This window comes from Coregonus lavaretus (assembly GCF_964263955.1).
Source record: "Coregonus lavaretus genome assembly, chromosome: 29".
In the NCBI taxonomy this organism is placed as follows: domain Eukaryota; kingdom Metazoa; phylum Chordata; class Actinopteri; order Salmoniformes; family Salmonidae; genus Coregonus; species Coregonus lavaretus.
The window spans coordinates 3,564,549-3,635,177 of record NC_140016.1 but is presented as its reverse complement, the minus strand read 5'-3'; the positions used below and the strand labels follow the sequence as shown (position 1 = coordinate 3,635,177).

The 70,629-nt window shown below is 44.7% G+C and overlaps 4 protein-coding genes across 7 annotated transcripts; 1 reads left to right on the top strand and 3 right to left on the bottom strand.

Moving 5' to 3' along the window:
• Positions 1–10,643: 10,643 nt before the first annotated feature.
• On the bottom strand, positions 10,644–15,052 carry tmem216 (transmembrane protein 216; the record flags this gene model as incomplete). The annotated part of the gene is made up of 5 exons (XM_084146967.1): positions 10,644–10,730; positions 11,431–11,632; positions 11,862–11,954; positions 12,094–12,192; positions 15,040–15,052. The coding sequence occupies 5 exons, from the start codon at positions 15,050–15,052 to the stop codon at positions 10,715–10,717; spliced, it is 423 nt and encodes a 140-aa protein (XP_084003093.1). The 3' UTR covers positions 10,644–10,714.
• A 5,671-nt stretch (positions 15,053–20,723) lies between these two features.
• Positions 20,724–34,451, bottom strand: LOC311104979 (uncharacterized protein). The gene is made up of 14 exons (XM_084146966.1): positions 34,406–34,451; positions 32,888–33,884; positions 32,607–32,668; positions 32,398–32,436; positions 32,240–32,316; positions 28,376–28,434; positions 28,159–28,275; positions 26,145–26,270; positions 25,856–25,981; positions 25,646–25,770; positions 24,810–25,431; positions 23,567–24,284; positions 23,087–23,208; positions 20,724–21,189 (listed from the first exon to the last, which is right to left on the bottom strand). The coding sequence occupies exons 2-14, from the start codon at positions 33,851–33,853 to the stop codon at positions 21,157–21,159; spliced, it is 3,192 nt and encodes a 1,063-aa protein (XP_084003092.1). The 5' UTR covers positions 33,854–33,884; positions 34,406–34,451; the 3' UTR covers positions 20,724–21,156.
• Positions 34,452–35,025: 574 nt separating this feature from the next.
• Positions 35,026–37,349, bottom strand: LOC311104646 (polyadenylate-binding protein-interacting protein 2-like). Its single transcript, XM_084146499.1, has 4 exons — positions 37,264–37,349; positions 36,835–36,977; positions 36,476–36,652; positions 35,026–35,856 (listed from the first exon to the last, which is right to left on the bottom strand). The coding sequence occupies exons 2-4, from the start codon at positions 36,970–36,972 to the stop codon at positions 35,800–35,802; spliced, it is 372 nt and encodes a 123-aa protein (XP_084002625.1). The 5' UTR covers positions 36,973–36,977; positions 37,264–37,349; the 3' UTR covers positions 35,026–35,799.
• A 79-nt stretch (positions 37,350–37,428) lies between these two features.
• Positions 37,429–54,010, top strand: LOC311104645 (uncharacterized protein). 4 transcript variants are annotated; one of them, XM_084146498.1, is made up of 20 exons: positions 37,429–37,480; positions 38,515–39,524; positions 39,913–39,974; positions 40,210–40,248; positions 45,341–45,438; positions 45,866–45,930; positions 46,138–46,254; positions 47,267–47,392; positions 47,588–47,770; positions 47,949–48,073; positions 48,185–48,821; positions 50,359–50,485; positions 50,659–50,801; positions 50,911–51,039; positions 51,117–51,239; positions 51,354–51,484; positions 51,671–51,968; positions 52,218–52,377; positions 53,394–53,509; positions 53,670–54,010. In XM_084146498.1, the coding sequence occupies exons 2-20, from the start codon at positions 38,733–38,735 to the stop codon at positions 53,727–53,729; spliced, it is 3,531 nt and encodes a 1,176-aa protein (XP_084002624.1). In that variant the 5' UTR covers positions 37,429–37,480; positions 38,515–38,732; the 3' UTR covers positions 53,730–54,010. The 4 variants fall into 4 exon arrangements, with proteins under 4 accessions (XP_084002624.1, XP_084002621.1, XP_084002622.1 ...); XM_084146495.1 differs by having other exon boundaries at positions 37,438–37,480; positions 45,341–45,444; positions 47,934–48,073; XM_084146496.1 differs by having other exon boundaries at positions 37,449–39,524; positions 47,934–48,073.
• Positions 54,011–70,629: the final 16,619 nt, after the last annotated feature.

Genomic DNA, 70,629 nt, shown 5'->3' with positions numbered 1-70,629 from the left:
TGGTTTCATCTGTTTCACCGTGACACCCATCCAACTAGGGGTACAACAGCCTAGTCTGCTAAACTCCTCCTGTCCTCTGCGTTCTGCCGAAGCATCCACCGTGTTCATTCATGTTCTATATTGTTCCGCTGCAAAAACACAAAATCTTAACGCAATATAATTTTTTTTAATGCTTATTCATTCATTTGCTTTAACGCCTTCTGAACACACTGTCATGAGCCTCTCACTCCACCGGGTTACCACCTTAATTTTCTTCCACTCTGCTCACCACTCTCTCTACTCAGCCTAACTAGCTCCACCTGTCCCTGCTCTGCTCTGCTCTAATTACTCTGCCAGCTGCGCTGCATTACCCACTACCTCTCCCAGTATTTAAGGCCCTGTCTTTCAGCTCTCCGGTGTCAGATCGTCTGCAAAGCTCACCCCCGGAACCTGTTTGCTCGCGCTTCTGGCTCACCCTGGTTTTGTGACCCCGGACCTGCCTGATTTTTGGATACTCTTCTGCCCCAGGAGATCCAGACCTGCTTCTGCCATTACGACTCCTGACTACTCTTCAATCCCGGTAACTCTGACCAGCCTTCTGCCTTGCTACTACGTATTTTGGATTTCCCTTGAACTGTACTGCTGCCTTGTTTCATTCCGCCCTGTTGTGTCTGTGTCTCCCCCCCCCAGGACTTCTGGACCACCCACCACCGGCTTCATAGGACGCCTCGCTGCCACTGGGGGGGGCACAGACCCAGCACATTGGACGGGATCCCTGTTACCCCTGGAGCCTTCATTCACTCCCTACTTCCCTTTTCCCTTAAGTTTTAATAAACTTTCTGGTGTGACGCAATTGTGGTCCTCTGGTCGTCTGTCTGAACCGTGACAGTACGATCTGACCATTATGGACTCAGCGCACACTTTCCCCGACATGGAAACCGATGAGCATGAGCAGCAGTTCCAGCAGCAGCAACAACAACTCGCCATGATCATTCAACTCCTCACCAACCTTACCCCAGCCAGTCTGCCCACCAGCCCTGCCCCCGAGTTACCTGCCCCGGTCATTGCAGCCGCTGCTCCGGAACCCAAGATTGGAAACCCCGAGCGGTTCAACAGCGATTCAACCCAGGTCCGGCCATTCCTGACTAGCTGCCGACTTCAGTTCTCCTTGCAGCCAAGGACCTTCGCCACGGAGGGGGCTAAAGTTGGGTATGCCATCACTCACCTGACGGGCCGAGCTCGACTCTGGGGAACAGCAGAGTTCGAACGTCAAACCCCCGCATGTGCAACCTTCGACCTGTTTGCTGAGGAGATGCTGAAGGTGTTTGACCTGGATTCACCAACCGCAGAGGCGTCTCGTGAACTGTTCAGTATTCGACAAGGCAGACGTACAGTCGCAGACCATTCCATCGACTTCCGAACCCTGGCTAGACGAAGTTCTTGGAACACACCATCGTTGGTGGACGCGTTCTTCCATAGTTTGGCTGACTATATCAAGGACGAGTTGGTCTCCCATGAACTGCCTTCCACTCTTGATGAAGCCATCGCACTGACTGTCAGGATCGACAGAAGGATACAGACCCGTCGTCGTGAGAGGGGGCGCCAAGGTCCACCTACTACCGGCATTCGGAGAGATCCGACTGGGCTCCTGTCATCTACTGCCACTCACCCAGGTCAGCTTGATCAGTCTGAGCCTATGGAGATTGGGCGAGCCTCTCTCACTCCTGCAGAGCGCCAGCGCCGCTTCACCTCAAACCTCTGCCTCTATTGTGGAGGTGATGGACATCGTGTGGTAACCTGCCCTTTAAAGGGCCGAAGCTCACCGGGCATAGGGGGAGTCCGGTTGAGTTCAATGACCATCCAGTCCTCCGACCGCAAACACCCTGGCTGCTCTGGTGGATTCTGGTGCCGAAGCCAACATAATGGACATCAAGCTGGCACGCCAACTGGGACTGGAGAACCTCCGTTTGACACCTCCTATTCCTGCCCGGGCACTGGACGGACACTTACTCGGATCGGTCACTCATGTCACGGCCCCGGTCTCGATGGGTCTGTCCGGAAACCATCAAGAAACTATCCAGTTTCACCTGCTCCCCTCTCCAGGCCAACCCCTCATCCTGGGTTACCCATGGCTCCGCCGGCACAACCCTCAGCTCGACTGGGTGACCGGGGTGATCAGGGAGTGGGGAGAGGACTGCCACCGAACCTGCCTGCTTGCTGCCGCACTACCCCCTCGGCCAGTACCTACTAACTCCGCTCCTGACCTCTCCAATGTCCCAGAATGCTACCATGGTCTCAGAGAGGTGTTTAACAAAGCAAGAGCCACATCTCTGCCCCCTCACCGACCGTACGACTGTGCCATCGACCTCCTCCCTGGAACAGCCCCTCCAAAGGGTCGTCTTTATTCGTTGTCTGCTCCTGAAAGAAGGTCCATGGAGGACTACATCAATGGCTCTCTGTCCGCAGGATTAATCCGTTCATCTTCATCTCCTGCTGGTGCTGGCTTCTTCTTTGTGGGGAAGAAGGACGGATCTCTTCGCCCCTGCATCGACTACAGGGGACTCAACGACATCACAGTGAAAAACCGTTACCCTCTGCCTCTGCTCACCTCTGCTTTTGAGTTGCTCCAGGGAGCCACTGTTTTCACCAAGTTGGATCTCAGAAACGCTTACCACCTAGTGCGGATCCGGGAGGGAGATGAATGGAAAACCGCATTCAATACACCAACAGGCCACTACGAGTATCTGGTTATGCCTTTTGGCCTCACCAATGCTCCTGCTGTGTTCCAGGCTCTAGTGAATGATGTACTGCGGGACATGTTAAACAAGTTTGTCTTCGTTTACCTGGATGACATCTTAATCTACTCCAGAAACCTGTCTGAACACACCCGCCATGTCCAGCAAGTCCTTCATCGTCTTCTGGAGAATTCCCTCTACGCCAAGGCAGAGAAATGTGAGTTTCACGTCAAGACAGTGGCCTTCCTGGGGTACATAGTGGCAGAGGGAAGTATCCAAATGGATCCTGCCAAAGTATCAGCAGTCACTTCATGGCCAGTTCCGGAGAACAGAAAGAAGCTGCAACAGTTTCTGGGGTTTGCTAACTTCTATAGAAAGTTTATCCGGAACTACAGTACCGTTGCTGCCCCTCTCACTGCTCTAACCAGCACCAAGCAACCCTTCACCTGGACCCCAGCAGCCGACAAAGCCTTCAGTACCCTCAAGGTGAGGTTCACCTCCGCTCCCATCCTCCAGATGCCTGATGTGGACCGGCAATTCATTGTGGAGGTGGACGCCTCGGATGTGGGAGTTGGTGCTGTGATTTCTCAGTGGGCTGCGGAGGATAGGAAGCTCCATCCCTGTGCCTTTTTCTCACGTCGGTTGTCCCCCTCTGAGTGCAATTACGACATAGGGAACCGTGAGCTGCTGGCTGTGAAGCTTGCCTTGGAGGAGTGGCGTCACTGGCTGGAGGGGTCCACCATTCCATTTCTCGTTTGGACCGATCATAAGAACTTGGAGTACATCCGCACGGCCAAACGGTTGAACTCCAGGCAGTCCCGCTGGGCCCTGTTCTTCACCAGGTTTAATTTCACTCTGTCATACCGGCCTGGATCACGCAACACCAAGCCAGACGCCCTCTCCCGTCAATTCCAGAAGGATGACACCCCCTCCAAGGACCCTGTGTCGATTCTGCCAAGTCCCTGCATCGTTGCAGCTCTGACCTGGGCTGTTGAGGAACAGGTGCTGGAGGCTCTCCGTAACCAGCCAGGTCCCAGCACTTGCCCAGCTGACCGCCTTTTTGTCCCCGAAGACCTGAGGTCCCAGGTCGTTCAGTGGGGACATGACTCCCGCCTAGCTTGTCACCCTGGCTCCACCCGCACTTACAACCTGCTCGCCCAGAGGTTCTGGTGGCCCTCTCTGAGGAAGGATGTACGGGAATTCGTCCAAGCCTGCCCCATCTGCAACCAACACAAGTCGTCCTGCCAGCCCCCAGCCGGATTGCTGCAGCCCCTGCCTGTGCCCAGACGTCCCTGGTCTCACATCGCCCTTGACTTTGTCACGGGGCTGCCCCCTTCAAGTGGCATGACCGTCATTCTCACCATAGTTGACCGTTTCAGCAAGATGGCACACTTCATTCCCCTCCCCAAGCTCCCAACCGCCAAGGAGACCGCCCAGGTGGTCCTGGAACACGTCTTCCGGATCCACGGACTGCCAAAGGATGTAGTTTCTGACCGTGGTCCACAATTCTCCTCCGCTTTTTGGAAGGAGTTCTGTCACCTGCTGGGAGCCACAGTCAGTCTGACTTCCGGATTCCATCCCCAATCCAATGGGCAGTCAGAGCGGGCTAATCAGGAGCTCGAGAAGGCACTGCGATGCATGACTTCACGCAACCCCCACTCCTGGTCGCAGCAATTGACATGGGTGGAGTACGCACACAATTCTCTGACCTGCTCTGCCATCGGTATGTCCCCTTTCCAATGTGTTTATGGATACCAGCCTCCTCTATTTGCCAGCCAGGAAGAGGAGGTTACTTGCCCATCTGCACTTGCTTTTGCCCGTCGATGTCGCCGCACCTGGTCACAAGCCCGAGCCACACTCCTCAGATCCGTTGCCAGCTACACTACCGGGGCCAACCGTCGGAGAATTCCTGCTCCCACCTACCATGTTGGTCAAAGGGTGTGGTTGTCATCGAAGAACCTGCCACTCAGGGTGGAGTCGCAGAAGCTGGCACCTCGGTTCATTGGCCCATTCCCTATCATAAGAGTGATTAGCCCAACTGCTGTCCGGCTCCAACTGCCTAATTCCCTGAGGGTGCACCCCACTTTCCATGTGTCTAAGATTAAGCCCATCCATGAGAGTCCGCTGGTCCCTGCTGCGCCTTGTCCTCCTCCTCCACGGCTCGTCGATGGTGGTCTGGTTTACACCGTCCGCCGCCTGCTTCGGTCCAGACGGAGGGGTAGGGGTCTCCAGTACCTCATTGACTGGGAGGGCTATGGACCTGAGGAAAGGACCTGGGTGCCAGCTAGTCGGATTGTGGATAGGACTCTCATCACCGCTTTCCACCAACGGCATCCTGATCAACCTGCAATCCGTAGGGGCCGCCCCAGAGGGGTCCCTAACCGTCCTGCCCGCTCGGCTTCCTGTCCTGTGCCTGATCCTGTCTCGGGACCTGTCCCATCTCCCGACCACGGCCCTCCGGCTTCCTCCGAGGATGAGGACGTTCACTCGGACCGTTCGGAGGAGTTCTAGCCCTCCTCCGGCTCCCCTCCTCCCGCCCGGCGTGGTGTTGCTCTTGGGACTTCTGGGGCCGTCCCTTGGGGGGGGGGGTTCTGTCATGAGCCTCTCACTCCACCGGGTTACCACCTTAATTTTCTTCCACTCTGCTCACCACTCTCTCTACTCAGCCTAACTAGCTCCACCTGTCCCTGCTCTGCTCTGCTCTAATTACTCTGCCAGCTGCGCTGCATTACCCACTACCTCTCCCAGTATTTAAGGCCCTGTCTTTCAGCTCTCCGGTGTCAGATCGTCTGCAAAGCTCACCCCCGGAACCTGTTTGCTCGCGCTTCTGGCTCACCCTGGTTTTGTGACCCCGGACCTGCCTGATTTTTGGATAGTCTTCTGCCCCAGGAGATCCAGACCTGCTTCTGCCATTACGACTCCTGACTACTCTTCAATCCCGGTAACTCTGACCAGCCTTCTGCCTTGCTACTACGTATTTTGGATTTCCCTTGAACTGTACTGCTGCCTTGTTTCATTCCGCCCTGTTGTGTCTGTCTCCCCCCCCAGGACTTCTGGACCACCCACCACCGGCTTCATAGGACGCCTCGCTGCCACTGGGGGGGGCACAGACCCAGCACATTGGACGGGATCCCTGTTACCCCTGGAGCCTTCATTCACTCCCTACTTCCCTTTTCCCTTAAGTTTTAATAAACTTTCTGGTGTGACGCAATTGTGGTCCTCTGGTCGTCTGTCTGAACCGTGACACACACATGCCTCTGCATATTATCCACAGCTTGATTACAACATGTTTACAAAGAAGTAGGTCAATCCTAACCCTGGTGTCTGACACTGAGCATGCATGAGTCAGTGAGAATTCTGGGAAAGGGGATAGGTGATTCTGCTGGTTATCACGCTTGGGAGCAGTAGGAAAGGTCTGCAGTTCACACACACACACATGATGACAGGCTGATCTCTATAGCTGCCCCACAGTTAAACTAGTCCTCTCGGACTCCCTGGATAGTGGATCTCCACATGTACAGTATTTTCTGTAATGAGACTAGTGAAAGAGCAGATCTGGAGGGCTGTGTGTCTGTCTTGTTGTAGAGATTCTAGGTCAATAACTACTCTACGCTTAAATGCTCCATGAGCTGAATGCTGTCCCCAAAAACCTGCCTTTAACATGGTGTCGTTCTCTGTAGAGGAGCTCCGAGGAAGTCAGTGTTTGCGTCCCAAATGGCACCCTATTCCCTACATAGTGCACTACTTTTGACCAGAGAATGGCACCCTATTCCCTACATAGTGCACTACTTTTGACCAGAGAATGGCACCCTATTCCCTACATAGTGCACTACTTTTGACCAGAGAATGGCACCCTATTCCCTACATAGTGCACTACTTTTGATCAGGGCCCATTGGGAATAGGGTGTAATTTGGGACGAAGCCAGAGACTTACTCAGAATTCCTCTACAGAGGCAGCAGAATCTTATCCTAGTCACTGTATTGTAGGGGAAATATAAGCCTGCTTTCTGTTTCCCCAACAGAGACCAAGCATTTACCGCTGTCAGGAGGGAGAAGAGCTAAGCTAGGCCAATCAGCAGGGACATTTGCAGCGTCATGCTGGCTCGCCGGCTCACTGCGTCAAAGAAGTACAGTATCAACGCTGCAGGCCTGAGTCTGCTTGTTTGTCAGCGATGAGGTCTTGGAAGTATTATTGTTGTTTGAATGTAATCAGCCATCTTTTGGTCCTAGCAAAGCCAATAGCTATAGTCTTATCATTTCAGGATTTCAGCATTATAGAAAATAAGCTATCTTCATCTTCAGAGATTTTATAGCCAATGGTAATTGTATGATAAATTGTAGTTACTAATATTAAGTGCAAGTCAACTTGAAATTATATTTTAAAAGCTTATTTCCCTATATTGACTTGAGTATAATGTAGCTATAAAATATACAGTATCACTCTGAGTAAAGGGCCACAATAGAACACAGGAGTAGCCCCTCTCGTTCTCTAGTAATGAATCATTCATAACTGAGGATTTGAATAATGCAGTGGAATAACATGAGGTGTTGGCGTGGTGTCTGTGTTCCTCCCCAGAGAGATGAATGAATGACAACCACAGCAGGGGACAGAGGAGAGACACAGTCCCCCGATTATAATAAGACCTGGTCATTATTACATGTTTGGTCAGTTAGGAGACGCTCTTATCCAGAGCGACTTACAGTTTAGTGAGTGCATACATTTTTCATACTGGCCCCCCATGGGAATCGAACCCACAACCCTGGCGTTTGCAAGCGCCATTCTCTACCAACTGAGCTAAAGGAGGCCTAATAACACATTCTTTATTTTTGCCCTGGCTGAAGACTCCTATGGTGTCTAGGAGTCTACAGTCACAATTCAGGGCAACCTTTCTTTAATTATCTATTGTTTAGGTTAAAGGCCAGCAAACAAAATAGGTTATTTCTCTGTTTAAAGACCGTCCGTCTGTGAAGCTGAAACTGGTCAGCAGAATTGGCTCCAGCTTGGTTGAGGAGAGAGACACACGTCTAACTTGATGAGGTCATGTAAGAACTGCAAAATGATTTGACGCTGCACTTCAAAAGGTAAACACTAGCATGATTTACCTATCCTACAAAAGTGTCAAGCAGAAGCATTTCAGGAACTTGACTTGTATTGATCCAGCCAACCATTTGAACAAAATGCTGATGACGTAACCTATAATTCAACATTCCCAAAGACAGCTAGCTGAAAGCTGTGAGTAAGTAGGACGACAACAACCCTGTCATGCTAATGCTACACTGAACTTTAAACCTACAGTATACTGTAGCTGTGAATGTTGAATGATTATTGTCTTTCTTACCTCGCATAATGATATCAGGCAGTCTGTCAGCGCTCCAGCACTCAACCCTGTAACCTCGTTCCTTACCAAATCAATTGTTAATGGAGCTACTGTAGTATGTTATTACATGTTGCTAGGAAGAACTGGGCAGGGTCACCAATACACAAATCCATGACTATGGTTGGCTGAGGCTCTGAGTAGTCATGGAAACTGGGATACCTTCTTAAACACACCCCTTTAGGAGCCAGCTTGGAGAAGCTGTCATCACCAGAGGGGTGTGTAGAGAGGTGTGAAGAAGGGTCATGTTTGTAACACTAGTGTAAAATGTCTGTGTGTCACTCTCTGGGACTCACCTCTCTTGATGTGTTTCAGCTGGCTCTCTGCTTCATCTCTCTCTTCAGTCAGTCTCTTGCACTGAGGAACAGGAATGAATGGGGTCACGTTCTACAATCATATGCAGGTCACAAATAAACTAACACAAATAGATCTCCATGCACAATCCATTTAAGTGTAGTTAATTGATTACAGTAATCCTTGGTCCTTCATTGTTGTAGGGTACTGGACTCACTAGACCATGACACTTTCCTTCTGTCAACACACTGTTCCAAAAAACATTTTAGTCATTTAGCAGACACTGTTATCCAGAGCAACTTACAGTAGTGAGTGCATACATTTTCATACTGGTCCCGCCATGGGAATTGAACACACAACCCTGGCGTTGCAAGTGCTGTGCTCTACCAACTGAGCCACGTGGGACTCCTGTGATCTGCTGTAGGAATATCTGCCTATAGTTTCAGTTTGTTGGACAGACAAGGGAGAGGCTTCTACATGGTTTATATATGCCACTTAGTAATGGGTGGTCAGAGTATACGGAGTTCCTCTGAGATATTGGTAATAGTGTAGATGGAAAACAATGGTACTTCTACAATTCAGAGTACATTCAATAGGTAGTATGTGGCCTATATTGGGTCATTATCCGTTAAGGCAGGATAGACCTAGATTTCCTTACCAATTATTCTATAACAGCCAAAGGAAGCTCTTCCCTAACATCTGTGTATTTCTGCAAGGCCCCTAGCTCTGCCAGGGACGTTCTGATCAGAAATGGCCTTGATTAGCCTATTGTCCCAGTTTCACCCACTTTCTGCTACAGATTAAAAATAAATAAACAGTAGTAGCACCACTGTTTTAAATAGGCCCACTGTGTAATCATGCTTGAAATAACATTTTCTTTATAGATATTTAAAAATATGCAAAGGTTTAAGAAATAGGGCTACTTGGTGGGACCTTTTAGTCAAGGCCTAATGTAATAAATGTATGTGTGCATAGATTTATAGTGAATAGATTATTGCATTTCTAGAAACAACAAATTAGGTAGTACTGAAATAAAAAAGGTGACAAAATGACATATACAATCTAATACGATGCACCAAATAACCAAACCTCTAATCTGGTTTGTTCAACTGAGATCCAATCATTATTAGTTTAACTGCCAAAATCTCGACGACACCGGGCTTTCCTATCAATGGCAATAGCGAGATTTTGGGAGGGGTCGGCCCTTTGATTTCTCGCAGCAAAGCCTATCTACGCCTAAGAAAAATGTGCAGGGGGAAATAAAAACATGTAACCTTGACCTCGTTATGTCTACTATGTTACTTCTGTAATCATTGACAGAGGTCTAAAATACATGTAACAGAAGAGCATCTATTACCTGCATTTTCTGGGTATCTCTCGCCTCCGTCCCACATCCTTCCATCTGCACCAGCCCGGATGATGAAGACGGTAGCATTATAACCCCCGCCGATTACTAATCTAATATCGTGGACTGTATGATATCGTATTATAGAACTAAAAAATTACTAGGCTACTGGCAAGTCCGCTGATACGTCTTAGAGAGAAAGGTCATTTTATATCTATAGGGGATGGAGAAGACTGCTCCTTCTGTTCCGGCACACTGGATCCTTTCGCTGATAGCAGCGCCTGCCCGGGTCCCCCCTCCCCTCGCTCCCCTATTCACGGTTTATTGCGCATGCGTCCTCATGTCGTATTCGGCCACATTTGCTGATGAGCATGAAGGCTCCACCCCTTCAGATTGATTGTGCATTGTAATTAGGCTAAACGTTTCATTCAATGTCTTCACTGCTAAATGTAACACAATTATTATTATAATAATAATGATAATTGCCCATCTCTCTGCAGACTGACAATAATTTATCATCTTTGCTTCAGAATGCTCAACAACACACATTTGGTCAAAAGCCGTGTTCAATGGAATTAGGATCAGGGTGGGATTCAGCAAATCAGAAATATAAATGATTCTTGAGGAATAAAGTCCTATGGTGAATGAATGAGGGCTTGTTTTAATTAAGTAAATCATTAAATACAGAATTCTGAATCCCCCCCAAAAACCATACAAATATATTCCATTATCAGGTACAGCACATGGAATACCCTCATAAGACAATTCCATTAGTGTTGCTAGTAACACACAAGATTGACAGTTGATACAAAAACAAGTTAAAAAGGTGACATTTCATCACTACAAAAATATAAATAAATATTAAGCCATTAACAGATCATATAAAAACACTCAAACTGCAACATGTGGGATTTAAATATGTTCACAGAACAATCCATTCTTCATTCCTCTTGAAATGATGTGGAACACTACAGAATTCATCTTCTTTAGTACACCTTTGACCTGACAAGCAAAATGGAGGAAAAACTGATGAGCATGAAACACTGAGCAGGGTCACTGAGCACATCAAGTCACATCCAGCATCACTGATATAGGACCTTTACAGTTAAATGTTAAGCAAGGTTACATCCATCATTACTTATATAGGACCTTTACAGTGAAACATTATGCAAGGTCACAGTTTCAGAGCAAAGCATAATACTTTCATTATGTAATTGTATTTAAGAATTTGTTCTTAACTGACTTGCGTAGATAAATAAAGGTTAAATTCAAATTAATTGATCAATAATCAACAATTGATGAGGCCTAAAACCAAGGAATCTCCCCAGTCCAGACAGAAGAGCATGTCATGCATAGCCTGGGTGCCAGTTTGTTTATGTTCTCTTGCCAACCCTTTAAATGTAAATTCCATAAGGAGATGGCAAGAGAGGAGAAAGAGACTGGTACCCAGGCTACTGTCATGTCATGTTTCTCCTACCAGGAGAAAGAGACTGGTACCCAGGCTATGCCATGTTTCTCCTACCTGGAGAAAGAGACTGGTACCCAGGCTATGCCATGTTTCTCCTACCAGGAGAAAGAGACTGGTACCCAGGCTATGCCATGTTTCTCCTACCTGGAGAAAGAGACTGGTACCCAGGCTATGCCGTGTTTCTCCTACCAGGAGAAAGAGACTGGTACACAGGCTATGCCATGTTTCTCCTACCTGGAGAAAGCAGATATGGACATGATTCCCAGCAGCATCTCCAGACTGTAGAAGCAGAGTAACACAGCATTAAGGATGAACTCCAGGCGCAGGACAAAGGTCTGCAGCATCAAGTAGTACACAGACAGCACCGTGCACGGCACCAGGACCAGCACACTCACGGACATGGCCAGAGAACGCTCTGTTAAGTTCCCCTTCCAACCTGGGACAAGTGTGGATGGAAAAAACATTAGCACATGATCACAAGGAAGGACATAATGCATAAGCCTAACGGTAGGTGCCAAATAGAACTACCAGATGCCATAAAGGCAACAAATATGACAAGTGATAAAGCACACAACAATGTAGGCTACATAATGTGAAGAATCTTATTTTAATGAACATGTGATGATGCAGAAGCTGCCCACAATACAGTTTAACGAAACACAAACCGTAAAATATTCGGAGGGACTCCAGGCCAAGGAAAACAAGTAGTAGCACAAGGTCCAACGTGAGACTAGCTGGTGGGTATGGTAGCAACAATCCTGTGGAAATACATAGGCATATTTAGAAATCAATATTTTATTTTTTGCCTGATACTGGGTGTGCAAAACATCAGGCAGTGAGTGATTGATTAAACATTAGTTTATGTCTCTTGTGTGACCATTTGAGTAGACTACAAACCTTTGTAAACAAACATCAGACCCTCAGCAAGGAAGTAGGCAGCAAAATACCAGCCGTTGAGGTAGAACAGGACCTGCAGTGGTGTGGAGGACAACTGAGCTGTGTTGTTAAGGTCATATCTCAGACTTCCAAATGGTAGCCCACTGGCAGATGATATAACCAAGGGGCTATGATATGAGTAGGTAGGGTAAACCCGTTTCGGTGATTCTGGTAGCCTATATCATCAACATCAATCACAGCACATTTTTTGACCAATTCAGCCGTTTTTACCTGATTAAGTCCAATACCATAGGAAATGAATTATGAAAGTTCCATTTATATTCCTAAAACTTCAATTGAAGACGATGCTGTCGCTGCTTCCTGTTGACAAGACATTTAGATAAAAACACTGTTTTAACGTGTCCAAATAACCAACACGCAGAAACAGTTTGTGACATATTGAAAACCTAAACATAAAATGTACTATCTACACATAAATGTGCAACAATAGTAATCATATGATTTTTTTTTTTTTTTTTTACGTGCACCTTAAAAACCGCACACGCACCAGAAACCCTGTTGTATCGATTAGGGGGGGAAATCAGGTTGTATGCGCTGTTGAAACTACCACAACTCAAAAACCACATGGAAGCTGGATATAATTTTACATCACCGGATAGAGAACCACCTGCAGAAGACAGTCAGCTACATTTTGGAATGTTGCATTTTGATACGGGGGTTCACCAACAGAAAGAGAAACGCAACACGTTTTTGTCAATCACTCCTAGCGATTATCACGTTGAACTCAAATCGCTCGAGGGGGACATGAGGTTGCACGTCCTGTTAAAACTAACACAGCTCAAAACCCACATGGAATCCGGGAATAATATGTCCATCACTGGTTAGGAGACAACTTGTAGAAGACACCTAGCTACATTTTGATTTGAGTGTACGTGGTGAACATGTGAGCTTGGGTAACTGTAGTAACAAACTGTCCACATTGGGGAAATTCACATAATATAAAATAATTAAATACAACAAAATAATGGAATATTTGATGATAGCAAATTAAGCACACTCTGTTTGTTTTTTTTACAACAATGACATCTATTTCTTACTAGTTAAACATGGACAGAGCCAACTTTTCCATGTAAGCAACATGTCACTGTGTGCTCTAGACCAGGGCCACATTGAATTGTTTTAATGAACATTTCTAACAACAGATTAAACTAATTTTGGCAAAGGGATCCGTGGAATAAGTTAAGAGGGTGCAATACAATACAATGGGATATTATTCTTCTACAATGGTATGTTCTTAACCCTGGGCAGAATGGGCCTGGGAGGCTCACAGATATTGGTATCCAGTGCTACAACAATTTTACATTTTTTTAACTTAATACTTCATGTATTCCACCCATAAAAAATAAAACTAAACATAAATGCACTGTAGATTTAAAACTAGAATCTTTAGTAGCTACATGCATTTTTGGTATGGTATACCATGACATACCAATAGATTATTGAAGAACATACCTTATAAATGCCTCATGAGCTTAGTTCAACTGTTGTACCCAATCAGAACCCAAAATAGCTTGTTTTACTCTGTAAACAACGTAAACGTAAACAAACACTTTATAGCCTCAAAACATTGGTTAAACTATAATTGTTATATCATGGATGGTCAGTCCTTGCATCCCATAGCTCTGTCTATGAATTTGAGAGTGGTTACATTTCTCCAGGCCCATCCCTCAGCTTTTTACCAAAACAGGGGCGGGGTCCCCGCTTTGTTATTGTTTCAATGAAGGTCTCTAGCTTTAAAACTGAAATGTTTTCCCTCTGTCTCATGGCATAATGTGTAGAATTGCAGGATATTACCTTGAAAACGGCCACATTTTCTCTCGATGCCAAGAGGTGGGCCTTTAAAAATGTTCCTTCCCAGAGCCCGAGACTTGGTTCGTCCCGCATAAAACTCCTTGTATGCTATTTTTTATTTTTATGGCATTCGAGTTATGAGGAGGTCGCTGATGAATTTGCTATCACAAAAAAGGGTGAGAAACCCTCCTCTAGACTAGAGCTTCCATAGTGACTGTGCAGCTTCCATAGTGACTGTGGTCCTCTGTAGCTCAGCTGGTAGAGCACGGCGCTTGTAACGCCAAGGTAGTGGGTTCGATCCCCGGGACCACCCATACACAAAAAAAATGAATGCACGCATGACTATAAGTCGCTTTGGATAAAAGCGTCTGCTAAATGGCATATTATTATTATTATAACCTTGGCTTTGACGTCCCTCATATTGTGTCCCAAATCGGCACCCTATTCCCTATAGTACACTACTTCTGACCAGGACCCATAGGGCTCAGGTCAAAAGTAGTGCACTATATAAGGAATAGATTGCCATTTTGGTGTACACTAACGTTAACTGCCACAGAAGCTAGCTAAAGACATAGCTGACGTTAACGTTAGCTAGCTAGCTATTAAATGCAGTTGATACAGATTCTACATTACAGCAAAAACAAAGGATACAATTGGATGTTTTCCTGCAAGAATGAGACAAATCAGCAGTTAAAGAATTCTTCTTCTAAATCATCCCTTTTCATATAAATTATCTACAGGCTTACAGTGATGTATTTCCTAAATGTCTGATTGGCACACTTGCTTGAACATCAACATCACAGATAGAAAAATCTGTCAACATGCTGCTGCCGTTCATGATAGAACGCTACTGTAGCTAGCTAACGTTAGCTGACTAGCATAGCTGGCTAATTGGCTAGCTAGCTAGTTAGTAGATAACGTTACTTCTCCCATGCTTACAGTAGCCTACTCAAGTCAATTATCTTGAAAGCTCAAATCATATCCACATTTTATTTTTTATTTCACCTTTATTACATTATGACATGCGATTAATAACCATAGACATTTACCATTCACAACTTGTCTACACATTTACGAAAACTATTTCCCACTCACCAGACACCGCCATGTTTGTTTACCATGGAGACAGACGCCGCACCCATAGAGATAGATAGAGGACTCTAGTGGCCAAAAGGTTGTTTTAGAAATGGGCAGCGCCATAGTCCCAGTTGGTATTACATAGAATGTCACGGCCCAGGCCGCCTGTAGGGAAAGCTACATGTGGTTACCTAGGTTACCCCATTGGCTCACAGCACAAACGTGACCCTTTTTCAACCGCAATTTTATTGTTTTAGTCAATTGCAAAACTATATTTAAGAAAAGTACAACGTATCTAAAGATTACTTTTCAGCATTGCCTGCTCCCGAGCGTCCTCGCTACTTAGAAAAACGTAATATTGTAGGGCTTCCCCTCATACCCTTTTTCATGGTGGTGCTAGCAGCCACATGAGTGAGTGAGTGCTAGGTAGCTAGCTACCAACCGGAACATTAAGCTAGCCAAAACCAACAACTCAAACAATTGGATTACACAGCTACAGGTAGTAAGTGGAGTTACAAACGGACTATACTAAACAAGTTAAATGTATTTCCTGTGACTAAATGTTTTCCACACACATAGCTACGTGTAGTCTACTTGGACACCAGGTCCCCACATGGAATAGCCTGAAGCCACAGGTCTCTTCTCGCAGGCTCTTATTTCCAAAGTGGGATCATTGCGAACCGTAGGTCAGGATTTTTTACCTGGTTACATGTACATTGAACAACACAGCGGCTTTTCGGCATGTTTTGTTATTTCTGTATAACTAAAAATCGACTACGAAGTTGGCTCATTTACACTGGGGGTCATGGGGAAAGATTGTTTGTTTTCCCCAATTTGTGGGCGTGGTCGAGGGAAAATCCTTATTATTACGTGAATATCGGTTGCGGTCCAAACGCAAAGTAGACAGCCCTCTGCCCTCGAATTATGTTTTACATTGTCACATCCGAGTGTACCTTAAATGTCCATTGCCCAAGCGAGGGAGAGTGATAATTGGACAGGCAATGTCCTTGGTGGAAATCTTGAAGTTGAGCCTAAAAACAACATTTTACATTTTTAGTCATTTAGCAGACGCTCTTATCCAGAGTGATTTACAGGAGCAATTAGGGTTAAGTGCCTTGCTCAAGGGCACATCGACATATTTTTCACCTAGTCGGCTCGTGGATTAAAACCAGCGACCTTTCGGTTACTGGTACACCGCTCTTAACCACTAAGCTACCTGTCTCACAACCAACCTAAAGCTATTGATGTACCTAGCAAGCTAACGTACCTAGCTAGCACTCCTGTCAGGTAGTTGCCCGTACCTAGCTAGCACTCCTGTCAGGTAGTTGCCCAAGCGAGGGCGAGTGATGATCGGAGAGGCAACGTCCTTGGTGGAAATCTTGAAGTTGAGCCTAAAAACAACCAACCTAAAGCTATTGACGTACCTACCAAGCTAACGTAGCTAGCACACCTGTCATATAGCTAGCTACAGTTACCCATAGCTGACTATCTAGTTTTATAATTTGGTCATATATTCCAATACATTTCAGAATTCCCCAAAATATGTTTATGACGCTAGATAGCTATGAGTCTGAGCCACTTTGAGAGTCATATTCCCATTTGCCACGGATAAAATCAATGTCATCTATATATATTTTTAGAAAGCTAGCGTTGTAATTTTGTCTCACATGCTGAAAAATTCAGCGTGTTGATTAAATTTGACACTACGTTGCCGCCGGTGTTTGACATGCCACTACAGTTTACATTGAATTGTGGGTCATATCAAATCCCGCAAGTGATCAAATTTGTTCACTTGCGCCCTTGAGCTAAATAGATGGCCGAGGGGGAAACTGTTGTGAATTGGACCGCCCCTTAAGATTGCAATAAAACTGCATCTGGTTTCGACGTGGATTCCCTGAGGGAAAGTTTCTAGTGCCAGGGCTGACGGGGTAAAAAATAGCATGACTGGATCGCAGCTATCGACTCGGAGTATTGAGAATTTTCAAAAATGTTAAGTAGTCTACTGGGTGGGACTTCCTATGGGTTAAGGACTGCCCGTTCCATGATCTCGCCATCACGGTTGACAACTCCGCTGTGTCCTCCTCCCAGAGTGCGAAGAGCCTAGGCGTGACCCTGGACAACACCCTGTCGTTCTCCGCCAACATCAAGGCGGTGACCCGCTCCTGCAGGTTCATGCTCTACAACATTCGGAGAGTATGACCCTGCCTTACACAGGAAGCGGCACAGGTCCTAATCCAGGCACTTGTCATCTCCCGTCTGGACTACTGCAACTCGCTGTTGGCTGGCCTCCCTGCCTGTGCCATTAAACCCCTACAACTCATCCAGAATGCCGCAGCCCGTCTGGTGTTCAACCTTCCCAAGTTCTCTCACGTCACCCCCCTCCTCCGCACACTCCACTGGCTTCCAGTTGAAGCTCGCATCCGCTACAAGACCATGGTGCTTGCCTATGGAGCAGTGAGGGGAACGGCACCTCTGTACCTTCGGGCTCTGATCAGTCCCTACACCCAAACGAGGGCATTGCGTTCATCCACCTCTGGCCTGCTGGCTCCCCTTCCTCTGCGGAAGCATAGTTCCCGCTCAGCCCAGTCAAAACTGTTCGCTGCTCTGGCACCCCAATGGTGGAACAAGCTCCCTCACGACGCCAGGACAGCGGAGTCACTCACCACCTTCCGGAGACATTTGAAACCCCACCTCTTTAAGGAATACCTGGGATAGGATAAAGTAATCCTTCTACCCCCCCCCCCCCCCCCCCAAAAAAAATTGTAAAGTGGTTATCCCACTGGCTATAGGGTGAACGCACCAATTGGTGAGTCGCTCTGGATAAGAGCGTCTGCTAAATGACGTAAATGTGCCCCTGAGCAAGGCACTTAACCCTAATTGCTCCTGTAAGTCGCTCTGGATAAGAGCGTCTGCTAAATGACTAAAATGTAAATGATGTAAATGTTAAGGAAGGATCACATAATTCCATCCAGGTAACAAGGAGGGATCATCGTGACGTGAGCAAACATTCCATAACTGCAGTTGGCAGAAAATCGCCAACCTCGGCTTTATACCTGTTCAAACAACACAGTTGTTTGCCAACAAATATAAGTTGTAGAAGAAAATTGACTACTTCAAAATGGAGAAGGCTCAATGGCGCTGGGTTGTCACTAGTTACCACAAAGTTCAAATTGGCTATATCATATTTTTATTTTATTTTTGGTCTTAATAGCGAAGGTGGCCCCCATGTACTTATCACAAACGCCTCATGCCATAATTATGACTTTGTGGTAACTAGTGACGACCATGGCGCTGCCAGTGCTCTCACAGATCCCATAATGGGACAGATACAATGATGCGATGTCTATCTAAGTGTAAATATGCTCACGCCTCATGTCCACCAGATGTGTTCAACTCTGCGTTCCGGCGGAAGTCATTCATTGTCAATGGAGCAGTCCGTAACGCTACGTTGGGGATTCCGTACTAGGCTGCGGTGCGTTGTGTGGGATGCCGCACTAAGCTGCGATGCGTTCTGTGTCCCGCATGCATTCAATATTTTCAACTCATGCGTTGCTTTACCGTGTAGTGGTACAAACGGAAGTACACACACAGACTCCAACTAGCTAGCTTTTAGTTAGTTGAAAAGCCAAGCAAGTGTGTCAAGTGCAGAAAATCCGGCCTAGACAACCAGAAAAACAAAACGCATATGCATCTGGTGGATTGTATTTCTGACCACACTCGGGTGGCTTGGTTCTGCAAGCTGGGACCCAGCTGCACAAGTTGTTTTTATGGTTACAATCAATGAATTATGGATACACTAGATGACTGACAGGGGGGCGCTGTTTTGAAGCCACCATTGTAAAAAAATATTTTGGAAGCTATAGAAATGCATTTATGAATGTCTACATTTGTTTTTGCCATGTTTTTCTATTACAGACATCTGAATACTTTTAAATTATATGTGAGCTAAACATAAAAATGAAATCAACATTTTCCTTCAAGTATAATTTGTAGAAAGTACTACTAATAATAATATGCCATTTAGCAGACGCTTTTATCCAAAGCGACTTACAGTCATGTGTGCATACATTTTTAGGTATGGGTGGTCCCGGGGATCGAACCCACTACCCTGGCGTTACAAGCGCCATGCTCTACCAATTGTTACTACAAAAAAAAAAAACTAATTAATTAAAGAAATGTCCTTGAAACATTTAATTGAAATACTGTAGAATTCCATTCATGCCAATGGAGGACTGCTCCTTCTGGGGAGTGCCAAAGCTTCTCATTGGCCAATACATAGCATCAGTCATCCAGGGTTTATATACATCATTGGTTACAATCCTGAACCTAGAGCAAACTATACTGAACAAAAATATAAAAACGCACAAAAAGCTTATTTCTCAAAAATGTTGTGCACAAATTGGATTACATCCCTGTTAGTGAGCATTTCTCCTTTGCCAAGATAATCCATCCACCTGACATGTGTGGCATATCAGGAAGCTGATTAAACAGCATGATCATTACACAGGTGCATCTTGTGCTGGGGACAATATAAGGCCACTCTAAAATGTGCAGTTTTGTCACACAACACAATGCTCAGACATCTTAAGTTTTGAGCGAGCGTGCAATTGGCATGCTGACTGCTGGAATGTCCACCAGTGCTGTTGCTAGATAATTGAATGTTAATTTCTCTACCATAAGCTGCCTCCAATGTCGTTTTAGAGAATTTGGCAGTACGTCCAACCAGCCTCACAACCGCAGACCACGTGTAACCAAGCCAGCCCAGGACCTCCACATGCAAGATGGCGCCAACAGACATGGCAGCTCTGCTTCTAGCTCCTAAGCAACTTTGCAGTATTTTTTTTTTTTGTGTGTGAATTATTTCTTACATTATTAGCCCAGAAAGTTTTTTGTGTTAATACATACAGCCGGAAATAACTTTTGGATATCAGAGCGGCGGTTAAATCACCAGCATTACGACCAGGAATACGACTTTCCCGAATTGGATCCTTTGTTCGTACCCACCAGGGCAATTGAACTTATCCCAGAGGCTGCTCCAAGTCACCGCCGGCGGAGAAGAGGTATTCGGAGTGGACTTCTAGTCCGACTCAGGAGGCGGGCACACCATCCACTGCTTCCAAGTATATTACTCTGGACAATAAAGTAGACGAGCTCAGGGCGAGGATCTCCTTCAAGAGAGACATCAGGGACTGTAACATACTCTGTTTCTCAGAATCATGGCTCTCTCGGGATATACTGTCCCCGTCCATACAGCCAGCTGGGTTCTCAGTTCATCGCGCAGACAGGAATAAAGAACTCTCCGGGAAGAAGAAAGGCAGGGGTGTATGTTTCATGATTAACTACTCATGGTGACATCCAGCTTCTTCACCTGCAGGATAGTCTGAGACGAGCCACCCGGACAGCTGATGAAACAGGAGTATTTCTGTCTGTAATAAAGCCCTTTTGTGGGGGAAAACTAATTCTGATTGGCTGGGTCTGAGTCCACAGTGGGTGGGCTTGGCTCCAAAGTGGGTGGGCCCCTGCCCAATCATGTGAAATCCATAGATTAGGGCCTAATACATTTATTTAAATTGACTGATTTCCTTATATGAACTGTAACTCAGTAAAATCGTTCAAATTGTTGCATGTTGCGTTTATATTTTTGTTCAGTATAGAAGGCGGTGAATGTTATCTTGCTTGAATTATGTTAAATGACAAAAATGCAATAATTAATGCATGTTTATTAACAATCTTTTGGGAATGAAGTTCTATTTCAACTCATCTTGAAAACAAATAACAAGCTAGAAAAACCAAATAGTTTTAATTCCAAGAACAGGATAAACAAATCAAGTTACAGAAAGTAGATCTGAGCTATTTTAAACACACACAAAAATCACAATATATGTAGGTAGGTGCTGTACATTTGTTCATATAAACAAATACAGATTAACGTAATCTGCAATCCCATTTATTGTTCTAGGATGAGTTTCACAAAGAGCCCCTCGTGGAGCAGGTAAACCTGTGGTCTTCTTCTGAGCGTAATATGGCAAAACCCTGATTCTCCACCCTCCTCCGGAAGTGTGCACTTGTACACTCCCCGTTAAATTGGGCCTAAAGACCGTCATCTTGTCAACTTCCTCCAGAGATGGACATCTTTTAGCTGGAGGCTGTGTCTTTACTTGAATATTCCTGTGAGACAACACAAATCATACAGGTAAAACATGTAATGTACACTGCAAAACAACTGCACAGAGATGGTGGTTGAATAATGTAATGAATAGATACACCCACTCTTTCCCCTCCATGATCATACTTTTTCAAACCTACACCCCTGTGATTTACAGTTGGAAGTCGGAAGTTTACATACACTTTAGCCAACTACATTTAAACTCAGTTTTTTCGCAATTCCTGACATTTTATCCTAGTACAAATTCCCTGTTTTAGGTGAGTTAGGATCACCACTTTATTTTAAGAATGTGAAATTTCAGAATAATAGTAGAGAGAATGACTTATTTCAGCTTTTATTTATTTCATCACATTCCCAGTGGGTCAGAAGTTGACATACACTCAATTAGTATTTGGTAGCATTGTCTTTAAATTGTTTAACTTGGGTCAAACCTGTCGTGTAGCCTTCCACAAGCTTCCCACAATAAATTGGGTGAATTTTGGCCCATTCCTCCTGACAGAGCTGGTGTAACTGAGTCAGGTTTGTAGGCCTCCTTGCTCGCACACACTTTTTCAGTTCTGGACACAGATTTTCTTTAGGATTGAGGTCAGGGCTTTATGATGGCCACTCCAATACCTTGACTTTGTTGTCCTTAAGCCATTTTGCCACAAATTTGGAAGCATGCTTGGGGTCATTGTCCATTTGGAAGACCCATTTGCAACCAAGCTTTAACTTCCTGAATGATGTCTTGAGATGTTGCTTCAATATATCCACATAATTTTCCTTCCTCATGATGCCATCTATTTTGTGAAGTGCACCAGTCCATCCTGCAGCAAAGCACACCCACGACATGATGCTGCCACCCCTGTGCTTCACGGTTGGGATGGTGTTCTTCGGCTTGCAAGCCCCCCTTTTTCCTCCAAACATAACGATGGTCATTATGGCCAAACAGTTCTATTTTTGTTTCATCAGACCAGAGGACATTTTTTCAAAAAGTACGATCTTTGTCCCCATGTGCAGTTGCAAACCGTAGTCTGGCTTTTTTATGGCGGTTTTGGAGCAGTGGCTTCTTCCTTGCTGAGCGACCTTTCAGGTTATGTCGATATAGGACTCGTTTTACTGTGGATATAGATACTTTTGTACCTGTTTCCTCCAGTGTCTTCACAAGGTCCTTTGCTGTTGTTCTGGGATTGATTTGCACTTTTCGCACCAAAGTACGTTCATCTCTAGGAGACAGAACGCATCTCCTTCCTGAGCGGTATGATGGCTGCGTGGTCCCATGGTGTTTATACTTGCGTACTATTGTTTGTACAGATGAACGTGGTACCTTCAGGTGTTTGGAAATTGCTCCCAAGGATGACCCAGTTTTGTGGAGGTCTACAATTTGTGGAGGTCTTGGCTGATTTCTTTTGATTTTCCCATGATATCAAGCTGAGTTTGAAGGTAGGCCTTGAAATACATCCACAGGTACACCTCAAATTGACTCAAATGATGTCAATTAGCCTATCAGAAGCTTCTAAAGCCATGACATCATTTTCTGGAATTTTCCAAGCTGTTTAAAGGCACAGTCAACTTAGTGTATGCACACTTCTGACCCACTGGAATTGTGATACAGTGAATTATAAGTGAAATAATCTGTCTGTAAACAATTGTTGGAAAAATTACTTGTGTCATGCACAAAGTAGATGTCCCAACCGACTTGCCAAAACTATAGTTTGTTAACAAGAAATTTGTGGAGTGGTTGCAAAACGAGTTTTAATGACTCCAACCTAAGTGTATGTAAACCTTCGACTTCAACTGTACATTATTTGGTAATAGGGACTATATAAAAGAGCAGTGTCTCTATGCCTATGGTAAAGAAGCATAGAAAACTCAAGTTAGATGATACTGATGAGACTGAACAGGATTCTGGTGCTTTACCATAAACTTCTGATAGTGACAGAGGCTGCTGCAGTGCTGGCTCTTTGCTTCGTCCTCAGTGACATAGATGACTTTACACAGGTTGCAGAAGTAGCCCATGACAGGTTTAATGAATTCCCTTCCTGTAACAAACACATATAGGACGTTAGAAAACATAGTACTGTTCTTCATAAAGAGAATGCTTCTTACTACGGTTCATTGCTGCACAACTTGGTAGTGTTTTCAAAGCAAACAAATAACAGTTGTTTCACTGATGAAAGTGTACCAGACAAGTCTAAAAAGGTCAAAGGTCATTTAGTAATGATTCTTGAAAGGAGCCAAGACAGTAGCCTGGGTGCCAGTCTGATTCTATTCTCTTGCCAACTCTTTATGGAATTGTCATGCCAATGACAGCAACGGGGTTAACAAGAGCACAAACAGATTTGGGACCAGGCTACCATGAGTGTGCAGTGAGGCTATAAATCACATCAAACCACTTACCCACTGGGTTGTTGGGCTGGAATGATGACTCCATGCCAGTCTTCATGGAATCTGGTCCTGTTTCCACATTATCCTCCATCTTGGTTTCTACATTATCCTCGGTGCTACAGGCCCGCTTCTCTTCCTCAGCAGCAGGGACAGGGGCATCCTTTTGGACTTCACAGTTAGAGGATTTGTCAGTATTCACTGGAGACGCTCCTCTGTCCTCCTTGTCACAGTGTTTGGCTGGCTCAGACGATTGTTTACTACACTGTTCAGAGTCTACTTGTCGTGCCGTCTTCTCTTTAGTCTTCTCGTCCTTCTCTTTAGTCTTCTCGTCCTTCTCTTTAGTCTTCTCGTCCTTCTCTTTAGTCTTCTCGTCCTTCTCTTTAGTCTTCTCGTCCTTCTCTTTAGTCTTCTCGTCCTTCTCTTTAGTCTTCTCGTCCTTCTCTTTAGTCTTCTCGTCCTTCTCTTTAGTCTTCTCGTCCTTCTCTTTAGTCTTCTCGTCCTTCTCTTTAGTCTTCTCGTCCTTCTCTTTAGTCTTCTCGTCCTTCTCTTTAGTCTTAAAGAACTGTTCTGACCCGGTAGCTGAAAGCTCTTTCCCCTGTTCTGACCGAGTAGCTGAGAGCTCTTGGATCAAGTCCTCAGCACTCTCCTGCTGTTTCTCTCCCCATGTCTCCCCTACCGCTTCCTCCCCTACCTCCTCTCCCTCTTCCTCCCCTCCCTCTTCCTCCTCCCCTACCTCTTCCTCCCCTACCTCTTCCTCCCCTACCTCCCCTCCCTCTTCCTCCCCTACCGCCCCTCCCTCTTCCTCCCCTACCGCCCCTACCTCTTCCTCCCCTACCTCCTCTCCATCTTCCTCCTCTACCTCCCCTCCCTCTTCCTCCCCTACCGCCCCTACCTCTTCCTCCCCTACCGCCCCTACCTCTTCCTCCTCTCCCTCTTCCTCCTCCTCCCCTACCTCTTCCTCCTCTTCCTCCCCTACCCCTTCCTCCTCTTCCTCCCCTACCTCTTCATTCCCTACCGCCCCTACCTCTTCCTCCCCTACCGCCCCTCCCTCCTCTCCCTCTTCCTCCTCCTCCCCTACCCCTTCCTCCTCTTCCTCCCCTACCCCTTCCTCCTCTTCCTCCCCTACCTCTTCCTCCCCTACCTCCCCTCCCTCTTCCTCCTCCTCCTCTCCCTCCCCTACCTCCTCTTCCTCCTCTTCCTCCTCTCCCTCCTCTTCCCCCTCTCCCTCTTCCTCCTCCTCTTCCTCCTCTTCCTCTCCCTCTTCTCCCATGTCAGAGTTCTCCTCCCCATACACTGCCACCCCCTCCATGTCGCCGTCCTCTCCAATCACCTCCACCCCCTCCATGGCTCCATTCTCCTGGCTGTCCTGGGTCTCAGTTTCTTGCTTGCTCTGGTCAGTCTTGTCGACAGCCTCTTCGGACTTCTCCATCACATTGGAGGACTGGGATGGGGTCTTATCCTTGGTGGGAGGTTGTGAGCGAGTGGATGTGGAAGTGGGAGATACCTTGTCCTTCTTGGGGTCTGTTTTACAAGAACCTGGGGTCTTCTCACTGGAGACCCTCTCTTTAGTATGGGAGCGAGGGCTTCTGGAGGACCGGCTGGAGCTCTGTTTTCTGGGGGACCTTGGCCTGCTTTTACCCCCATCGTTTGATTTCACTCCATCTTTAAGACAGTTGCTTTTCCTCTCTCTACTCCTCATCCTCCTCCTCATCCTCTTCCTCCTCCTCTTCCTCCTCTTTGAGTAGTTTGGGGAATCTCTCCTGGGGCTGAGGGACCACCTTTTGGGGCTCGGGGTTCTCTTCCTCTTACATCTGTCTGAAGACTTCCTGCTCCGGTCTGAAGACTTCCTGTCCGAAGACTTCCTCTCAGACATGGTCCTGCATGATGGGATGGAAAGACAGTTCACAGACAACACTTTTATTCCCATGTTTTCTGGCTTTTACAGAGTCTAAATTAACTGTTTCCCTTTTAATACAGTGGTTATAACAGTGACATCTACAGTGTCTGACAGTCTGAACTCAGAAGCCCTAATCAATGCATGTTTGCATGCAAAACAAAAGGTAATAGCACAACGGGAACGCATCAACTTACCGAAGTGTATTATACTCTGATGAGAAGGCCACTTTAATATGCATCCCATCTATTTTCAGGTATTTGGACGCATGGTGTCCAACCAGATTCTGTGCATCCAGTGCATTTGTCATTTCCACAAATGCCTACGAGGACAGAACACACTGTAAGCAAATTATAGTATACTATAACGCAGACCAAAACAGTTGAAAGCAAAATGCTGTTTAATACCTGCGTAGGTAAGAATAGAGAGTGCTCCACAGGTCCAAATCCTTTAGCTACGGCCAGCAACGCTCTCTTCCATGCGGCAGACTCTTTACCAGGAGGCACAGGGGAAAAGCTCAACACCCGGGAACTCTATACAGACATAAATGTATTTATTCAACTCATTGAATAATACTCTGTGTGTGTGTGTGTGTGTGTGTGTGTGTGGTTGTTTTAGGGAAAATCGTATCCTCAATTACCCCTTTAACCAAATGTAACAAAAATTGTGTCAATTAATTAATCTTGTAAAATGTACCTGCAGGAAATTAAATGTTGAAGAGACAGAGAAGGTGACTTGTCCTCCTTTCACCATCACTGGGCTACTGAGGTAGTACGTCACAATATCATCGGCCTGCTTAGTTGAGCCCATCTCCACAAACGCCTGAAGATGCAGTGTTTACAAGAACCATCAAAACATTATTACTAGAATGGAAATCCCTATTCCAAGTCAATGAGGTCATAATGGGTGGAGGTTCTATTTCTATGATTAGAACATTACTATAAGATTTTTTAAAATTATAATTCAGTCAATGCAAGACTTCTTACCCATTTCATATGAATTGAAAACACAGATACAGTCGTATGAAAAAGTTTGGGCACCCCTCTGAGGCTGCATAACAATTTACTCTGTCATCACAGAAAATGATCACAGTGGCATGCCATTCATTTTCTAATAAAAGCTGAGTACTGAGGTATTGTCCAGACAAAGATTTTTAGTGAAGCAATATTAAGTTGTATGAAATTAAATCAGATGTGAAAAAAAGAGGCTATGCAGAAATTTGGGCACCCTTGTCATTCTGTTGATTTGAATACCTGTAACTACTTAGCACTGATTAATTGGAACACACAATTGGTTTGGTGAGCTCATTAAGCCTTGAACTTCATAGACAAGTGCATCCAATCATGAGAAAAAGTATTTAAGGTGGCCAATTGCAAGTTGTTGTTCTCTTTGACTCTCCTCTGAAGAGTGGCAACATGGGGGGCCTCAAAACAACTCTCAAATGACCTGAAAACAAAGATTGTTCAACATTATGGTTTAGGGGAAGGCTACAAAAAGCTATCGCAGAGATGTAAGCTGTCAGTGTCCACTGTGAGGAACATAGTGAAGAAATGGAAGACCACAGGCACAGTTCTTGTTAAGGCCAGAAGTGGCAGGCCAAGTCAAATATCGGAGAGGCAAAGGCGAAGGATGGTGAGAACGGTCAAAAACAGCCCACAGACCACCTCCAAAGACCTACAACATCATCTTGCTGCAGATGGTGTCACTGTGCATCGTTCAACAATTCAGCGCACTTTGCACAAGGAGAAGCTGTACAGGAGAGTGATGCGGAAGAAGCCTTTTCTGCACACACGCCACAAACAGAGTCGCTTGAGGTATGCAAACGCACATTTGGACAAGCCAGCTTCATTTTGGAATAAGGTGCTGTGGACTGATGAAACAAAGATTGAGTTTTGGTCATAACAAGGGGCGTTATGCATGGCGGCAAAAGAACACAGCGTTCCAAGAAAAACACTTGCTACCCACAGTAAAATTTGGTGGGGGTTCCATCATGCTGTGTGGCCAGTGCCGGTACTGGGAATCTTGTTAAAGTTGAGGGTCGCATGGATTCCACTCAATATCAGCAGATTCTTGGGAGTAATGTTGAAGAATCAGTCACAAAGTTGAAGTTACGCCGGGGCTGGATATTTCAACAAGACAACGACCCAGAACACTGCTCAAAATCTACCCAGGCATTTGTGCAGAGGAACAAGTACAATGTTCTGGAATGGCCATCCCAGTCCCCAGACCTGAATATCATTGAGAATCTGTGGGATGATTTGAAGCGGGCTGTCCATGCTCGGTAACCATCAAACCTAACTGAAGTGGAGATGTTTTGTAAGGAGGAATGGTCCAAAATACCTTCATCCAGAATCCAAACACTCATTAGAGGCTATAGGAAGCGTCTAGAGGCTGTTATTTTAGCAAAAGGAGGCTCTACTAAATATTGATGTGATTTTTCTGTTGGGGTGCCCAAATTTATGCACCTGTCTAATTTCGTTTTGATGCATATTGCACATTTTCTGTTAATCCAATAAACCTCATTTCACTACTGAAATATTACTGTGTCCATCAGTTATTTGATAGATCAAAATGAAATTGCTGATCCAAACACCCAATTATTTATAAATGGAAATCATGGAAATTGTCAGGGGTGCCCAAACTTTTTCATCGGACTACTGTATTAGGTCTTTGAATAGATACATGACAAACAGACAACTAGTCCTCTTACCAAAGCAGGGAACATGATGATTTTCACAACTTCCCCAAACGGTTTAATCAGGTCCTTCAAACCATCTTCGTTGAGACACTGGGCGGTAAATTTGGCACAAACCACTTTGCCACTCCCCTGGAGCATAGAGGTAAGTAAACGGACAATGTGAAACTAAAAAAGGTGAAAACTAATAACAGTAATTCATCAGAAGAGCAAGAAGAAAGAAAAACAATACCTTTGTAACATTAGTCTTAGAGTCGATGCTTTTTCTAGAGCTGCTACTTGTCGGTTTATCTACAGGACAATATAAAAGGTAAGTTACTTGCACGTTAATATGTTATGGCCACATGTTATAATAATAATAAATAATTACAATCGGACACACTCGCAACAAATGGTCGTGTGGCTTAGTTAGTAGAGAATGGCGCTAACTAACGCCAGAGTTGTGGGTTCAATTCAAAATAAGAAAATGTATGCTTGATAAAAGCGTCTGCTAAATGGCATCAGAAAGTATTCACACCCCTTGACTTTTTCCACATTTTGTTGTGTTACAGCCTGAATTTAAAATGGATTCAACTGAGATTTCGTCACTGGCCTGCACACATTACAGCCCCACAGGGAAGGTGTCATAATACCCATAAAACCTAGCGGTCAAACAGGGAAATGGTTCCAATCGTTTTTCCACCATACATTTTTCCCATAGGGGATTTTAGAAACACTTAAAATAAGGGCTGTGTTTCATGTAGGCTTACCCTGGCGTGATGTTATGATAACCATGTAAATCTCTCTCGGACAAGGTGACTTACAAATATATGCGGATTCATTTACTCTCAGATTCGAAAACGCTAATTAGCTTCAACGTAGACATAATGCAAGACTAAAAATCCCTGCACATCATCTCTAGCTGACACCTTTGCTAACAGGTATTGTGTTAATTAAAAACTTGCACAAGACAGTTCACAGAATTGTCAATTTAAAGAGATTTAGCCAATTTATTAATTACTACATATAGCTAACATTAGATAGTTAATCCAGAGATTCTTACCTTTTCCTCGATTCGGCAGTCTCATCCAGATCATGGCATTTGTAGCTCTTTATGATAGCCACATTAGCATTTCATTTTTGAAGAGTAAATACAGGCGAATATATTGATAAAACTCACCTTGTCCGAGAGGGATTTACACGGTTACCAAAACGTCACGCCAGGGTTACGCCTACACGAAACGCAGCCCTTATTTTAAGTGTTTCTAAAAATTCTCTATGTGAAAAATGAATGGTGGATTGGAACCATATCCTTGTTTGACCGCTAGGTTTTATGGGTATTATGACTTCTACTGTGGTACTCTATACCCCATAATGTCAAAGTGGAATTATGTTAATTATAAGTATTCCACCCCTTTTGTTGTGGCAAGGCTAAATAAGTTAAGGAGTAAAAATGTGCTTAACAAGTCACATAGGTTGCATAGACTCATTCTGTGTTCAATAATAGTGGTTAACATGCATACAATTATCTGTAAGGTCCCTCAATTGAGTAGTGAATTTCAAGCACAGATTCAACCACAAAGACCAGGGAGGTTTTCCAACGCCTCGCAAAGAAGGGCACCTATTGGCAGATGGGTGAAAATTAAAAAAAAAAGCAGACATTGAATATCCCTTTGAGCATGGTGAAGTTATTAATTACACTTTAGATGATGTATCAATACACCCAGTTACTACAAAGATACAGGCGTCTCTCCTAACTCAGTTGGAGAGGAAAGAAACCGCTCAGGGATTTCAACATGAGGCCAATGGTGACTTTAAAACAGTAACAGAGGTACACTTACCAAATATACACTTACCAAGTTGCTTACCAAGATGACATTGAATGTTCCTGAGTGGCCTAGTTACAGTTTTGACTTAAATCGTCTTGAAAATCTATGGCAATACTGGAAAATGGAAGTCTAGTAATGATCTAACTTGACAGATTGAATAATTTCTTCAAGAATAATGTGCAAATATTGTACAATCCAGGTACGCAAAGCTCTTAAAGAGACTTACCCAGAAAAACTCACAGCTGTAAATCGCTTCCAAAGGTGATTCTAACATGTATTGACTCAGGGATGTGAATACTTATGTAAATTAGATATTTCTGTATTTCATTTTCAAAAAATGTGCTAACATTTCAAAAAACATGTTTTCACTTTGTCATTACAGGGTATTGTGTGTAGATGGGCGAGAGATACAAATATTTAATCCATTTTGAATTTAGGCTGTAATACAACAACATTTAGAGTAAGTCAAGGAGTATGAATCCTTTCTGAAGGCACTGTATTATGTACAGCGGAAAGTATTCAGACCCCTTCCCTTTTTCCACATTTTGTTACGTTACAGCCTTATTCTAAAATTGATTAAATAAAATAAATGTCCTCATCAAACTACACACAGTACCCCATAATGACAAAGCGAAAACAGGTTAAGAAATGTTTGCAAATGTATTAAAAATAAAAAACAGAAATACCTTATTTACAAAAGTATTCAGACCCTTTGCTATGAGACTAAATTGAGCTCAGGTGCATCCTGTTTCTATTGATCATCCTTGATGTCTCTACAACTTGATTGGAGTCCACCTGTGGTAAATTCAATTGATTGGACATGATTTGGGAAGGCACACACCTGTCTATATAAGATCCCACAGTTGACAGTGCATGTCAGAGCAAAAACCAAGCCATGAGGTCGAAGGAATTGTCCGTAGAGCACCAAGACAGGATTGTGTCGAGGCACAGATCTGGGGAAAGGGTACCAAAGTACCAAAAACCTTCTGCAGTATTGAAGTTCCCTAAGAACACAGTGGCCTCCATCATTCTTAAATGGAAGAAGTTTGGAACCACCAAGACTCTTCCTAGAGCTGGCCACCCGGCCAAACGGAGCATTCGGGGGAGAAGGGCCTTGTTCAGGGAGGTGACCAAGAACCCGATGGTCACTCTGACAGAGCTCCAGAGTTCCTCTGTGGAGATGGGAGAACCTTCCAGAAGGACAACCATCTCTGCAGCACTCCACCAATTTTACATTTAAGTCATTTAGCAGACGACTTACAGGAGCAATTAGGGTTAAGTGCCTTGCTCAAGGGCACATCGACAGATTTTTCATCTAGGCGGCTCGGGGATTAGAACCAGCGATCTTTCGGTTACTGGCACAACGCTCTTAACCACTAAGCTACCTGCCAATCAGGCCTTTATGGTTGAGTAGCCAGACCGAAGCCACTCCTCAGTAAAAGGCACGACAGCCCGCTTGGAGTTAGCCAAAAGGCACCTAAAGGACTCTCGGACCATGAGAAACAAGATTCTCTGGTCTGATGAAACCAAGATTGAACTCTTTGGCATGAATGCCAAGCGTCACATCTGGAGGAAACCTGGCACCATCCCTACGGTGAAGCATGGTGGTGGTAGCATCATGCTGTGGGGATGTTTTTCAGAGGCAGGGACTGGGAGACTAGTCAGGATCGAGGGGAAGATGACCGGACCAAATTACAGAGAAAACCTGCTCCAGAGCACTCAGGACCTCAGACTGGGGCGAAGGTTCACCTTCCAACAGGACAACGACCCTAAGCACACAGCCAGGACAATGCAGGAGTGGCTTCGGGACAGGTCTCTGAATGTCCTTGAATGGCCCAGCCAGAGCCCGGACTTGAACCTGATTGAACATCTCTGGAGAGACCTGAAAATAGCTGTGCAGCGACGCTCCCCATCCAACCTGACAGAGATTGAGAGGATCTGCAGAGAAGAATGGGAGAAACTCCCCAAATACAGGTGTGCCAAGCTTGTAGCGTCATACCCAAGAAGACTTGAGGCTGTAATCGCTGCCAAAGGTGCTTAAACAAAGTACTGAGTGAAGGGTCTGAATACTTATGTCAATGTAATAAAAAATAGTTTTATTAATTTGCACAAATAAAAAAAAAAGTTTTTACTTTGTCATTATGGGGTATTGTGGTGTAGATTGATGAGGGGGGAGGGGGAAACAATTTAATCAATTTTAGAATAAGGCTGTAACGTAACAACATGTGGAAAAAGTCAAGGGGTCTGAATACTTTCCCTGTATAGGCACGCTAATGCAGTGAGTTTACCCAAGTAGTTAATCGATTTATGGGAAGGTCCACCAGTCTTCTCTTCAACTCTCGGTCTCTCTGTGTGGTCATCACCACTGAAGGGATTAAAAGGCCTGTAGTTAGGATCTATTCTTCATTAATACTAAGCACATACACACAGAGAGATATGCACTCACTTTCTGGCGGTCTGCATCCGGCAATCCCACTCAGGATACCTAAACGTAGGCACAGGGAGAAGAGATGGAATGATAAAAAGCTGGACAATTTAGGAACTTAATCCATTGAAACTAGGCCTATTACAATATCAATACTGACAGAATGAGTTTAAAATGTCATGCTAGTGAGTAGAGAACTGGAAAAACAACTTGAGTATGTGATTACTCACATTCGAAGAAGTGTGAGCTGTCCGTCTGCATGTTGAGTTCCATTGGCGTGTGCAAACCAGTACTGCAAAAAAAGCAAATAAAACATGTTATTTTGACTAGTTGTTCATATTTAAGATACTGCTACGTATGTTAGAACACATAGCCTATGCATTAACTGTATATTATTAGTGGCACAAATAGGCTTCAGATTGATACACTTTGGACCCTTTCACACACATGAACCTACCTGAGACCCAGATAATGCAGATTCAACAGAAATAAGAGGAAGTAAGCTACTTACCTTTTCAGAGAGCACGGTAATATCACAGAGAGAGCACGAATAAGGAAACGTTTGGGGGATTTCTCCGTGAAAGTCAAGAGCAGCCTTCTTGGTGGGAGTGTTGCCAGAGGTGGCCATCTTTGTGACAACTGGGCCATCTTGGTCTGGGCGTGGTCTGTAGTCTGTAGTTGTAGCAGATGAGTACCTGTAATCTACTTCTGGTTGGGACAAGTTGGGGGGTTTCCGGCTGTTGTTGCTTCCTCCTTGGGCCGTGCTGTAAGTGGACCTAGGAGTTTCGTAACTTCTGGGAGTTTCTTTACCATAGTGGTAGTCCACAACTCGGACAGGGACAGGTTCCACGCGAGAGCATGTGTACTGCATCGGGTTGCCATGCCAATCTAGTTTCCAGGGCTCAGCCTGTTCTGTTGGAAGAAGTTGGGATGGGGGAAGAGAGGGGTGGGGGTCCAACGGGTAGTCTAATGGCTGAGAATGACTCCAGTCACCCTGCTCCCACAAACGGCCTGGAGGCAGGGTAGCAGGGGGGGGACGAGATTTGGCAGGGGGGTAAGAGATCATAGCTGGATGTGGAGGCTGCTGTGTCGACCTGTTCTTCTTGATCTCCTGGAGCAGACGTGGTAGGTTCTCCACGGTGATGACATCCTCAGGCATCTCGGCTAGTAGAGACAAGTCTTTGGGCTCGAGCCCACAGCTGCTCAGGAGGGTCAGAGTTTGGTCTGACCTGCTTCGTGAGGAAGAGTAAGGGTCTGACCGGCTTAGTGAGGAGGAGTAAGGGGACTCGGTGGCAGCGGGGGCTCTGGATGACGAGGAAGGGTAGGATGGTATTGTGGAATGAGATGGTGGCTCCTGGGACGATCTGTTAACATTATGACTGTGGTCTCCAGGGCGCAGGTGATCTGGAGAGTCGAAAGAGCTGGCTCTTAGATCTTTAGCTGGTAGTGGTCGTCTGTAGGAGTAGTTGTGAGACATGCTGGAACTGGAAGGTAAACTTATCGAATCTCTGTTGAGAAAGTTGCCAGTGAAGAGATGAGGGGTCAAAGAAGCAATCTAGGGAATATGGATTCAATACTAGGAAACCGGGCGTCGGGGCCTATCTTGACTGTTACTGATTCATTGTAGGTGTGACATGCTGGCGATAACCGACAGGCCTAGCCGGAACCGTCATATAGATGACGTTAGTTAGATAACTAACGTTAACTGGCTAATACTGGCTGAACGTTAGTTAGCTCTGGGAAGGCGCCTAACCATGGGCCTGAAAGGGTTGCTCATGCAAGTGATAACAATTACATAGATAGCTAGATGCATATTGGAAGGGCCATCTAAATACCAAAAAGCTCTTAAAAGCATAATGTTACATTTACTTGAAACGAAACGGACACTAGCTGAGCTAACAAAGCTAACGTTCAAGTCAGCTAGCTAACTTCCTCTCACGTTAGCTCGACAACTAGCATTTTTTTTGGAAAGATCATTTGTGAATAGATATAAATATCGGCATATACGTATATTCGTTAAGTATCTTACCGAAACCTGTATCGAAGTAGCTAGCTAGCTTCCCAGGCATCTAAACCGGAACCGGAAGTAAAAGGTAAACGACCCCCCCCCCATTTTTTTTATTTATAATTATATATATATGTGTAGGGTGTGTTCGTAAATTCAATCTGGAGTGCCAGAGTATCCTCTGGCCGGACGTAAATTCAGAGCGTTCACACTGGACCCTCTGGCTTCACAACGGCAGTCAAGCACCCAAGCTATCTGGCAAACGTTGGCTAGCTTGCTAGCTAGCTACTTCCAGACACAAATGAGAGAACACCTCACTCTGACCATTTTACTCGGCCTAGGAGAGCTGTTTTCATGTTATTCAGAGCGTCGGTGACTGTAACTGTGCTGCTGGCAACAATTTAATTACGCTTTTTTACTGACGTTGCAAACGTTTACTGACACCTGCCATATTCAATCGGTGTTGAGCGTTCGTAAATTCATCAGTTATTCTGCCTCTCTCAGACGAGAGTACTCTGAAATCGGAGTATATAGCCAGAGAGAATTTACGAACGCACTCGTAAAAGTCTTGCGGTCTGTTTACTATATAAAACACGAGTATGAATTTATCAGGGGGCCATGTTTTGTTGTGAAATCACAAAATATATAGTCCATCAACATTTATTTTCAAATACTTTTAAGAAAAAATATTATTTGGGGGTATTTTTGTACAATACTTTTGGTGCGTTTTTATACAGTAGTTTTCCTTTTAGGTGTATAAAAAAAAAAAGTCTACATCTACATGGCAGTAGGATATCAAGCACCAGGCTCTGGAAGATAATGGCAGGAAGCAGAGGAGAAATGAAAATAAAATCTAAAATAAGCCTGGCATTTCAGGCTCTGAAAAGCAAGTAAAACGTATTACACATACAAATATAAGAGACATCCATTATAAAGTAGGTAATCTATCTCTTATAACATCCAGTTATATAACCAGGCTAAGATATTAAATATTAATCTCATAGCAAACTGCATTTCAACAAAAGGAGACTGTATAAAGAAATATGTTCTCTGAATTCATAATGCAAACCAAGATCTAATGAAAAATACATCTTGTGATTTTGAGACGAACCACTACTTTTGATTGAACAGAAAAGTATTATTTGATGGGGCAGGTATGTTAGAACTACTTACATAACATAGTACTACAATATTCAAATAGGAAATAAAAGTAAAAAGTATTCTGGCTCCTACACTGTTTTTACATTCAGAAGAGTTACAACAAACATATGATTTATATACACAACATTATTCAAAACTTTAAACATGCAGGGCTGGCTGGAAAACTTTGGCAACACATTAAGTGCAACAGAACTCCAATAGATCTTCCTACACTGGCTTCAGTGTGGACAGATGATTTGTTCATCAGAGGACTAGTCTCAGTGCTTCAACCCTGGTACGAATTCTTGTGCTTCAGGGTTCAAATTGCTGTTGACCTAAAGAGAGAAAAACATTAGGGAAAATGTAATCAAAGCTTACAGAGATGATTCAATCCAAACAAATTGAGATATCATAGGCCTAGGCCTACTCTTAGTAAAGTATGTTCCAGCCTGTGCTATCTTGCCAACTCCTCATGGCAAACAAGACAAAAATCATACTTTATACGTATGCTAAAATGTTTATTATATTCTACTGAGCCATTTACTTTATGTTCGTATTCTTATATTTTATTATTTATTATTATTGTTGCATTGTTGAGAAGGAACCTGCAAGTAAGCATTTCATTGGACGGTGTATCCTTTGTGTATCCCGTACATACGACTACTAAAACTTTAAATGTGGTGGCAAGATAGCACATACATATCTGGGACAAGGCTAGCCTCAGAAACACAGGCTTTTCATGAGTCGACGAGACAAGATTTGGAAGGATGGCCACACGAGACTAGCCTGGCGAGCCACCTGATCCTGCGCATGAATGGTTCCCTACACGCAGTGGTAATCGGTCTGGCATTTACGAGGCTAACGTGAGACTAGGACTAGGCCAACTAAAATGTCTATTTTCCACAGACTTTACTTCAATGAGACCTGGACAAACAAAACCACTGAAACATTTACCGCCAGGCCGTCGACGATGCCTGTGTCACAGAGGACCAGTAGGTTGAGTTGGTCCTGCAGCTGACCGAGGGTTGGAGGGAGATCTCTGGCTGGGATGAACCATTCATTTTCCTCTTCCGCCAACATCTCCTGGAAACACTGCTCAATGAACTCCTCCTCCCACAGCTCCTCCTCAATCTGGGGACAAAGCATTCAAAATAATTTAGACACCCACTCTTTGCAAAACACTGTAAATTATTGAAATGATACATTGCTATTACAAAAACAGGTATTTCTTTGTGTGTGGTACAGGCATGAAATATTAAATAAACTAGCTACCTAATCTAGTACGTAATCAATAGACAGAATAAGTAGAGTACCTGTCTGTTGAATTCCTCCTCGTTCTCCATCCACATGTATTCAGCAAAGGGATTGTCATCATTGATGAACTGTCCATGTAGGATAAATTCGCTGTTGTTGAGGCTTGGGTTGTTGTTGACGCGACTTGGGTCTTTCATTTTGTCTGTAACAAAGACGAGGTAAGTTAGCTATATCTGCAAAAACAGACCAACAGGAATACGACAATATTTCAGAACACAGTAATAATAAGACACAAAACGACTCGGCTACAGTTCAAAATGATAGCTACACTGTGATTATAGTTAACTACAGAAACGTGTCCGCCTTTGTTAAAACGACTCGATATAAAGGCTAAAAAGCAGCAAGTAGGGACACTCATTTCTGTTTTTTTTATGGACCACAGCAATGTCATATAAACGTTAAGATATATTTCATAACGGTCAAATTACCAGGCGAAGGTTCAAAAGCTGGAAGTGTCAGTTACTCTTGTTTCTTTCGAACTCTTACTTCCGAGACAGTGAAAAACAATGGCCGCTGAGTGTTTGTTTGTTTACATGTTGCGCGTCAGCGATTGGACGAATCCTTTGACCCTCCCACGTGACCAATGCGCATGCTCCTTGCCACTAGCTTTATAGCTTAACCGCCGCGTGAGCTTCTGCTGTGCAGGTAAGGACGATAAACCTGATTTCCATAACCTCGGTAAATCTTCGTTTGACTGTAAAATAACTAACGTTACAAATGACGAATATATATTGTTTATATTGGACTCCTATTTTTTTGTAGCGTAATGTACATCTCGTGATGAAAACGTGCAGCTCGTGGCCATCAAATTAGTTTCGCAAGCTAGCTAGGCCAGAGGCCTTTCACATCAAATATCTGTTATTCTGCTGTTGCATGTTAACATTTAGTTAGCTACTATCATCTTCAAACTAAAAGTTGTTATATCTAAAACGCACAGGATTCAGCAAATATTCACATATTGAGTGCAAATGCAGCACAGGCAAAAGGAAAAAACAGCTCTTGCGGTTAGCTGCATCTCGTGTTAGCTAGCCATTTGTTTTTAAGATGAATAGCTAATGTTGCGATACATTCGCTATACTCTTGTCTTTGCTATATCTGGGTCTAATAGTCTTCTGATCCAGAGACTGGATCCAAATTCCCCTTTTAATCACAAACATCACTGCTCATTGTAACCTTGTAACTACACATTTGAGCTCTTTTCAATTCATGTCAAATTGTGTCCAAACTACAGTTAGGCCAATTGTTGGTCAATTGGTAAATTGTGAGCGTTGTCCTTGCTCTATGAAGATTAACCCATGTTTGATCTATCTTCTCTTCTGGCTATGACATACAGTTCATGATACTGTATATCTTCCTCTACTTTCGTATGAGGTCAATTCACGTCTGAATCTTTACTGTACATTTTCCTCCTTTTCTGTGAGTTGTCTCTCTTCAATGCATTTTATAAATGATTCTTCCTGTTTCTTTCAAATAAACCTAACATTCTGATTCTGAACACAGTTCAATTGACTACTATTTGAATTGGGCCATTCTCTCCACACTTGCTATCTGTACATTGTAGGCTAACTGAACCTGGCTGCAGACCGTGTTGTTTGCACCTCCATATCCCCATGCTAACTGTGGAGGAGGGCGGCAGACAAGAACTTATACCCTACACTTTCACCATTATGTTTCTGCAGAAATACATATTCCATCAGATGAAGAGGAGAGCTTTCCTTTTCTTCATCCACGTTGACTTGTTGCCACGGCGTCGTCTCATTTTGAATTGACTGAATCTTCTCTTCGATCAAAGACTTTTAAAATTGTCCCTCCCTTAACTGCTTCCTTATTCTGTTCTTGTGCCGTGTAGTCTCACGTTGAGTTAGTTTAGAGCACGTCAGCCATTTTGAGGATTGCCATGTCCCAGAAGATTCCATCTGATAGCTCTCAGAAAGGCTTTGCTGTGGGACGCGGGCTCCTGGCTGCTGCTGAGACCCTCAACTTCAGCATGAATGAACAGCGTTCAGACAGCGTCCATCATGGCTCAACCTCCAGACAGTTGCACAGCATGTCCTCAGGTATGGGTGGTGGTGAGGGCGACCGTGACCCGCAGCTGTCCCGTCGTGGTGGCAGCCACATTGGCAACTCCATGAAGCTGTTTGCCAGCTTGGGCCTGTCGCCCGCTGACCTAGACGTGCTGGCACAGATCCCAGAAGACAACATTAGTGTGGAGACCTTGCCTCACCTTATAATGCAACTTAAGAACCGGAAGGTGGATTCTGACAGACGCATGGCAGGCAACTCTAGAGGAGACCTGTCAGGGCTCTCCCCTGAGCCCTCATACAGAGCCAGCAGAGACGACTGGGACGATATGCGTGTTGGAAGACAGGGTGGTTCCATGGGGCAGGCTTCGGCCCGCGCTCAGCAAGGAGACTTGGGCTACGGTTCCATCCAAGACACTCCAGCTGGAAGGTATGAACTCGACTATGGCCACGGCAGTGGTGGAAGAGATCCAGGGTGGTATTCAGATCTTTCCCATGATCGCTACAGCGGTATGGGCATGGGTCCCCCCTCAGCGGCAGACAGTGTCTTTATGACCAGGAGAATGGGATCCCCGTCCCAAGGCAAAGTGCAGGACTTCTTGGGAGTCATACCTCACATGTTTCCCCATGTGTGCTCTCTTTGTGATTTTGACGTGCATTCCACCATGGTGAGTAGTAACTCCAATTCATTTTCCACTTTACCTGTCTGTTTCATCCATCCACACACCGTCTACTCTGATCTCAGTTTGATTGCCACTCTCATGCACTCACGGACACTTTTTCAATTCAAAGACCACTTTTGAATTTATAATCAAATATTTTATAGCTTTTGATTATCAAGTGACTGGAAAGCCAATATACAGTACACTAAGTAATGGTTCAACAAAAGTCTGTTTATATTTGCATCATATACCCACTTATTCAGCTTCTTTCTACATTTGAAGAGCCATAGTTTAATCACCCTTTGCTTTCTAATTGGTGTGGGAGCCAATTAATGTATACAGTGTAGGTATGCAGTAAATCAGTCACTCATCCAGTGTTTGTCTTGGTCTGCAGGAGTGGAACCAGCACACTGATGGATTACGTCATGCAGAAAACCAGAGGCTCCTCCTGCAGATGTAAGTTCCTCTTCCTCTTCAAACATTCTGTGTTATTTATGTAAAGGCCTTTTAGCAACGAGGTTGTTAGAACTAATGTTCAGATACACACTGAAACATCTGTGTAGAACTTTTACACTGCCTGCTGGAAAAAGCATGGGGAAAAAATAAAGCAACTTTTGGAGTTCTGTCTTAAAATAAAATTGTGTGTGAACCATCAATAATTTTTTGACCAATGTTCTCCCATGATCTTTAGGTACCCAGAATGGGATCCACACATGGCCACAAGCAGGAGGTATGTGTCTCTTCCTCTCCACACAAACACACACACTCTTGCTCTCTCTTTCTCACACTCGCCGGTTGTTATAACATGTTTGCAAATATTAGTCCCAAGAGTTGATAAAGAACATACGAACACTATTTATTTGTATTTTTTATTTAACCTTTATTTAACCAGGTTTAAACCAGTTGAGAACAAGTTCTCAATTACAACTGGCCAAGATAAAGCAAAGCAGTGCGATAAAAACAACAACAACACAGAGTTACATATGGGGTAAACAAAACGTACAGTCAGTAACACAATAGAAAATCTATATACAGTGTGTGCAAATGTAGTAAGTTATGGAGGTAAGGCAATAAATAGGCCATAGTGCAAAATAATTACAATTTAGTATTAACACTGGAGTAATTGATGTGCAGAAGAAGATGTGCAAATAGAGATACTGGGGTGCAAATGAGCAAAATAAATAACAATATGGGGATGAGGTAGTTGGGTGGGCTAATTACAGATGGGCTGTGTACAGGTGCAGTGATCGGTAAGCTGCTCTGACAACTGATGCTTAAAGATAGTGAGGGAGATAAGTGTCTCCAGCTTCAGAGATTTTTTCAGTTCGTTCCAGTCATTGGCAGCAGAGAATTGAAAGGAATGGCGGCCAAAGGAGGTGTTGGCTTTGGGGATGACCAGTGAGATATACCTGCTGGAGCGCATACTACGGGTGGGTGCCAACAAGAGCGTACAGGTCACAATGGTGGGTAGTATATGGGGCTTTGGTGACAAAACGGATGGCACTGTGATAGACTACATCCAATTTGCTGAGTAGAGTGTTGGAGGCTATTTTGTAAATGACATCGCCTAAGTCAAGGATCGGTAGGATAGTCAGTTTTACGAGGGCATTTTTGGCAGCATGAGTGAAGGAGGCTTAGCTGAGAAGTTACGGTGGGATTCAAAATGGTCGGTGATCTGTTTAACTTGGCTTTCAAATACTTTCGAAAGACAGGGCAGGATGGATATAGGTCTGTAACAGTTTGGATCTAGAGTGTCACCCCCTTTGAAGAGCGGGATGACCGCGGCAGCTTTTCAATCTCTGGGGATCTCAGACGATACGAACGAGAGGTTGAACGGGCTGGTAATAGGGGTTGCGACAATTTCGGCGGCTAATTTTTAGAAAGAAAGGGTCCAGATTGTCTAGCCCAGCTTATTTGTAGGGATCCAGATTTTGCAGGTTTTTTTAGTTAACAATATACTTTCCGGTGTTTTGACTTTAAAGAGCAACTACCCCTAAAAACCAGCTTCTCGTTTAGAAAACAGCCTATGTGGCATTGATATGAGTGTGAAACATTTATTCTACTGTCAGAATTGACTACAAAGTGTAAATACAGTAATTTTGGTAATTAAAGTCAGTCTTGTCCAAAGCAGAGTTTTGACTGCATCACAACATAAATTAAGGTTGGCTTTGTTTTAATCCTGCCCACAGCGGGCAGCACACTAGTAATCATCAATTCAGAGTGCAGCTGCACGTGACCCGATCGTAATCGTAATAATTAGCCAACGTTCAAGCTTTGGAGAATAAAATGGACGATTTAAGATTACGGTTATCCTACCAACGGGACATTAAAAACTGTAATATCTTATGTTTTACGGAGTCGTGGCTGAACGACGACAATGATAACATTCAGCTAACAGGCTATACGCTACATCGGCAGGACAGAACGGCAGACTCGGGTAAGACGAGGGGTGGCGGTCTCTGTATATTTGTAAACAACAGCTGGTGCACCAAATCAAATACTAAGGAAGTCTCAAGGTTTTGCTCGCCTGAGGTAGAGTATCTTATGATAAGCTGTAGACCCCACTATTTACCAAGAGAGTTTTCATCTATATTTTTCATAGCTGTCTATTTACCACCACAAACCAATGCTGGCATTAAGATTGCACTGAATGAGTTGTACAAGGCCATTAATCAACAGGAAAACGCTCATCCAGATGCAGCGCTCCTAGTAGCAGGGGACTTTAATGCAGGGAAACTTAAATCCGTTCTACCTAATTTCTACCAGCATGTTAAATGTGCAACCAGAGGGGAAAAAACTCTAGACCACCTTTACTCCACACACAGAGACGCATACAAAGCTCTCCCTCGCCCTCCATTTGGCAAATCTGACCATAACTCTATCCTCCTGATTCCTGCTTATAAGCAAAAACTGAAGCAGGAAGCACCAGTGATTCGGCTAATAAAAAAGTGGTCAGATGACGCAGATGCTAAGCTACAGGACTGTTTTGCTAGCACAGACTGGAACATGTTCCGGGATTCTTCAGACAGCATTGAGGAGTACACCACATCAGTCACTGGCTTCATCAATAAGTGCATCGATGATGTCGTCCCCACAGTGACCGTACGTACATACCCCAACCAGAAGCCATGGATTACAGGAAACATCCGCACTGAGCTAAAGGGTAGAGCTGCCGCTTTCAAGGAACGGGACTCTAACCCGGACGCTTATAAGAAATCCCGCTATGACCTCCGACGAACCATCAAACAGGCAAAGAGTCAATACAGGTCTAAGATTGAATCATACTACACTGGCTCTGACGCTCGTCGGATGTGGCAGGGCTTGAAAACTATTACAGACTACAAAGGGAAGCACAGTCGCGAGCTGCCCAGTGACACAAGCCTACCAGACGAGCTAAACCACTTCTATGCTCGCTTCGAGGCAAGCAACACTGAAGCATGCATGAGAGCACCAGCTGTTCCGGACGACTATGTGATCACGCTCTCCGTAGCCGATGTGAGTAAGACTTTTAAGCAGGTCAACATTCACAAGGCCGCAGGGCCAGACGGATTACCAGGACGTGTACTCCGAGCATGTGCTGACCAACTGGCAAGTGTCTTCACTGACATTTTCAACATGTCCCTGACTGAGTCTGTAATACCAACATGTTTCAAGCAGACCACCATAGTCCCCGTGCCCAAGAACTCTAAGATAACCTGCCTAAATGACTACCGACCCGTGGCACTGACGTCTGTAGCCATGAAGTGCTTTGAAAGACTGGTCATGGCTCACATCAACAGCATAATCCCAGAAACCCTAGACCCACTCCAATTTGCATACCGCCCCAACAGATCCACAGATGATGCAATCTCTATCGCACTCCACACTGCCCTTTCCCACCTGGACAAGAGGAACACCTACGTGAGAATGCTATTCATTGACTACAGCTCAGCATTCAACACCATAGTGCCCTCAAAGCTCATCACTAAGCTAAGGATCCTGGGACTAAACACCTCCCTCTGCAACTGGATCCTGGACTTCCTGACGGGCCGCCCCCAGGTGGTAAGGGTAGGTAACAACACATCTGCCACACTGATCCTCAACACGGGGGCCCCTCAGGGGTGCGTGCTCAGTCCCCTCCTGTACTCTCTGTTCACCCATGACTGCATGGCCAGGCACGACTCCAACACCATCATTAAGTTTGCCGACGACACAACAGTGGTAGGCCTGATCACCGACAACGATGAGACAGCCTATAGGGAGGAGGTCAGAGATCTGGCCGTGTGGTGCCAGGACAACAACCTCTCCCTCAACGTGACCAAGACAAAGGAGATGATTGTGGACTACAGGAAAAAAAAGAGGACTGAGCACGCCCCCATTCTCATCGACGGGGCTGTAGTGGAACAGGTTGAGAGCTTCAAGTTCCTTGGTGTCCACATCACCAACGAACTATCATGGTCCAAACACACCAAGACAGTCGTGAAGAGGGCACGACAAAGCCTATTCCCCCTCAGGAGACTAAAAAGATTTGGCATGGGTCCTCAGATCCTCAAAAAATTCTACAGCTGCACCATCGAGAGCATCCTGACTGGTTGCATCACCGCCTGGTATGGCAACTGCTTGGCCTCTGACCGCAAGGCACTACAGAGGGTAGTGCGTACGGCCCAGTACATCACAGGGGCAAAGCTCCCTGCCATCCAGGACCTCTATACCAGGCGGTGTCAGAGGAAGGCCCTCAAAATTGTCAAAGACTCCAGTCACCCTAGTCATAGACTGTTCTCTATGCTACCGCACGGCAAGCGGTACCGGAGTGCCAAGTCTAGGTCCAAAAGACTTCTCAACAGCTTCTACCCCCAAGCCATAAGACTCCTGAACAGCTAATCATGGCTACCCGGACTACTTGCACTGCCCCCCCACCCCATACTTTTTACGCTGCTGCTACTCTGTTAAGTATTTATGCATAGTCACTTTAACTCTACCCACATGTACATATTACCTCAACTACCTCAACTAGCCGGTGCCCCCGCACATTGACTATGCAACGGTACCCCCCTGTATATATAGCCTCCCTACTGTCACTTTATTCTATTGTATATATAGCCTCCCTACTGTCACTTTATTTTTACTTCTGCTCTTTTTTTCTCAACACTTTTTTTGTTGTTGTTTTATTCTTACTTTTTTTGTTTAAAATAAATGCACTGTTGGTTAAGGGCTGTAAGTAAGCATTTCACTGTAATGTCTGCACCTGTTGTATTCGGCGCATGTGACCAATAAAATTTGATTTGATTTGATCCCTGTGGTAAATTTGGGTTGACTTTGGATATCCCTATGGGGCTAGTTAGGGACCATCGGTAAATTACACCATGTACATGGGACGATATGTTGAAATTCCAGTAGCTCCAAATTTCAGTGACTTAAAAACCTCAAACCAACTATAAATTGTAGAAATTCATATACAAATATTGAAAGCATTTAATGAGAACTAAAAGGTATGAAAATATTGTCTCATTTACATTGTGTAATTTATTGACAGTCCCTATCTAGCCCCGGGGATAGGCTATCCAAAGTCAAACCAGATTTACCACGGTCGCACACCAGCCGGCTAAAGTTAATTGTCTAAATAATTTGTTTAACTCTTCTCACCTGCGAACACACATACGAGACACCCACACCATACCACACCCCGAAACCAAATCGTGTTTGAATTAAGTCATGGACGCTAGCATTTCTTAATTAAACAAATCTAAAACGAGGCCAAATCAGGAAGTGAAGTTGCACTTTAAATACGTGACTGAATCAGTCTTGTGTAATAGTAGAGTGAATCTCATGTTTGTCCCTTTCAGCGGTGGGTCTCATCTACTGGAGACGAACAACCAATCAGCCAGTCTCCTGGGACCAGTCCCAATGGCTGGAGGAGGAGGGCGCATGAGCTCCGGCTGGGGTAATGGTGTATTTGTGTGAAAAATTTACGTCTGTGTCTGAAATGGAATCCTATTCCCTATATAGTGCACTACTTTTGATCAGGGTCTGATAGGGCTCTGGTCAAAAGTAGTGCACTATATAGGGAATTAGGGTGCCTTTTCGGACTCAACCAACGTATGCTTATTGCTGTCACTTACTGATTTATTATTTTGTATTCATTACTATGTAATCATTATCATTGTCATTAAAGGGATAGGCCTAGTTCACCCAAATGACAAAATGACATATTGGCTTCCTGACCCTGTAATCAGTCCATGAACAAAGTAAGACAGTAATCCATGTTTGTTTTTTTGTTTAGCTGGCCACTGCCATGTTGTAATTGAAGTGACTGCGGGTCCTTGAAAAGCCGTATATAAAACCCCATGTGTTATTATCATGTATTTTAGGTGGTGGTGCTGGATCTAATGTTGGACCAGGCAAGGCACATCAACATTCTATGCCACCTAAGCCGGTAATGTGTTTTATTTGTCATGATATTATCTTGATAAAGTAATATATATATCTTGATAAAATACGATCTCTTTACTGTGATGCAGTGACCAAGTAACTCCTCTTCAAAAACACATGTATTTTACTGGTGTGCCTTTTTTGGAGTGAAAGTGATGGACTCAACGTGTTTATTTTGTAACTGTCTGAACTTGTTCTCCTCCTCCTCCAGATCAGAAGCAAAGTAGTGGTGGCCAAGTATGACAGGCCTCCTCAGTCTAACAAAGCCCTGTTCGCCCTAGCGGAACCCTTTGGAACTCTGTGTGAACACCTGGTCCTCAAGAACAAGGTAGAGCACAGCACTGTTCCGGCTTGCCAGAGGCCTCATTTATCACTCAATGCTGGCGTACGTGGATATTCTAGGATTTGCCTAGCGTAACAAATTATTGAGATTTATCAAACTGTCGCCACGCAACATATACGCATTTTTTTTTTCATTGATAAAATCAGAACCATACTGTATTTCTGTGCTCGTGAACAAGTGTTACACCCCACCTGGAAAACAGCCTCCGTTCACCTTTTTATGGTAACAAAAACGCCCTAATTTGCTGTATGATTTGGAAATGCTGGAACTGGGCCGTGACAGTTTCTAAAGCGCAATGGAAAATTTGATCACATTTTTTTTGCAGTGACTTTTAAACTACACTTATTATGATTCTGCTATGCAATCTCCTTACCAACGGCAAATGCGTCCGTGTTATCATTAGGCCTACGTTTTTAATGTTTTTATTAGCCTACCATTATTAGAATTCCCGTGCCTCAAACACCTCAATTTCCCCCAAAAGAACAATATTGGCTTGCAACACAAGTTGTGCGTATGCATGGTTTGAGAAGTGCGTGGAAATTTGCACCCTTTCCCCTCCAAGTTCAAAACGGATAAATACCAAAATTGGCGCAGGCAAGGTTTAAGTCTTTTTTTTGTGCGTACACACTTTTGATAAATTACGCCCCTAGTACTTGACTATAAAGATTCTTCATGGAGTGTCCAGGAAACTGCCCCTTTTGTGTTTCACAACACTTTCCTCTCATTACAATGTATAAATCAATTCTGCTTTGAATTTGCGATAACAGAGTAACGTATTACAGTCCAATGGAAATAAACGTATCACAATGCAAACTCTACTTTGAATAACCGGGTAACTGTCAGTGAAGATGTATGTTTTTTTTTTTTTTTTTAAACACTTGACTTGCTCTTCTTACCCCATATTTTAACAGAAGAAAACTGTTGACATTGTTGTATATGAGCACCTGCTGACTGGTCGTGTACCACGGGGCTCATGGTGCATTGATCTACTCCCCAGGCCTTTTTAGAAATGGAGACCCATAAGGAAGCTAGGGATGTGGTCAACCACTACCAGAAGAACCCAGCGGTGTTAAATGGGAAACAAATCACCATTTATCTGTCCAAGGAACTCATGGTGATTCAGGTAATATTGGAATGTCCTTATTCATCTATTTTCATTAGTTTTACCCCCTGTATCTTATCTGCTGTATAGATGAAATACTTCAAAATCACTCAGCTGCATTTCTAACTTTTCTGTCCATTTTAACAGTTATTCAGTACAAGCAGCGATCGTGCATGCAGACGAGTACACGTCATATTTTCCTCTTTCTGAACACAGAAAGACAGCAGAACTGAGAGGGTGAACCGCGAGGCGAAACAAGGCAAAGATCCAGAGGCAGCGAACCAGTCACAGGTGGTCTTCTTTTCCAACTTGCCGCATGAGAACGAGAAGAAGCAGGAACTGCTCACCATCGCGCGGCGCTTCGGCGTCGTGGAGAAACACTTGTTTCTAACCGAGGAGGTAAAAGTCTTTATTATTCTCTGTTTGTATAAAAAAAAAACATACTCATGGATGGATAAAAGTGTCTGTTAAATGGCATATATTATTTTATATTATAGTATTTATATTGTCAGTCTTTTTTTAATTTCTGGATGTGTCATGAATGCTTAAAATGTATCATTAGCGTTCGTCTTCCAAGGCTTTTGTTCAGCTGGGGTCTGCAGAGGATGCCGAGATGTTGGTGAAGTACTACACTCTGAATCCACTGACCATCCATGGGAAGGGTGTCCGCTTAAACATCTGTACCAAGTACAAGACCTTAAAGTAAGAGTTCCCAGAGTGATTCAGTGCTTCATTATCATAGTAGAGGACTTAGTTGGCCTTTTTTCACAGAGGTATATGGACTGATTGTGGATTGTTGTCCGTCTGTAACAGTGTGAATAATCGCTCAAGCAATCTGATGGATGACAAGAGGAGGAGAAGCAGCAGTAGTACTGGGCCCAAAGACAAATCTTCCTCCTCCAAGAGCACCAAATCTTCCTCTAGCAGCAAAGCCAAAGAGGACAAGAAGGAACCACCAAAAGGAGAGGACTGCGGTGCAGGGAGAGAGGGAGAGGGATCCGGGAGAGAGGGAGTGGGGTCAGGTGACGAGGTGGCTGGTGTGATGGAGGGAGATGAAGCTGAGGAGTACAAAGGAGAGGGAGACCAGGGTTCAAGTGATGATGGGCCGTCAGCGGACAAGGCTGAAGCCGTGACGGAAGACCCAGAGACTGCTGCCAACGCCAGTCTGGAATCCCAGGAGGAGAAGGAACCGGCTCCGGACTCAGACGACGTTCCGAGCACTGCAGATGTTCTGAGCAGTAGTGACGTCACAGAGAAGGCTGAGGGGGCAGAAGTGGAGCAGGGGACTGTGCCTGGTCCAGAGGAGAAAGCGGAGGGAGAGCCTGAGAGTGAACAGATGGAAACTGAAGCCGCTACAGATGAGCCAGAGACCGAGGACAAGGATGACATGCCGTCGGCAGAGCCAGCAGAGAGCTCGGAGATGCACGAGGAACAGCTACCTGCAGATCAGGTAGGTCAACAACAGAAAATATTAGATTTATCTTGCTTATACTGCTCATGTATTTTTGTTCAGTTTGAGACAAAGTTCTGTAGAGCACAGTGACCTATCTGCCTTTTTGTTGTTGTTCGTATTGTACAAATGTATTTAGAATATGTAACTAATATGTTGACATACAGTACCAGTAAAAAGTTTGGACACACCTACTCATTCCAGGGTTTTTCTTTATTTTAACTATTTTTTTTACATTTGAGAATAATAGTGAAGACATCAAAACTATGAAATAACACATGGAATCAAGTAGGAACCAAAAAAGTGTTAAACAAATCAAAATATATTTGAGATTCTTCAATGTAGCCACCCTTTGCCTTGATGACAGCTTTGCCCACTGTTGGCATTCTCTCAACCAGCTTCATGAGGTAGTCACCTGGAATGCGTTTTCAATTAACAGGTGTGCCTTCTTAAAAGTTAATTTGTGGAATTTCTTTCCTTGTTAATGCGTTTGAGCCAATCAGTTGTGTTGTGATAAGGTCGGGGGAGGGGGTATACAGAAGATAGCCCTATTTGGTAAAAGACCAAGTCCGTATTATGGCAAGAACAGCTCAAATAATCAAACGACAGTCCATCATTACTTTAAGACATGAAGGTCAGTCAATCTGGAAAATGTGAATAACTTTGAAAGTGTTTTCAAGTGCTGTCTCAAAAACCATCAAGCGCTATGATGAAACTGGCTCTCATGAGGACCTCCACAGGAAAGGAAGACCCAGAGTTACCTCTGCTGCAGAGGATAAGTTCATTAGTTACCAGCCTCAGAATTTGCAGCCCAAATAAGTGCTTCAGAGTTCAAGTAACAGACACATCTCAACATCAACTGTTCAGAGGAGACTGCGTGAATCAGGCCTTCATCGTCTAATTGCTGGAAAGAAACCACTACTAAAGGACGCCAATAAGAAGAAGAGACCTGCTTGGGCCAAGAAACACGAGCAATGGACATTAGACCGGTGGAAATCTGTTCTTTGGTCTGGAGTCCAAATTTGAGATTTTAGGTTCCAATCGCTGTGTCTTTGTGAGACGCAGTGTAGGTGAACGGATGATCTCCGCATGTGTAGTTCCCACCGTGACGCATGAAGGAGGAGGTGTGATGGTGTGGGGGTGCTTTGCTGGTTTGGGATGAGTTGGACCGCAGAGTGAAGGAAAAGCAGCCAACAAGTGCACAGCATATGTGGGAACTCCTTCAAGACTGTTGGAAAAGCATTCCAGGTGAAGCTGGTTGAGAGAATGCCAAGAGTGTGTAAAGATGTCATCAAGGCAAAGGGTGGCTACTTTGAAGAATCTAAAATATAAAATATATTTAGATTTGTTTAACACTTTAGTTACTACATGATTCCATATGTGTTATTTCATAGTTTATGTCTTCACTATTATTCTACAGTGTAGAAAATAGTAAAAATAAAGAAAAACCCTGGAATGAGTAGGTGTGTCCAAACTTTTGACTGGTAGTGTATATGTTGAATATGTTGACATACATGTTGTTGTGTCTTTCCTTCAGGAGGAGGGCAGTATGGAGCAGGATTTCCCAGAGAACATGGATGACTTTGTGACTCTGGATGAGCTGGCAGAGGACGAGGACTTGGAGAGACAGGACTCCTCTTCCAAAGAAAAATACTCATCTTCAGGTAAACAACATTAACTTTACCTCTAGCATGATGTATGATCATTTAATTTAGGATGATTGATGACAGTGTCTGTGGAATTGGAAAACCATTGGAATAAGCTACAGCAACTGTTGTTGGAAAAGTGAAGAGTTGTGTAATTCTCTTTCTCTCGCTCTCACTCACTTTCTCTGCAGGAAGCTCTAAGAAAACTGGGGGATTGAGAGTGGTCAATGTTGTGGGATTTAAACGAGCCTATGGTTTTCTGAACGAGATCTTGGCCCTGGCCAAACCCTTCGGGACAGTAGTTCAGCACCTGGTGCTTGACGTGAGACCTGAGGTAAAGTTGGTTGGTTGATTGATTGATTTAATTTGACAGTGAAGCAAAAACAGTATGATGGAAGTCAACGTCTAACCATTGTGTATCTTTTCTTTGTTGGTGAACCTAGGCCTTTCTGCAGCTCACTTCGGAAGAAGAGGCGAAAGCAATGGTCAATTTCTACAGTGGGAATGTAACTCCCACTGTGTGTGGGAAGTCTGTGAAAATCTACCATTCACAGACATACGCTACCATTCAGGTGAGCTCCATACCTGAAGATTCAGTTCGCCAGCCTTCTACAGTAGAAGTTGTTTGTAATGTTTCCTGTTCTTGCAGAGTGGGAGAGTGGTATACGTGGGACAGATTCCTCACTTCAAATCCTCTGATGCCTCCCTCCTGAAAATCGCTGAACCGTTCGGCAAAATCAGACGCTATTTCCTGAACAGATCTCGCAATGAGGTAATGAAATCTTTTGTTCTCTCTTCTGCCACAGGGCTTCTTAAAATGCCTCATGGGTGAATGAGTGGGATACAATAGAAATCAGATGTTTGTTTTTAATTATTTCATTTCTAGTGTTTCATTGAGATGGAACGTGGAGAGGACGCTGAGAGAATGGCTGAGACCTACAAGGACACGCCCCCTAAATTCGAAGGCAAGCGACTTACGGTGTACGTGAGCAGGAAGTACAAACAGCTGAAATATGGGTGAGTCAAATTAAACAACAGTTGGTGTATTTTCTGTGAGCGTTGTACAATTCAACTTGTTCTTTTTCTCACTACTAAGATGCTGCTCTTTGTATGTAATGTTAAAATATGTAATGTGCTTCAACTAAATTGCTCTTCCCGAGACACTAAAGTTCAACTGAAATGGAATGCTCTTTCCCACACTAGACACCGACCACCATCCTCTGACTCTGAGGAGAAGAAGAGGCCGTCGAAGAGGGAGCGATCGGAGGGCGAAACGAGCTCCCACAGGAGCTCGGCAGCCAAAAGCTCAGCCAAGCAGGATGAAGAACCTCCAGTCAAGAAGTCCAGAGAGGAGACGGCAGACGAGCCTGAGGAGGAAGACGAGGAGAAGATGGTGGAGACGTCCACTGAGCAGAGTGAGGTCAGGAAGGAGGAGGAGGTCCAGGGGGAACACGGTCAACCCTCTGAGAACTCGGCTGGACAGGAGATGGACACTGACATGGTGAGTTTATCTGGCTTAGGTTGTTCTGGAATGGCACCCTGTTCCCTATAGCACGCTACTTTTGGTCACAGTCCAATGGGGCTTTGGCCAAAAGTAGTGCGCTGTCACCCTCAGCAATCCCTCAATGTCCAGGATGATCTGATGGGGGATTATGACACCGTTTTGGACGTAACCCTAGGCAGTTTTAGTTTGTCAACCAAAAGGTAGTTAACTTAAGGGACTGACTCTCTCTATTGCTCCACGCTGTAGAACATCAAAATGGAGGACAACGAGACGCCCATTTCCATAGTGAGTGTGAGGAGCGTCGAGGAGAATGGAGAGACTGCTGGCACACCATCCCAGGCTGAGGGGAAGCTTTCATCAACCGGCCCTGTTCCTCTGGGGCCTTATGAGCCTAACAACCCAGTGGGTAAGGACATGCTCACATTAATTCTGTTTAGAGGGAAAAGGGGTTTTCTATGCGTTTACTAAAACCTTCTTTAATAACATATAGAATAACTTAATTTTTCCGTGAGGCAACTCTTGTCTTGTCCAACACATGAACAAACATTATAAATATATACACTACATGGCCAAAAGTATGTGGACACCCCTTCAAATTAGTGGATTCGGCTATTTCAGCCACATCCGTTGCTGACAGGTGTATAAAATCGAGCACACGGCCATGCAGTCTCCATAGACAAACATTGGCAGTAGAATGGCCCGTACTAAAGAGCTCAGTGACTTTCAACGTGGCACCGTCATAGCGTTCTCTGGAGTGCTGAATCACGCTTCACCATCTGGCAGGGCGACGGACGAATCTGGGTTTGGCAGATGCCAGGAGAACACTACCTGCCCCAATGCATAGTGCCAGCTGTAAAGTTTGGTGGAGGAGGAATAATGGTCTGGGGCTGTTTTTCATGGTTTGGGCTAGGTCCCTTAGTTCAGTGAAGGGAGATCTTAACATTACAGCATACAATTACATTCTAGATGATGCTGTGCTTCCAACTTTGTTGCAACAGTTTGGGGAAGGCCCTTTCTGTGCACAAAGCGAGGTCCATACGGAAATGGTTTGTTGAGATCAGTGTGGTAGAACTTGACTGGCCTGCACAGAGCCCTGACCTCAACCCCATCGAACACCTTTGGGATGAATTGGAACGCCGACTGCGAGCCAGGCCTAATTGTCCAACATCAGTGCCCGACCTCACTAATGCTCTTGTGGCTGAATGGAAGCAACTCCCCTCAGCAATGTTCCAACATCTAGTGGAAAGCCTTCCCAGAAGAGTGGAGGCTGTTATAGCAGCAAAGGGGGGGGGACCAACTTTATATTAATGCCCATTATTTTGAAATGAGACGTTCGACGAGCAGGTGTCCACATACATTTGGCCATGTAGGTTATATAATGTATATTTCATACATCATAGTGACTCTGTTGTCTGATTGCAGGTGTTGAATATGTGAAGATGGGGTACTACTGTAGGGTCTGTTTCCTGTTCTATTCCAACGAGGAGACAGCCAAGAAGGTTCACTGCAGCAGTCAATCTCACTACCAAAAACTCAAGGTAAACATACATTATTTGAGTCAATTAGCAGATATACCAATATATCTGAGCAGTCATTTAAAACACACCAATACGTCTCTCACTTGGTATCAAAACAGTTTTCAGCATAAGAAAAACGATATGCTCTGAAACGTAACTGCTGTCCCTGTTTTATTTTCAGAAACATCTGGAAAAAGAGAAGGCCAAAGCTCAAAGTACCACAGGGATGAAGACTGTGTAGGATATTACAAGTGTTGAGCTGTTAATCAATTGTTTATGCGTGGATAGAGTTAGTTTGTAACGCTAGAGTGGATGTTCCAGAAATTTTTTAGGCTTTCATGTTTAGCCATACAGCTCTGTCACTTTTTCTTTTAACCAATATACTGTACCAGGAGGAACCAACTATGAATGGCTCTGGAGAATGTATGGAGTTTTGTATGCCTGGTTTTGTTGAATGTTTTCTGACGACTCATCTTGCTAAATGTTTTATTTGTATTAAAGTCATATGACTACATCCCCTCAGATGCTGGACTTTTGTTGTGATAAGAAATAATGTAACCAGTTATAAAGAAAGGAGGTTGATCATTTTAACTAATAGAATAAATTAGTTAGTAATAAACTCCTTTTACGTTTGAGTCATTTAGCAGACGCTCTTATCCAGAGCGATTTACAGTTAGTGAGTGCGTACATTTTCATACTGCCTCCCATGCAGACGGTCTGATAATTGCATTGCTTGGAAGTACACCGAACAAAAATATAAATGCAACATGTAACGTGTTGGTCCCATGTTTCATGAGCTGAAATAAAAGATCCCAGAAATTTTCCATACGCACAAACAGCTTATTTATCTAATGTTGTTGTATACATTTGTTTACATCCCTGTTAGTGAGCATTTCTCCTTTGCCAAGATAATCCATCCACCTGACAGGTGTGGCATATCAAGAAGCTGATTAAACAGCATGATCATTACACAGGTGCACCTTGTGCTGGGGACAATAAAAGGCCACTCTAAAATGTGCCGTTTTGTCACACAACACAATGCCACAGATGTCTGAAGTTTTAGAGGGAGTGTGCGTTTGGCATGCTGACTGCAGGAATGTCCACCAGAGCTGTTGCCAGAGAATTGAATGTTCATTTCTCTACCATAAGCTGCCTCCAATGCCATATTTAGAGAATTTGGCAGGAAGTACAACCGGCCTCACAATCGCAGACCACGTATAACAAGACCAGGACCTCCACATCCTGCTTCTTCACCTGTGGGACGGTCTGAGACGAGCCACTCGTACAGCTGATGAAACTGGGTTTGCACAACCGAAGGATTTCTGCACAAACTGTCAGAAACCATCTCAGGGAAGCTCATCTGCATGCTCGTCGTCCTCACCAGGGTCTTGACCTGACTGCAGTTTGACGTCGTAACTGACTTCAGTTGGCAAATGCTTACCTTCGATGGCTACTGGCACGCTGGAGAAGTGTGCTCTTCACCGATGGATCCCGGTTTCAACTGTACCGGGCAGATGGCAGACAGAGTGTATGGCGTGGTGAGGGCGAGGGGTTTGCTGATGTCAACGTTGTGAACAGAGTACCCCATGGGGGTTATGGTATGGGCAGGCATAAGCTACGGACAACGAACACAACTGCATTTTATCGATGGCAATTTGAATGCACAGAGATACCATGATGAGATCCTGAGACCCATTGTCGTGCTATTCATCCACATAACTCATGTTTCAGCATGATAATGTACGGCCCCATGTCGCAAGGATCTGTACACAATTCCTGGAAGCTGAAAATGTCCCAGTTCTTCCATGGCTTGCATACTCACCAGACATGTCACCAATTGAGCAGGTTTGGGATGCTCTGGATCGACGTGTACGACAGCGTGTTCCAGTTCCCGCCAATATCCAGCAACTTCGCACAGCCATTGAAGAGGAGTGGGACAACATTCCACAGGCCACAATCAACAGCCTGAAACAACTCTATGTGATGGAGATGTGTTCTGCTGCATGAGGCAAATGGTGGTCACACCAGATACTGACTGTTTTTTAAATCCACACATCTACCTTTTTTAAAAGGTATCTGTGATCAACAGATGCTTATCTGTATTGTCAGATCCCAGTCATGTGAAATCCATAGATTAGGAGGGCCTAATGAATTAATTTAAATTGACCGATTTCCTTATATGAACTGTTGCGTTTATATTTTTGTTGAGTGTGTATTGGCATCATGTTACTGGAGGAGAATGACCCCGTGTAGCTCAGTTGATAGAGCATGGCGCTTGCAACGCCAGGGTTGTGGGTTCGTTTCCCACGGGGGGCCAGTATGAAAATGTATGCACTCACTAACTGTAAGTCGCTCTGGATAAGAGCGTCTGCTAAATGACTAAAATGTAAAAAAAGAATGGTTACAAAGAAATGTGTCGAGATCCCCTTCTATTGGTGAGCATGCACTTTACACGTGCAGTTCATGTTTGGACCAGGAGATGGTGCTGTTGTTCCTAATATACACGAGTCAACAGGACTGATTTAAGGATGATAGTTTTTCTAAGGATTACTTACTTGTGATTATTACTTTTCCCAGTGACTTCACAAATTGAAATGCTGCTTTTTCCAAAAACAAACCAATGTCTGTATAAATCTATCAATATTTTGTATTTGACATGCAGTTAAGAGGTATCTAAGTTCAACATGCAAAGCTAAAAGCATAGCTATTTAGAGGATAATTTAGGGACCACCAAATCCACCTTTCATCCGGATGGATCCGTCCTATTTTCTGTATCCAGTGCCCTTCACTACACCAATTTCCCCTGAATGGCAGCCTATGGACAAAGGTCTGGTCGCCAGCGTGGTGAAAAATGATCAATCCTGGGAGGCTTGGAGAGAGGAGAAACCAAAATGTGAGTTGTATCTTAGAGGTCCTGACATTCACTTTCTCTTCTCTCTTTCCAGTTTTTAGAGTGTGTTCTTTGAGCTGGAATATAAAGGCAGTAGCAGTAGTGGCTATAGATCAGACTGCAGCACCATTGTCTCCTGGGCAGGTCACCCAACCCCCAGAATGGGGCTATGCATGTAGATGAGCGCAGGGCAGATGTCCACAAATATTTTGGGGTTTTGTTTTCGGGGAGTTCCAGAACAAAAAGGGTTGTCCGTCCCTAACCGAGGAGGGCCCTCTCCTTGGGGACTTCCTATTCCGTCTGCGTGCCACATTCTTTCAGAGGAGAGGACCAAGCAAGGTTTGTATACCACTAGGCTTGATATCAAGGAGAGTGCTGTAGTCGCAGTGGGAGAATGTGTACAGATGTCCCAGCAGTGTCACAAAGTTCATGACCCTGGTTTGTTGCAGACACAACCTCATTGTATCTCATCATCAGGCTTTGACTAGGACCCTGCATGATATTAGTATAAGGTCTACGTGTGTACTGTTGCCTAAATCTTATGCTTATTTTTTTGATTGACCTGTTGGGACAGCAGCATAATGGTACCGGCATTATAATGCATGTTCAGTGGCTGGGAGTGATATTGGTAGTTCTGCAGGTTTACAGAATAATGGTTGTAATTAAAAAGTCAAGAAAAGGTTATTCATTTCTTAATGGATATGTTGTGTGACAGAGAGATAAGTTACATTGGAATTAGACTCATGCTGGCCTTCCTGCACACTATCATAAGGTTCTTGGAAACAAAGAGGGTTGATTCCAAGCATTCGCCCCCAAAATCCTCCTGAAATCAATCACTCCAAACCATCCTGGCCACTAAATCACCTTTTAAGTGATAATCGTATTATCCTGGCTTTTAGCAGGATACCTTTCAAGGTAAAGTGATCACCGTGAATTGGTGTTGCCTCTATCCCTTAAAGTGACACTTTAGCCTCCGGTGTCACCAGCCAGACATACATCTGAATGTGTTCCTGTGGCTAATGAAGAGATATCTTCCTTTATTTTCAAATTCTAATGCAAGGACTGACAAAAAAATATTCAAAACATTAACTCTTCCAAATAATTATCTAGTTTATTATTACCATTTCAAGGCTTCTGTTTAGATATTACTGTAGATACCCTCAAATACACAGAGGGAAAAAAAATAAAAATAAGCAATGGTTTATACTCACAATAAAACCTGCATGAGCAAGTTTGTGAAATGCTTTTCTGAAAAGTGTGAAAAAGGTATTTCTTGGGACAAAGTAGATTGAGTTTCTCTTGTTGCTTTTTGAGAGAGGGAGAGAGAGAGAGATAGGATTAAGTTCATTCTCACTGCCAGTCCGTTCATCACCTAACCGATGCCCTCCACCATGCAGCCCTCTCAATGTGCTGCCGTGTTTTGTGATGGCCGATCCAGTCCACTGAACAATAATAACAATGATCAGTGACTCCAGAGATAATATCCCCAGGGTAGGAGTAGCCTCCTATTCAAACTTAGTTCAAGTTGCATAGGCCTTGTTCCACATAGATGCACTTGGTGGCTGACACAGGTGTCAAATGCAATGTTATGTGACATTTTTCACAACCATTGCTTGATTCTAAGAGTCTTGCATGGACATGTATGGATTAACAACCAAGGTGATGTATTGGTTGATATCCTAAGCATCCATCCTAGATTGAACATTTGACAATCTGAAATGTCTATGACCATAGTAGACTTTTATAGAAAAAGATTAGTGGAGGTTTCAGTCTAGAGTTATAAAGCCTAAAGGAGGGGCTGATTGGTTCTGTATGGGGTTTCAGTCTAGAGTTATAAAGCCTAAAGGAGGGGCTGATTGGTTCTGTATGGGGTTTCAGTCTAGAGTTATAAAGCCTAAAGGAGGGGCTGATTGGTTCTGTATGGGGTTTCAGTCTAGAGTTATAAAGCCTAAAGGAGGGGCTGATTGGTTCTGTATGGGGTTTCAGTCTAGAGTTATAAAGCCTAAAGGAGGGGCTGATTGGTTCTGTATGGGGTTTCAGTCTAGAGTTATAAAGCCTAAAGGAGGGGCTGATTGGTTCTGTATGGGGTTTCAGTCTAGAGTTATAAAGCCTAAAGGAGGGGCTGATTGGTTCTGTATGGGGTTTCAGTCTAGAGTTATAAAGCCTAAAGGAGGGGCTGATTGGTTCTGTATGGGGTTTCAGTCTAGAGTTATAAAGCCTAAAGGAGGGGCTGATTGGTTCTGTATGGGGTTTCAGTCAAAAAAATGTTTTACCTCCCATGAAGTGTTAAATCAGTGAGCAAGTTGATCTCATACACGGTAATTGTTCAAATTCTTTGGTCATCAAGTCTATCTTTGTTCATAAAGGCTTCGTTCAGACTCTCTTTTTAACACTGTGTACTTGTGATACACCCAAACTCCATGGAGTAGCCTGATCTTGTTAAGAGTTCTTCATTTCAAATCAAGCTCTTCTTTCCCATGTTTGTCCTTCGTATTATCTCCTCCTACAGTGAGGGGGGAAAAGTATTTGATCCCCTGCTGATTTTGTACGTTTGCCCACTGACAAAGAAATGATCAGTCTATAATTTTAATGGTAGGTTTATTTGAACAGTGAGAGACAGAATAACGACAAAAAAATCCAGAAAAACGCATGTCAGAAATGTTATAAATTGATTTGCATTTTAATGAGGGAAATAAGTATTTGACCCCTCTGCAAAACATGACTTAGTACTTGGTGGAAAAACCCTTGTTGGCAATCACAGAGGTCAGACGTTTCTTGTAGTTGGCCACCAGGTTTGCACACATCTCAGGAGGGATTTTGTCCCACTCCTCTTTGCAGATATTCTCCAAGTCGTTAAGGTTTCAAGGCTGACGTTTGGCAACTCGAACTTTCAGCTCCCTCCACATATTTTCTATGGGATTAAGGTCTGGAGACTGGCTAGGCCACTCCAGGACCTTAATGTGCTTCTTCTTGAGCCACTCCTTTGTTGCCTTGGCCGTGTGTTTTGGGTCATTGTCATGCTGGAATACCCATCCACGACCCATTTGCAATGCCCTGGCTGAGGGAAGGCGGTTCTCACCCAAGATTTGACGGTACATGGCCCCGTCCATCGTCCCTTTGATGCGGTGAAGTTGTCCTGTCCCCTTAGCAGAAAAACACCCCCAAAGCATAATGTTTCCACCTCCATGTTTGACGGTGGAGATGGTGTTCTTGGGGTCATAGGCAGCATTCCTCCTCCTCCAAACACGGCGAGTTGAGTTGATGCCAAAGAGCTCCATTTTGATCTCATCTGACCACAACACTTTCACCCAGTTCTCCTCTGAATCATTCAGATGTTCATTGGCAAACTTCAGCCGGCCCTGTATATGTGCTTTCTTGAGCAGGGGGGGACCTTGTGGGCGCTGCAGGATTTCAGTCCTTCACGGCGTAGTGTGTTACTAATTGTTTTCTTGGTGACTATGGTCCCAGCTGCCTTGAGATCATTGACAAGATCCTCCCATGTAGTTCTGGGCTGATTCCTCACCGTTCTCATGATCATTGCAACTCCACGAGGTGAGATCTTGCATGGAGCCCCAGGCCGAGGGAGATTGACAGTTATTTTGTGTTTCTTCCATTTGCAAATAATCACACCAACTGTTTTCACCTTCTCACCAAGCTGCTTGGCGATGGTCTTGTAGCCCATTCCAGCCATGTGTAGGTCTACAATCTTGTCCCTGACATCCTTGGAGAGCTCTTTGGTCTTGGCCATGGTGGAGAGTTTGGAATCTGATTGATTGATTGCTTCTGTGGACAGGTGTCTTTTATACAGGTAACAAGCTGAGATTAGGAGCACTCCCTTTAAGAGTGTGCTCCTAATCTCAGCTCGTTACCTGTATGAAAGACACCTGGGAGCCAGAAATCTTTCTGATTGAGAGGGGGTCAAATATTTATTTCCCTCATTAAAATGCAAATTAATTTATAACATTTTTGACATGCGTTTTTCTGGATTTCTTTGTTGTTATTCTGTCTCTCACTGTTCAAATGAACGTACCATTAAAATTATAGACCGATCATGTCTTTGTCAGTGAGCAAACGTACAAAATCAGCAGTGGATCAAATACTTTTTTCCCTCACTGTAGGTCCATGTTGAGATGGTCAATAGTTGGTTGATGATACACAATTCAACTAGGGCCTCTGAATCCACAATACAGGGCCTCCAGAACTACAATACAGGACCTCCAGAACTACAATACAGGGTCTCCAGAACTACAATACAGGACCTCCAGAACTACAATACAGGACCTCCAGAACTACAATACAGGCCTCAGGAACTACAATACAGGCCTCAGGAACTACAATACAGGCCTCAGGAACTACAATACAGGACCTCCAGAACTACAATACAGGCCTCTGGAACTTTGGGAACCTCCCTGATGAGCAAACAGAGACACAGAGCTTGTTAAATCTGACTGACTAGGAGTGTGGCTCTGTGAATGGATCCCGTAAGGATTAATTAAGACAATAGATTGCTATAAGGACCAGTGTGGCTCTGTGAATGGATCCCGTAAGGATTCATTAAGACCAGAGATAGCTATAAGGACCAGAGTGGCTCTGTGAATGGATCCCGTAAGGATTCATTAAGACCGTAGATAGCTATAAGGACCAGAGTGGCTCTGTGAACTGAACTGGCCTTGGTCTCATTGGTGTTGTCACTGAGTGCTTTGAGTTGGATGGGGGACCTCACAGCCTCACACCCTTTTGACTCCAGTTTAGTAGTGTGTCTCACACTTGAGAGGTGTCTGTCTGTCTGTCTGGCCCCATTGGGGATGGGAGAGATGTGCTTGAGAAGGTGAAGACCCCACCAGATTAGTGCAGAGAGAGGGATCCAGTGTCTCAGTCTATTGATGAGGCAGCATCTCTGAGGGCTCTCTGGGAAAATAGGGAGTCATTGGGACGTTCTTCTTCTGCAGAGTATTTTGCGCAGAAACGAGGAATCGTTCAGACAACTATTACTTGTCCATTGGCTAGACCAATTAGGGACTGCATAGGTTGGTTACTGTACAGTACTTTGGGACAACTGCTGATGTAAAAAGGGCTTTATAAATTAATTTGATTGATTGTTAACATATTTTGTATTGTCACATATGGTCGTTGAAGTATAACAGAAATTTTATTATATGAATATCAAAATTCATAACTTTCAGCCATAGGTATATGGTTTCAGTTCATACTGGAATAAACAACCTCCATCAACCGCACACACAAAAAAAAAAAACATTAGTTCATGCAATGCAGGTGGTTAACTGGTTTTTGAAACACAAATGATTCACCTTATTCCTAAATCTCTAACAAACCATGATCCATACAAACCATGGATACTCACCCACGTAGACTAATCTGGAAATATTACCGCCAGCCTCCCCATAGGATAATTAGTGTAGAATAATTGGTCACTAGTTTGTATAGTGCAAAAGGAAAGGCCTACTAACACAAACAATTGCATTACAGTTAGTTGCCCCAATTATCTGAAACAACCCGGGATTGTGTTGATTAGCATAGAGTTATGCAAATCTGCGCTGTGCGTTGCATTGTTACACTCATACATCCCTGGAGAGGCCTGGCTGTACTAGCCTGTAAACACCATACCTGCATTCTTCTCCTGCCCCACATGTCCCCCAGCACCAGATCAGTAAATAAAGCCGAGGTTAAAGGGAATAATCCCAGGGACGACCTCGCTTTGTCACCTCACTTCTCCGAAACAGAGAGGGGGGACCAAGAATAAATAAATGCAGCTCCACATTAAATCCACCACACTGAACGGACCTCTGACCTCTGGTTTCAAATGGAGAAGAGAGAGAGAGAGGAGAGAAGGAACCAATCAGCCCCTCCTTTAGGCTTTATAACTTTAGACTGAAACCCCATACAGAACCAATCAGCCCCTCCTTTAGGCTTTATAACTCTAGACTGAAACCCCATACAGAACCAATCAGCCCCTCCTTTAGGCTTTATAACTCTAGACTGAAACCCCATACAGAACCAATCAGCCCCTCCTTTAGGCTTTATAACTCTAGACTGAAACCCCATACAGAACCAATCAGCCCCTCCTTTAGGCTTTATAACTCTAGACTGAAACCCCATACAGAACCAATCAGCCCCTCCTTTAGGCTTTATAACTCTAGACTGAAACCCCATACAGAACCAATCAGCCCCTCCTTTAGGCTTTATAACTCTAGACTGAAACCCCATACAGAACCAATCAGCCCCTCCTTTAGGCTTTATAACTCTAGACTGAAACCCCATACAGAACCAATCAGCCCCTCCTTTAGGCTTTATAACTCTAGACTGAAACCCCATACAGAACCAATCAGCCCCTCCTTTAGGCTGCCCAGAGTATTGTTGCTAGCTGCTCCTCTCTCTCTCTCTCTCTCTCTCTCTCCCTCTCCCTCTCCCTCTCCCTCTCCCTCTCTCTCTCTCTCTCTCTCTCTCTCTCTCTCTCTCTCTCTCTCTCTCTCTCTCTCTCTCTCTCTCTCTCTCTCTCTCTCTCTCTCTCTCTCTCTCTCTCTCTCCCTCTCTCCCTCTCTCTCTCTCTCTCCGTACATTAATCTTCTTCCCCCCAGCTGAGTCCTCGTCCTCCTCACCGGCTCCCCCTATTGTCACCCTCCTCATTGTAATGTGAGCCTCACTTCATCTCTGTGCACCGGCAGGCAAGACTGTCTTCTCCCCTCCTCTCTTAATTGCCTGAGCTCAGACCACCAGTATGCTTCTCCTGCAGATGTCTCGCTCCTAGAGAGTACAATCAGACCCATCTGCTCTAGTTTTTCCTTTCCCTCCTCCCTCCCTCTATCCCTCCTCCCTCCCTCCCCCCAAAATCACCTCTGCACCCCCCTCCCTAAATCTCCACAGTAAGCCCCCCCGACCCAACACCGAAAAAGCCACAACTCCTACTCCTCCCAAAGAAAACCTTGTCAGTGGCGTGGGGATTGAAAGCCTATCAAAAAGCTATAGAAGGGTAGTTATGTGTGGAGGGGCTCAATCAGAGGGTGGGTGTGAGGCCAATGCCCCCCCTGCTAGGTGAAGGCTCTGTCAGGGGGGGAGGAGGAAAGAGGCCCAGGCCAGATAAACAGGGACAGATGGAGGGACTTTGGAAGGGAGGAATAATCAGCGCTATTGCACCGTGCACGATAAAGGTGCTGCGTGATGCCGCTGTTTTATACAAAACAACATAAAATACATGGCTGTGAAACAAGTGACACTTGGCCAAAGGATTCCATGGATCCTCCCATGCATGCAAGCCTTTGGCTTGTTTCCATGACAACTACACCGGCAACCACAAACTACAGACTAGATGAAGCTCATATACCGCATTCACAACCGGCCGTCATGTCATGTCCCAGTGGCATACAGATGCAGTCCAATGTATTGGCACCCTTGCGCTCCACAATGGGGTGCAATGGAGCAGAATGTTGTGTGTTTTGTTATCCAAACTGGTTGAAAGGCTATTTTTACATATAGGCATCTGCAGCTTACCACAGGTGAGATAAATGACACAATAAACGAGACTCATTGCCTCCAAACAAATTAATTTGAATTTGGAATAATTTAGTCCAGGCCATTTTCGGACTTTGAAGTGAAAAATCTAAATTTCAGTAATTTTTGGGTTTTCGGTCGTGTGCAGGTGTAAACCAAACAATACAGGTGTAAACTACACCAAACGTTTTTACAATTTCAATTATTTTAGAAGAGATAGTGAATCACGCGAGGGTGCCTATGCATTGAACCACATCTGTACCATTGTTTTCCTTTTTCGACCACTCTCTGATTAAATACACTGCTCAAAAAAATTAAGGGAACACTTAAACAACACATCCTAGATCTGAATGAATGAAATAATCTTATTAAATACTTTTTTCTTTACATAGTTGAATGTGCTGACAACAAAATCACACAAAAATTATCAATGGAAATCAAATTTATCAACCCATGGAGGTCTGGATTTGGAGTCACCCTCAAAATTAAAGTGGAAAACTACTCTACAGGCTGATCCAACTTTGATGTAATGTCCTTAAAACAAGTCAAAATGAGGCTCAGTAGTGTGTGTGGCCTCCACGTGCCTGTATGACCTCCCTACAACGCCTGGGCATGCTCCTGATGAGGTGGCGGATGGTCTCCTGAGGGATCTCCTCCCAGACCTGGACTAAAGCATCCGCCAACTCCTGGACAGTCTGTGGTGCAACGTGGCGTTGGTGGATGGAGCGAGACATGATGTCCCAGATGTGCTCAATTGGATTCAGGTCTGGGGAACGGGCGGGCCAGTCCATAGCATCAATGCCTTCCTTTTGCAGGAACTGCTGACACACTCCAGCCACATGAGGTCTAGCATTGTCTTGCATTAGGAGGAACCCAGGGCCAACCGCACCAGCATATGGTCTCACAAGGGGTCTGAGGATCTCATCTCGGTACCTAATGGCAGTCAGGCTACCTCTGGCGAGCACATGGAGGGCTGTGTGGCCCCCCAAAGAAATGCCACCCCACACCATGACTGACCCACCGCCAAACCGGTCATGCTGGAGGATGTTGCAGGCAGCAGAACGTTCTCCACGGCGTCTCCAGACTCTGTCACGTCTGTCACGTGCTCAGTGTGAACCTGCTTTCATCTGTGAAGAGCACAGGGCGCCAGTGGCGAATTTGCCAATCTTGGTGTTCTCTGGCAAATGCCAAACGTCCTGCACGGTGTTGGGCTGTAAGCACAACCCCCACCTGTGGACGTCGGGCCCTCATACCACCCTCATGGAGTCTGTTTCTGACCGTTTGAGCAGACACATGCACATTTGTGGCCTGCTTGAGGTCATTTTGCAGGGCTCTGGCAGTGCTCCTCCTGCTCCTCCTTGCACAAAGGCGGAGGTAGCGGTCCTGCTGCTGGGTTGTTGCCCTCCTACGGCCTCCTCCACGTCTCCTGATGTACTGGCCTGTCTCCTGGTAGCGCCTCCATGCTCTGGACACTACGCTGACAGACACAGCAAACCTTCTTGCCACAGCTCGCATTGATGTGCCATCCTGGATGAGCTGCACTACCTGAGCCACTTGTGTGGGTTGTAGACTCCGTCTCATGCTACCACTAGAGTGAAAGCACCGCCAGCATTCAAAAGTGACCAAAACATCAGCCAGGAAGCATAGGAACTGAGAAGTGGTCTGTGGTTACCACCTGCAGAACCACTTCTTTTTTGGGGGTGTCTTGCTAATATGCCTATAATTTCCACCTGTTGTCTATTCCATTTGCACAACAGCATGTGACATTTATTGTCAATCAGTGTTGCTTCCTAAGTGGACAGTTTGATTTCACAGAAGTGTGATTGACTTGGAGTTACATTGTGTTGTTTAAGTGTTCCCTTTATTTTTTTGAGCAGTGTATATATGTATATATATATATTCTCATGTAAAAACACCGTGTAGGACTCAACGGATTGATGCCCCCCAGAAGGTGTTCACAATTATACAAGTCTGGATCGTGATGAATGAGTTTGACCAACATTTGTATCCGTTTTTTTTTTTTACTTCAGATCGGATTGGAATGATTGATGGTGTATTGAATGGGACAGAATAACAATAATAATAATAATATGCCATTTAGCAGACGCTTTTATCCAAAGCGACTTACAGTCATGCGTGCATACATTTTTTGAATCCTATGAGTTGTTCTTAACTTGGAGTAGCTGCTTTGGGAGTAGCTGCTTGGAGTAGCTGCTTGGAGTAGCTGCTTTGGGAGTAGCTGCTTGGAGTAGCTGCTTGGAGTAGCTGCTTGGAGTAGCTGCTTGGAGTAGCTGCTTTGGGAGTAGCTGCTTGGAGTAGCTTCTTGGAGTAGCTGCTTGGAGTAGCTGCTTTGGGAGTAGCTGCTTTGGGAGTAGCTGCTTGGAGTAGCTGATTTGGGAGTAGCTGCTTGGAGTAGCTGCTTGGAGTAGCTGCTTGGAGTAGCTGCTTGGAGTAGCTGCTTGGAGTTGCTGCTTGGAGTAGCTGCTTTGGGAGTATCTGCTTAGAGTTGCTGCTTTGGGAGTAGCTGCTTGGAGTAGCTGCTTGGAGTAGCTGCTTGGGTAGCTGCTTTGGGAGTAGCTGCTTGGAGTAGCTGCTTGGAGTAGCTGCTTTGGGAGTAGCTGCTTGGAGTAGCTGCTTTGGGAGTAGCTGCTTGGAGTAGCTGCTTGGAGTAGCTGCTTTGGGAGTAGCTGCTTGGAGTAGCTGCTTGGAGTAGCTGCTTTGGGAGTAGATGCTTGGAGTAGCTGATTTGGGAGTAGCTGCTTGGAGTAGCTGATTTGGGAGTAGCTGCTTGGAGTAGCTGCTTGGAGTAGCTGCTTGGAGTAGCTGCTTTTGGAGTAGCTGCTTGGAGTAGCTGCTTTTGGAGTAGCTGCTTTGGGAGTAGCTGTTTGGAGTAGCTGCTTTGGGAGTAGCTGCTTTGGGAGTAGCTGCTTGGAGTAGCTGCTTGGAGTAGCTGCTTTGGGAGTAGCTGCTTGGAGTAGCTGCTTAGGGAGTAGCTGCTTGGAGTAGCTGCTTGGAGTAGCTGCTTGGAGTAGCTGCTTGGAGTAGCTGCATGGAGTAGCTGCTTGGAGTAGCTGCTTTGGGAGTAGCTGCTTGGAGTAGCTGCTTGGAGTATCTGCTTTGGGAGTAGCTGCTTGGAGTAGCTGCTTGGAGTAGCTGCTTGGAGTAGCTGCTTGGAGTAGCTGCTTTAGGAGTAGCTGCTTGGAGTAGCTGCTTGGAGTAGCTGCTTGGAGTAGCTGCTTGGAGTAGCTGCTTGGTGTAGCTGCTTTGGGAGTAGCTGCTTGGAGTAGCTTCTTGGAGTAGCTGCTTGGTGTAGCTGCTTTGGGAGTAGCTGCTTTGGGAGTAGCTGCTTTGGGAGTAGCTGCTTGGAGTAGCTGCTTTGGGAGTAGCTGCTTGGAGAAGCTGCTTGGAGTAGCTGCTTGGAGTAGCTGCTTTGGGAGTAGCTGCTTGGAGTAGCTGCTTTGGGAGTAGCTGCTTGGAGTAGCTGCTTGGAGTAGCTGCTTGGAGTAGCTGCTTGGAGTAGCTGCTTGGAGTAGCTGCTTTGGGAGTAGCTGCTTGGAGTAGCTACTTTGGGAGTAGCTGCTTGGAGTAGCTGCTTTGGGAGTAGCTTCTTGGAGTAGCTGATTTGGGAGTAGCTGCTTGGAGTAGCTGCTTGGGGTAGCTGCTTTTGGAGTAGCTGCTTGGAGTAGCTGCTTTTGGAGTAGCTGCTTGGAGTAGCTGCTTGGAGTAGCTGCTTTGGGAGTAGCTGCTTGGAGTAGCTGCTTGGAGTATCTGCTTTGGGAGTAGCTGCTTGGAGTAGCTGCTTTGGGATTAGCTGCTTGGAGTAGCTGCTTTTGGAGTAGCTGCTTGGAGTAGCTGATTGGAGTAGCTGCTTTGGGAGTAGCTGCTTGGAGTAGCTGCTTGGAGTAGCTGCTTTGGGAGTAGCTGCTTGGAATAGCTGCTTGGAGTAGCTGCTTTGGGAGTAGCTGCTTGGAGTAGCTGCTTGGAGTAGCTGCTTTGGGAGTAGCTGCTTGGAGTAGCTGCTTTGAGTATCTGCTTTGGGAGTAGCTGCTTGGAGTAGCTGCTTTGGGAGTAGCTGCTTGGAGTAGCTGCTTGGAGTAGCTGCTTGGAGTAGCTGCTTTGAGTAGCTGCTTTGGGAGTAGCTGCTTGGAGTAGCTTCTTGGAGTAGCTGCTTGGAGTAGCTGCTTTGGGAGTAGCTGCTTTGGGAGTAGCTGCTTTGGGAGTAGCTGCTTGGAGTAGCTGCTTGGAGAAGCTGCTTGGAGTAGCTGCTTGGAGTAGCTGCTTTGGGAGTAGCTGCTTGGAGTAGCTGCTTTGGGAGTAGCTGCTTGGAGTAGCTGCTTGGAGTAGCTGCTTGGAGTAGCTGCTTGGAGTAGCTGCTTTGGGAGTAGCTGCTTGGAGTAGCTGCTTGGAGTAGCTGCTTTGGGAGTAGCTGCTTTGGGAGTAGCTGCTTGGAGTAGCTGCTTTGGGAGTAGCTGCTTGGAGTAGCTTCTTGGAGTAGCTGCTTGGAGTAGCTGCTTGGAGTAGCTGCTTTGGGAGTAGCTGCTTGGAGTAGATGATTTGGGAGTAGCTGCTTGGAGTAGCTGCTTGGAGTAGCTGCTTGAAGTAGCTGCTTGGAGTAGCTGCTTTTGGAGTAGCTGCTTGGAGTAGCTGCTTTTGAAGTAGCTGCTTGGAGTAGCTGCTTGGAGTAGCTGCTTGGAGTAGCTGCTTTGGGAGTAGCTGCTTGGAGTAGCTGCTTGGCGTAGCTGCTTTGGGAGTAGCTGCTTGGAGTAGCTGCTTTGGGAGTAGCTGCTAGGAGTAGCTGCTTTTGGAGTAGCTGCTTGGAGTAGCTGCTTTTGGAGTAGCTGCTTGGAGTAGCTGCTTGGAGTAGCTGCTTGGAGTAGCTGCTTTGGGAGTAGCTGCTTGGAGTAGCTGCTTGGCATAGGTGCTTTGGGAGTAGCTGTTTTGGGAGTAGCTGCTTGGAGTAGCTGCTTGGAGTAGCTGCTTGGAGTAGCTGCTTTGGGAGAAGCTGCTTTGGGAGTAGCTGCTTGGAGTAGCTGCTTTGGGAGTAGCTGCTTGGAGTAGCTGCTTGGAGTAGCTGCTTGGAGTAGCTGCTTTGGGAGTAGCTGCTTGGAGTAGCTGCTTGGAGTAGCTGCTTTGGGAGTAGCTGCTTGGAGTAGCTGCTTGGAGTAGCTGCTTTGGGAGTAGCTGCTTGGAGTAGCTGCTTGGAGTAGCTGCTTGGAGTAGCTGCTTGGAGTAGCTGCTTGGTTCTATCACTCACGGCACTCTCTGTTTTTAGGCCTTTGTTTATCGTCCTAAAGTGGTGCAGTGAGATGAGCGAATCCAGTGTTCCTCTCGCCAGCCGTTTTTGTCCACTTTACAATGAACATTCATCTTTGTTGATGTGGGAATTGGTCATCAGAGCTTCCTGGTTTGACCGTCCAACAAAGACTAGTTTTAAAAAGCAAACTAGGACACACTAGTGAAATCTGGTTTGTGTTTTGTGATGCTGTATTGATTTCTAATGAGCTGATGGCATAAACGACTTTGAAGATTTAAGTGTTCACATGATATGGGGCGGCAGGTAGCTTAGTGGTTAAGAGCGTTGTGCCAGTAACCGAAAGGTCGCTGGTTCTAATCCCAGAGCCGACTAGGTGAAAAATCTGTTGATGTGCCCTTGAGTAAGGCACTTAACCCTAATTGCTCATGTAAGTCGCTCTGGATAAGAGCGTCAGCTAAATGACTAAAATGTAAAATGTAAATGTAATATGAAACACAAATAATCACATGCTGTAGTTTTGCTTGAATCCATCCACAAAGTGTGAGGGCCTCCATTAGCTACATAAACCTGTTGTAGACTCTATGTTCAAATATGACTCTATCACAGTTGGTAACACCTACGTTTGGTTACATACCTAAGTTTGGTTACATACCTAAGTTTGGTTACATACCTAAGTTTGGTTACATACCTACGTTTGGTTACATAGCTAAGTTTGGTTACATAGCTAAGTTTGGTTACATACCTAAGTTTGGTTACATACCTACGTTTGGTTACATACCTAAGTTTGGTTACATACCTACCTTTGGTTACATACCTAAGTTTGGTTACATTCCTACGTTTGGTTACATACCTACCTTTGGTTACATACCTAAGTTTGGTTACATACCTACGTTTGGTTACATACCTAAGTTTGGTTACATACCTACGTTTGGTTACATACCTACGTTGCCTCTATACCTATGTAACTACACAGACACGTTTGTTCCATTTGGAATGAATGCTTCAACCTTGAGCAAATTCTCTGCTGCTCTGAAAGGAACTAACCGTCGCATGACTGCATTTGCAAAGAATTCAGACGGCAGTCTTATTGTAACATCTGATAATCACCATCTAATGCGATGTCGTGACCCAACGGTCCAATAATCACCATCTAATGCTATGTCGTGATCCAACGGTCTGATAATCACCATTCAGTGCACATTGACTCTGTACCAGTACCCCCTGTATATAGCCTCCCTGCTGTTATTTTATTTGACTGCTGCTCTTTAATTATTTTTACATTTTTATTTTTTACTTATCTATTTTTTACTTAACACTTATTTTTCTTAAAACTGCATTGTTGGTTAAGCGCTTGTAAGTAAGCATTTCACTGTAAGGTCTACTACACCTGTTGTATTCGGCGCATGTGGCAAATACAATTTGATTTGATTTGATCTAATGCTATGTTGTGTTCCAACGGTCTGATAACCACCATCTAATGCTATGTTGCGT

What these genes read in the sequence shown, in the direction of transcription:
- LOC311104979 (XM_084146966.1), bottom strand. Translation starts at nt 33,853, where the DNA reads ATGTCTCACAACTACTCCTACAGACGACCACTACCAGCTAAAGATCTA. An exon ending in TAAATCGATTAACTACTTGG is followed by an intron (nt 28,435 to 32,239) that starts GTAAACTCACTG and finishes ATTGTCCTGTAG; the next exon opens with ATAAACCGACAAGTAGCAGC. An exon ending in CAACATTTAATTTCCTGCAG is followed by an intron (nt 25,982 to 26,144) that starts GTACATTTTACA and finishes ATGTCTGTATAG; the next exon opens with AGTTCCCGGGTGTTGAGCTT.
- LOC311104646 (XM_084146499.1), bottom strand. Translation starts at nt 36,972, where the DNA reads ATGAAAGACCCAAGTCGCGTCAACAACAACCCAAGCCTCAACAACAGC. An exon ending in AGGAGGAATTCAACAGACAG is followed by an intron (nt 36,653 to 36,834) that starts GTACTCTACTTA and finishes CTTTGTCCCCAG; the next exon opens with ATTGAGGAGGAGCTGTGGGA. An exon ending in GCATCGTCGACGGCCTGGCG is followed by an intron (nt 35,857 to 36,475) that starts GTAAATGTTTCA and finishes TTCTCTCTTTAG; the next exon opens with GTCAACAGCAATTTGAACCC.
- LOC311104645 (XM_084146495.1), top strand. Translation starts at nt 38,733, where the DNA reads ATGTCCCAGAAGATTCCATCTGATAGCTCTCAGAAAGGCTTTGCTGTG. An exon ending in TGCTTGACGTGAGACCTGAG is followed by an intron (nt 50,802 to 50,910) that starts GTAAAGTTGGTT and finishes TGGTGAACCTAG; the next exon opens with GCCTTTCTGCAGCTCACTTC. An exon ending in TACAAACAGCTGAAATATGG is followed by an intron (nt 51,485 to 51,670) that starts GTGAGTCAAATT and finishes TTCCCACACTAG; the next exon opens with ACACCGACCACCATCCTCTG.